The 64,897-nt window shown below is 35.3% G+C and overlaps 7 protein-coding genes and 1 long non-coding RNA gene across 20 annotated transcripts in view; 4 read left to right on the forward strand and 4 right to left on the reverse strand.

Annotated features, from left to right (window-relative positions):
- The window catches only part of LOC140813512 (proton pump-interactor 1-like), a 5,890-nt gene extending 5,098 nt beyond the window's left edge, over positions 1-792 (reverse strand). For 2 of the 3 annotated variants that reach the window (XM_073172020.1, XM_073172018.1), the window contains exon 1: positions 429-604. The gene's annotated coding sequence lies outside the window, so the exon portion shown is untranslated. Of the gene's footprint in view, positions 1-428; positions 605-718 lie in introns of those variants that run through there. The other variant, XM_073172019.1, reaches the window with a different exon arrangement.
- A 9,145-nt stretch (positions 793-9,937) lies between these two features.
- LOC140813657 (beta-glucuronosyltransferase GlcAT14A-like) lies at positions 9,938-13,051 on the forward strand. Of its 6 annotated transcripts, none has more exons than XM_073172284.1 (5): positions 9,938-10,075; positions 11,099-11,878; positions 11,978-12,053; positions 12,142-12,257; positions 12,381-13,051. In XM_073172284.1, the coding sequence occupies exons 2-5, from the start codon at positions 11,302-11,304 to the stop codon at positions 12,878-12,880; spliced, it is 1,269 nt and encodes a 422-aa protein (XP_073028385.1). In that variant the 5' UTR covers positions 9,938-10,075; positions 11,099-11,301; the 3' UTR covers positions 12,881-13,051. The 6 variants fall into 6 exon arrangements, with proteins under 6 accessions (XP_073028385.1, XP_073028388.1, XP_073028384.1 ...); XM_073172287.1 differs by having other exon boundaries at positions 9,952-10,075; positions 11,161-11,878; XM_073172283.1 differs by having other exon boundaries at positions 9,957-10,376.
- A 139-nt stretch (positions 13,052-13,190) lies between these two features.
- LOC140813435 (protein SPA1-RELATED 4-like) lies at positions 13,191-20,143 on the reverse strand. Of its 3 annotated transcripts, none has more exons than XM_073171897.1 (7): positions 18,254-20,142; positions 17,926-18,083; positions 15,896-16,862; positions 15,631-15,804; positions 15,213-15,524; positions 14,893-14,952; positions 13,191-13,604 (listed from the first exon to the last, which is right to left on the reverse strand). In XM_073171897.1, the coding sequence occupies exons 1-7, from the start codon at positions 19,139-19,141 to the stop codon at positions 13,416-13,418; spliced, it is 2,748 nt and encodes a 915-aa protein (XP_073027998.1). In that variant the 5' UTR covers positions 19,142-20,142; the 3' UTR covers positions 13,191-13,415. The 3 variants fall into 3 exon arrangements, with proteins under 3 accessions (XP_073027998.1, XP_073027999.1, XP_073028000.1); XM_073171898.1 differs by having other exon boundaries at positions 13,192-13,604; positions 15,658-15,804; positions 18,254-20,138; XM_073171899.1 differs by lacking the exons at positions 13,191-13,604; positions 14,893-14,952 and having other exon boundaries at positions 15,256-15,524; positions 15,612-15,804; positions 18,254-20,143.
- Positions 20,144-21,102: 959 nt separating this feature from the next.
- On the reverse strand, positions 21,103-26,260 carry LOC140813656 (probable serine/threonine-protein kinase At1g54610). Of its 2 annotated transcripts, XM_073172281.1 has the most exons (9): positions 25,945-26,260; positions 25,275-25,913; positions 24,005-24,289; positions 23,536-23,853; positions 23,172-23,399; positions 22,970-23,070; positions 22,763-22,877; positions 21,772-22,239; positions 21,103-21,682 (listed from the first exon to the last, which is right to left on the reverse strand). In XM_073172281.1, the coding sequence occupies exons 2-9, from the start codon at positions 25,695-25,697 to the stop codon at positions 21,476-21,478; spliced, it is 2,145 nt and encodes a 714-aa protein (XP_073028382.1). In that variant the 5' UTR covers positions 25,698-25,913; positions 25,945-26,260; the 3' UTR covers positions 21,103-21,475. The 2 variants fall into 2 exon arrangements, with proteins under 2 accessions (XP_073028382.1, XP_073028381.1); XM_073172280.1 differs by having other exon boundaries at positions 25,275-26,260.
- A 4,642-nt stretch (positions 26,261-30,902) lies between these two features.
- Positions 30,903-37,108, forward strand: LOC140813868 (probable hexosyltransferase MUCI70). Of its 3 annotated transcripts, none has more exons than XM_073172649.1 (10): positions 30,903-31,256; positions 31,893-32,225; positions 33,430-33,714; positions 33,899-34,112; positions 34,210-34,319; positions 34,460-34,659; positions 35,157-35,260; positions 35,387-35,574; positions 35,668-35,867; positions 36,653-37,107. In XM_073172649.1, the coding sequence occupies exons 2-10, from the start codon at positions 31,967-31,969 to the stop codon at positions 36,845-36,847; spliced, it is 1,755 nt and encodes a 584-aa protein (XP_073028750.1). In that variant the 5' UTR covers positions 30,903-31,256; positions 31,893-31,966; the 3' UTR covers positions 36,848-37,107. The 3 variants fall into 3 exon arrangements, with proteins under 3 accessions (XP_073028750.1, XP_073028753.1, XP_073028752.1); XM_073172651.1 differs by lacking the exon at positions 30,903-31,256 and adding an exon at positions 31,263-31,445 and having other exon boundaries at positions 36,653-37,108; XM_073172652.1 differs by lacking the exon at positions 33,430-33,714 and having other exon boundaries at positions 36,653-37,108.
- Positions 37,109-37,702: 594 nt separating this feature from the next.
- Positions 37,703-39,599, forward strand: LOC140814736 (uncharacterized). The gene is made up of 2 exons (XM_073173821.1): positions 37,703-38,128; positions 38,238-39,599. Exon 2 carries the CDS (start codon positions 38,409-38,411, stop codon positions 38,886-38,888), a length of 480 nt encoding a protein of 159 aa, XP_073029922.1. The 5' UTR covers positions 37,703-38,128; positions 38,238-38,408; the 3' UTR covers positions 38,889-39,599.
- A 1,016-nt stretch (positions 39,600-40,615) lies between these two features.
- On the reverse strand, positions 40,616-41,389 carry LOC140815230 (uncharacterized). The gene is made up of 3 exons (XR_012114303.1): positions 41,250-41,389; positions 41,129-41,169; positions 40,616-40,903 (listed from the first exon to the last, which is right to left on the reverse strand). It is a non-coding gene; the product is annotated as an uncharacterized lncRNA (long non-coding RNA).
- Positions 41,390-43,866: 2,477 nt separating this feature from the next.
- Positions 43,867-52,546, forward strand: LOC140815681 (uncharacterized). The gene is made up of 10 exons (XM_073174749.1): positions 43,867-44,172; positions 44,269-44,383; positions 45,487-45,582; positions 45,670-46,656; positions 46,748-46,811; positions 47,013-47,152; positions 47,247-47,558; positions 47,668-47,971; positions 49,268-49,275; positions 49,418-52,546. The coding sequence occupies exons 1-10, from the start codon at positions 44,126-44,128 to the stop codon at positions 52,241-52,243; spliced, it is 4,899 nt and encodes a 1,632-aa protein (XP_073030850.1). The 5' UTR covers positions 43,867-44,125; the 3' UTR covers positions 52,244-52,546.
- Positions 52,547-64,897: the final 12,351 nt, after the last annotated feature.

The raw sequence follows: 64,897 nt of genomic DNA on the forward strand, positions 1-64,897 counted from the left end.
TAGAAATTTTAATTTTTAACAGCAAATCATCAAACATAACACGCAAATCATTCATACAATAATAACAGAATGCACATACGGGTAAAAATCACCAAAGAAATGTTCAAGAAACCGCGTAAATGAATGCAACAGTTTCGGATTATCGACCTAAACTTAAAGATGAGTTCATCTATGTATCTTCATAAGAAAAAAAAATGGAAATTTAGGACATAGGAAAATAAAGTCAACCCCTCGTACTCCTCGATCAAATCAATACCACCCAAATTCAACGAACAAAAAATCAAGAACCCAACATATCGAAGAAGAGGGTGTCAAGAGAGCAATAAGAATCCCAAATTTGACCTAAAAAAACAATCAAAGAGTAGCAAAAAAATGCTAGAAAAAATAGTGGGTTCCCATCAAATGGCGCAAAACTGGCATAAACTTACCAGTAATGGCCAAGAAAATTACAGCGGAGGTTTGTAGGAGAGACCCTCCTCTAAAGAAAGAGAGAAAGACAACAGATCTCAGCCTTTTTAGAGAGAGATGGAGAGAGAAAATGAAAGAAAACTAAATTCTTGATTACTGAAATGGGATAAATTCACGACACGAAAAAGGTAGATATACATAAAAATCTGCGCCTGCGTAGAAATAAAAAAGAAGAAACAAAATCTTGAAAATTACAATTTTTATTATCTTTAATATTATTATTACCCAACAGCATTAATGGTGGGATTACCGGGATTTCAGTCCGTGGTTATAGTTCTGGTAAAAAGATGCTTCAACGCGGAATGAGAAGGAGACAAGCTTCGGGTCACACCATCGAATTACAAAAGATGAAACAAAATATCTTATTTTGTCTTTAAAAAACGATTCAATTAAAATATCAAAGAGAAATGAGGAGAGTTCCAAATTGGTTTAGGATATTTTGTTATCTAACCTTAGTTAATTATTATTTTTTAAAAAAATGACTTTTGCATGTATTTATATATTTGAGAAGGTTATTTTAAAAAAAAATGATTGACCAAGCCTATTTTCCTAAATATATCTATTATATATTATTATCCATCCATTAAAAATTATTGAAAAAATATAATTCAAACTCTCTACACATTTGATTTAGTTGTTGCTCTCTATATATGCCAATTCAAGTAAAATATTATTTTGTAGAGTTTATAAATCACATTTGATCAATCAAAAATCGAATTAAAATATAACAGTTACATCTTTTCTTTTTTGGCAAACGAATTATTATATTTTATTTGATTTTTTTTAGCCGGAAAAAGGAATGTGTTGGTGGGAAAACTATAATTGTTTTTTTCCTTATTTTCCTCTATGGAAGGATAGGAGAATCGGCGACGGCGTTTTAGACACGATAAAACGAGATGCACGACCAAGTTACTATAAAGCCCTCATCTACCCACCAAATTTACAAATTCATGCCTATGATGAATTAGTTGGTGGGAGGTTGGAAAATAATGTTTATGCTTATGGTACAATTATTTAGTTATAACTTGGACCGTTGAGACCAACTATTACATTTACAGCTAATAAGTGTTTCTTCCCATATTCAAATATTTACAGGACAAATAAGATTCGACTCTAATTATATAATTATTAAGAATGAAAATAATTATATATTATATATCGTTATATTTATTTATTTATCCTGAGAATCGAGTAGATCTAAATATGTAAATTAAAAATTAATGTAGTGTTCTCCGTCTTATGCTATCTACTCTATATCCTAAAAACTTATGTCAGATTGTCTCATTGGTCAATTTTACAAAACATGTTTTTATTTCGTCATACTATATTGATACATTACCTGATTTTGGATTTGCCTATATATTAAAAATGTGTGAGACCTCGAGACTAAAATAGTTTTGATGGTATTTTGGTAAATAAGTTGAAAAATATTCAATTTATTTTGATGGCATTTTCGTAAATAAGTTGAAAAATAATGAATTAATTTTAAAAGCAAAATGATAAATAGTGACGTATCTTTTTCATATGAAGCCCAAATGATTTGAGATTTGGATATGACATAGAAAACTCAAAGATATAGAAGTTTCATGTTTTGAATTTTGGAAAATTGGATCGTTTGACTGGTTCAAAGGGATATACCGACGTTAAAATGTTAAATAGTATATATATAATATTTAAAAAAATTTAAAAAAAAAAAGATAAATACTAATCGAATGAATTCATTAACAGCAGAGACGTGAGGCGAGGATAGAGAAATAAGATTTTGATTTTTCTTTTCGGTCGTGCGACTTAACGGTTTATCTAATCGACGAACCGACTTTAGATATGGGATCGTCGACACAAGGTCTTCGATTTGAGGTATAAATTTTATATTTTTGGTGATGTTTGAAATTCATCGATTTTGGAATAAATCCGATAAATTGTTAAATCATACAGAAACCGAAGATTGTTGAATAATGTATGATTTTAACAAAGAAGAGATGATTATAGTGATGTTATTTTGAATTATTCTCAATTTATTATAATTAGAGAATTTTAATTGTTGGATTGAGATTGAAGAATTATGTGTCGGTTATATATGTGGTAGAATAACTGACAAGAAACTAAGTTTTGAAGTCGGAATTGAATTATGATATGATTTTGATTTGATATGAATTTTTGAAGTTTCAAATGATATTTGAAACTCATATTAATGATTTTGGAGTATGTTATTGATTGGAATGAGTATGTTATTGATGTAGATAAAGTATTATACTGATATCTTCAAGCTACATCAATTGGAAACGAAGAATTGAGGTATGTTGCGACCGGGTAACATACGACAGGTATCTGTATTATATGATATATGTTGGATTGATTGGATTGGAATACGTGTCTATATGCCTTATGTGCTGATTTATGTGGCATACATGACATTATGATTTGAATATCGATGTATAAAATAAATGTTTTGTTAACACACATCATTTTATGTATACATCGATACATGACATGCACGTTGAGCTATGATCCTTGGATACCTTGATATGATTGGATTGGATTCCGGGGTTTGTGAACACAATCGCTATGCCGGTATTATATGACCCGTAAAGCATAGACAATTGTGGCCCCATATGATTGGATATGAGATGTCGGATTTGATGGCGCTTTGCCGACGCTATCATACGTGTATTCCCATATCGGCCGGTGTGCCAGCTCGAGCATTGATTTGATTTGATAGCGATTCGATTGATTCTGACATGTGCTCAGTGGATAGGCATTTGACCTGATACCTCCACGACATACATGCATTGCATACCATATATCATTGTTTAGATATCTGTGATATATATGATTGGTTGTTCCATACGGAGCTTTGCTCACTCCCAAAGGGGGCTGTTGTTGTCTTTGTGTGTGGACAATGGCAGGTACTCCAGGTTATCAGGAGACCGGAGAGGGTACTTCTGGAGGGAGCCACTGTTGAGTTGAGGTTTTATATGTTGTTCCCAGTATATATGTATATGTATCTATATACCGGGGCATGTCCCGAGGATATGAGTTGTTTGTATGTGATTGGTTTTGATTTCGTGTGGGCATGTTTTATGATTTGAGATTAAATACTATTTTTCGTATTCAAATAATAGAAGAGATATTTGGGCTCGTCGTAAAGAAATTTTAAACCCGTTTTCCGCTGTGACTAATTAAACCCTAATCTGATTGCATTGTAATAATGGTTAGGAGCTAAGGCCCCACAAAATGTCTCTTGGATTTGGACTTTTATTAACAGACTATTTTACGATAATGAGCCTGTCAAATTTCATATGAACCAATATAACAAGTCAGACAAGGGCCCAAAAAGGGTGGTAAAAGGGCCTCATAGAGATTGAACACGGCTATTAGATAACAACAATTTTTATTTTTATGCCCAAAATTGATTATGTTCAATCGGGATTTGGCGAAAGTCTATTGTAACCGAACCATCGAACCAAAACTAGTAAAACCGAACAAATTAGAACTTTTTTCGACAACCGAATCAACTGATTTTAATCGTTAAAATCGATTAAATCGAACCGATAAAAAAAACTGTTTTAAATTTTGTGTCGCTAATCGTCTAATTTTTTTATTGAATTCTGACAATAAGTTATTCCACAAAGTTGAAATGAAACTTGAAAAGGGAATGCGTAAATGTTGGCAAAAATTTGTGTGAGACGATTCACGGGTCGTATTTGTGATACAGATCTTTTATTTGAGTCATCCATGAAAAAATATTATTTTTTATTGTGACTATCGCTAGGGTTGACCCGTCTCAAATCTGTGAGACGGTCTCACATGAGACCCCACTCATAAATATTTAGGCTCACCGTCAGTTTTAATTAATTAAAAAGGCCAAACAAAAAAATCACTACGAAAGTGAAGCTCAAACCCTTATAATTTTTATTTCTAATATAAATAAATCTATATTTTGGTTTAAGCAATTTAACCGATTTTCCAAATTTAATAATTCACCTAAAGTTTAATAATTCGAAAAGCCGTCTAGAAATTAAATCTGGGCGGCCTACAAACATTAATTTAATGTCGCCCCTATAAACAACGTTGTCGCCATTTGCTTGATGTCCTTGGCAATATATATTACATTGTATTTTTTGGGTATTTATTTATTCTTCAAACAGATCAAATACAATATTTAAGTTGGGATTGCCTTAATTCAAATTTTTTAATATTTAGAATTGGGTCAATTGATATTATTCATGTATCAAGATCAAAATTTTCTAGTTCACAATTTTTTAAAAAAAGTTTAGAACAAAATTTATGCACTTTTCTTTTATTTATTTTCAAAAACTTTTAAGTTTGACAAATATATTATTTAATTTCAGAGAAATGCTTGGTAATAATAAAAGACGAAGGGAAGAAGACATGGCGAGTCGACGACGTGATGCATGACGTCACTTCCTGATCGTCCATTTAACTTAATTTTCTTAAAGACGATTTTTCCTTCTATCTATTATTTTATGGAAGAAAAACAATGTCAACTCGTTTTAAAAGTTTTTTTTATTGGCCTAAAAACTTATTTGGATATTTCTAAATAAATTTTTAAGGCTAGTCCTGATTAAAATTTGAAAATTCATATATTTTATTTTTTAAAAGATTGACATGTCTAGGAAAGTAAAATGTTGTTTAATAATCATAGTTCAAGTCATCTATTATCTATTTACTAGCATTTCACCCGTGCGATGCACGGAGTGTTGATTTATATAATTAATGATTAAAATTAGTAAGTATTAATGTTTTAATAATTATTTAAAATACTTAATATAATATAATAAATATATTTAAATTTTAAATATTATTATAAAAAGTTATCATATCAAAATATTCATGTCATTTGAGATAACACTCAAATGATGAAAACAATATTCTGTCATTAAATTGACTTATTTATTTTGTTTAAGTGAAACTGTTATTAATAAATAAAAAATAAAAAATATTTAAAAAATCATATATTATTTGTTTATCAAAATTTTAAATAATAAATAAATAATTTTTTGAAATTAAATTTTTATGTCACTTATTTAGATGAATAAATTTATTTAATTTTTGAAAATATTAAAAATATTTAAATTAAATTTTTATTAAGATACATATAATAAAATTCTATTAAGATATATAATAATAATAACATTTCACAGGCAGTTAATATACCAAAAATTAATGACAATTTTTAAAATAGTTGAAAACTTAATATTATATTAAAATTTGATATTTTATTTAATATGATATAAAGTAGTAAAAATTAACTCTATAAAAATAACACACAACTTAAAAACATAATTGAAATAAAATAAAATGATATAATCAATGCAAATACTTAAATGTAGTTTATCTTTTCAAAAAACATCAAATTTAAATTTAAATTTTAAAAAATAAATTTCAAAAAATCACATTTCAATACATATTTATTTCTTATTTGTTTCAAATATTCATATATTAATAATTATCATTTTTCTTTTATAGCATATTAGTGTTGGCGGAAACTTTTTAAATAGAACAAAAACTATGTTTATATATATATGACATTATTTGAGAATATTTTTCACTTTTTTTCATGATCGGACGCTTGATTATTTCATATATGTGTGAACCACATAAAATAAAAAAATATAAATAATACATATATATCAAAAAAATAAAATATATGGAAAAAATTTGTAGCCTCTTGGTAATGAAAATAATAAGTTACATTTAAATTGATATAAAAATAATAAAATTCAAATTTGAATTAGAAAATAATTGATATAATCAATGCAAATAATAATTGAAGTTATCATTTATTGCATTACACCTATTTCGAGATTTATTATATCCATATCATTCTTTTTTTAGCATTGTCATTTTGGCGGGAACTTGCTATGTTAAGCACAACTCAGCTTTTATATATATATAGATATAATATAAGAACCAATGTTTTAATAACCAAACCGATTATCAAACCAAACCCCTTATAAAAAAACGATTCAACTGGACGGTCGGATCGAAAAATTGTTATATTATATTAAATAATAATATAATATAGTAAAAAATATTTTTAAATTCTATAATCTTAAATATGTATATAAATAGTAAAAATATATACCAAATTTTAAAATCTAAACACATATATAATCAAACATAATTATATGTACTTTTTAAACATAAAGAAATCAAAATAACTTCTATTATTACTAAAATAATATTTTTAACAAAATTTAAATTCGAATTAATCACATTTATAGCTAAAAATAAAATTTAAAATATAAATATATGAAAAAAATCAAATTATAAAAAAGTAATTTTTTAAAAAATATTTTAAAAGTGGTTGAATAGGTCGGATCGGTTTTAAACGGTTCACCGATTCTTGATCAGTTTGACCGTAAAATTAATTTTTATACTAGGTTCGTGTCGGACCCGTGCCTCGTTCTTGGTGGAACCGACCGGTTTGATTTTAAAAATAATGACAATTGCAACCTATAAAAATCATACGCGGTCATCGTGTAATTTTGAATTTGCCTAAATCACCCTCCATCTAATCATATTAACTATATGATTTTATTATATTATAATAATTTTTTTTATCTCCTACCATTTGAATATAAAAAAATTATAACTTTTTAAAATTGTTTTTAAATTAATTCATTCTTATTATTTTTTATTGAACACGCACATCTCCGTTAGTTTTATTAACAAGTCAAGTATTTCTCCCATGTAGTTACTTATGTTTGTTTCTTTTTGAGTTGCGGAAACGCCAGCAATCTTGATTTTGATTATAATAAAACATGTTTTTATGTTTATAATATATTCACTCAAGTGTTAATTTCAAGATGTCAAGTTAAGAGATTTGACAAGCTAAAACTTAAACGAAGTCAATATGAAAATGTGAGATGTCAAGTATTTCAATAATATCTCATAAATCTATAATCCAAATGACTAGCGGCCAAAACGGTTGGAAAGTCAACTTAAAAATCTAGAAATCGTATCTCAGGCCAGTTGAGCGAATTCGTGTGTTATAGACGAAAAATAGTTGTTGCAAGATCCGACAGGCTAAACATCCACGAGCAAGACGGCTCGACAAACCATCTCTTGTATTTTGACAATATCTCTCAATTCAGTTATCATAATGAAACAATTCAACATCCGTTGTAAAGATATGACAATGATCGACAAATCATATTCAAATGTTGAAGTCTAAATCGAAATTTAAGAAGCTGATAATTTGCAATAAAATTGCTAGTTCTACGCAAGTTGTAGAAAAAGTGCAAGCGTGTACACAGCCTAGTATTTTCAGACTACCTATCTCATATGTACTCGAAATTGAAATGCTTTTCAATTATATGGAATGTTAAGAAAATGACTACAACTTTCATGTTCATCACTTTACCCAAAAATAAACGAATCAAGAGATATATATTCACGGACCATTCCACGTTTCACTCAACTGTTTTGCTCATCCGACTGGTTCATTCATTCAACTATTTTGCTCCTGGAACCGAACCACACCAGCAACTTGTCAGAAAGTCAAATATGGTCGTTACAATGTTAAAAACATTACATAACATTTCCAACAGTCATATTTTAGTGTCTAACGTATATACCAATCTTGGAAGCTATGTATACAAAATCTTGAAGATCACATACAAGATTTTGAAGGGTATTCAAAACATGAGCAGTCTACATTAAAAAATTAGCAAAAATGAGAGCAAGCCAAAAGTGAGAGTCTATATATATATATATATATATATATATATATATATATATATATATATATATATATATATATATATATATATATTAGCTTGATGATAGTTTTTTCCATTGTGTGTGAGGATACATTTGAGATTATGTTCCGTAATAGATTAATTTACTCACACTCACAATTACTCACATACACAAGAGAGATGAGTTCAAAAATTTAGTTGAGTGATAGACTTCACACATTAAAAATTGTGTTTGTAGTCTTTACATAAAAGACGTTAAACATTATGCAGATTGCGATGTTGTAGCCTAAAATTGAGATTATACTAAGAGTTTTAATTAGACAATGGATAAGTCATAAGTCAAAATGAGATTGTACAAATGGTTGTAAAAATTAAATTCATCTATTGAATTATTCAAAGGGGAAGAATGAGTGATATATGATATGTTAATATCCGAACATCTATAAATAAATTTCGTACATATTTATTTATCGCATTTACTTATTTATGCTATTGTTTTTATAGGCATAGTTGAATCATTTTACGTGTTTCAGATACCAAAATATTACATACAGAATATACCATATTAATCTTATTACTTCAACTTGCATAAATTTTAAATACTTTTCAAAATATTTAATCGATTTTTTGAGGGGTTATTTTGAGTTTCTCATGTTTGATTTTATAACTAAACTCAATTTAATTTCTCGATATTAGATTTATTTTTGAACATTTCAAGAATGAGCTATTGTAGTTTTTTTAATCGGAAAATCTTTTAAAGAGTTTATTTATCCCTCTAAATGTATGAATAAACTCTAACTCGATCCTAACATTTAGAATTAAAAATATGATTACCACCCAAATACATATTTTTTATTCATTAATAAAATAAATAAATTGCGACAAATTAAAGAACATGACTCATGAATGGCAAAAATTTGTGTGAGACGGTCCCACAGATCGTATTTGTGAAACAGATATCTTATTTGGGTCATCCATGAAAAAATATTACTTTTTATGCTAAGAATATTACTTTTTATTGTAAATATGGGTAGAGTTGACCCGTCTCACAGATTAAGATCCGTGAGACGGTCCCACATGAGACTCACTCCTCATGAATATTATCCGTGAGTCGAGTCGACTCGATCTATACTTACAATAAAAAGTAATAATTTTCACATAAAAACAATATTTTTTTCCATAAGTCGGATATAAGATCTATTACACAAAATTAACACGTGAGAGATGATTTCATCTAAAAAATTGTGTAATTGCATATTTTCGTTAACAAGAACCATACTGAGTTTAATAATAACAAATGTACCAACCTCAACCACTAACAAAATTTTAAATCAGATCATTGACTCCACCACTATTATTATCGATAAAATCTTTTCCCAAACTCAATGGCATCCTCAGAAATGAATTCCTGGGTCCCTTTAAATAAAATATATAGAATCAAAGCAATCCAAGAATTGTAAACAAAACGAACTCAATTAAATAATAATTACTGGTTAAGAATATATATATATATATATATATTTAGAAATGGAAAAATATAAAACATTCTAAGAATTTGACAAAGAGATGTGATATTAGCACAAATAATAAACAAAGAGATGTGATATTTACACTGTATTTGATTTATTTATATTTTATTTTATGTATAAATATATGTCAAATAAAAAATAATAATAATAATAATAATAATGGTAAATATCAACTCTTACTGCTCTGACAGGAGATAGGTAATAGGTAATAGGAAATAGGAGAAGCAGACCTTTAAATTTTGCAAGTCCACGGAATGAAGTCATCAATGAAGAAGAAGACGTGGGGTCAAACCGAATAGCACACCACCAGGATTCATTGCGTTCCCATATCTAATCCAATCTAATTTACAGGTTCAAAATATATAGTTTTCTCTGATTTTATCATCTTTTTTAATTGGTCCTATCCTTCTTCCTCCTACAAAGTAGTAACAGAATTACACGCACGAAGCGCTCCCTGAAATTTCGTGATCACTGCAATCTTTAGATTGTAATATTGAAGAACAACTCAAACCCACCATTTTTTAGAATGTTTTTTTTCACTCAAACAGCTCTATTTCTTCCTGTCCTCGAGATCTTTCTCCCCATACACAATATACGTGGGACACGGATGCTTTTTTAACCAACGTGAGGCAATAAATAACATAACATAAAGGTTCGGCTTTTTTTAATTAGAATTGTATGGTTTTAGCTGGTGATTGCATATTCGATTTGTCGCTGACGTACTTGTAGTGTTTCCTTGTAATACAGATTCATGCTTACTTTTATGGTTGATGTTTTGATATTCAAGTTTATTGAACTTCTTGCGATTGCTGTTGTAACTGATATGTTTTTTCTCCCTCTTTTTTCTGGGATTGTGGGTTGATTAGATCGTAGATTGAGTGATCTAAACGAACGATTTGGAATTTGTGCCTTGCCGTCGATATAATTCTCTGGTTGCTGTTCTGTTCTGTCGGTGAACTGTTTGCTAATTTTTCAAGATTTATATTGTGTTTTGGATTTGAGATTTGGGTTTTCATCATCGAGTCCTATTGAAAACTTCTCGCATATGAGTTGATTGAGATAATACAGATGTTTTTTTTTTTGTTAAATTAGTTCTGATTGACTGTGAGCGTTTGCTGTTTCGATTATATTGATGCAGTATTCATGTCTTTTCTGCTCAATTCCTCGGCCGTACGCACAGAAGAATAATATTTTAAGATGAATAATTTTTACTATATTTTTTTGGCTTTGGGCCAAATGATGTTTATTTGTAATATAATAGTGCAGAAATGTATTTTGTTTTAGTCATTTGCTATGTTTGAAGGGTCTTTCGTAATTGTATAAGGTAACTTATGATTCAACAATGACTAAAATTTTGATCTTTTTTGTATCTAGATTCCTTTTAACATAATACATTTCTCCGTTCCGATCAAAGAACTCTTTGATTCATGTTTCAGCAGTCGGTGCTACAATAGGGGTCAACAACCCACCATTATAAATCACTTTTGCGTTCAAATCTTTTGTACGAATATAACAGATATCACAATTCAGTTGTGATGAGAATTTCTTGTTAGCTTTCATGATCACAAGCTTTAGCAATGGGGTACATGAATATGGAGAAGAAGAAGTGGATGTTCCCTCTTGTTATAAGCTCGTTAGTATTCATTTTGCTTCTTGCCACCTCCTTCAATATGGGGCTCGTTTCCTCCTTGAACTCAATCAATTCGGTTTTTTCGATATTCCCTTCTCGTTTAACGAACAATCAAAGCGACCCTTATTTTGCTGAAGCAAAGCTTAATCGAGCTCCACCCCCTCCAGCTCGTCCTTCAGTTCCCAAGTTTGCTTATTTAATATCTGGTTCTAAAGGCGATTTGGAGAAACTTTGGAGGACTCTTCACTCTTTGTATCATCCATGGAATTATTATGTCGTTCATCTTGATCTCGAGTCTCCTCCAGAGGAGAGATTGGAGCTCCAGTCTAGGGTCGAAAATCATACTCTTTTTGCGAAAGTTGGGAATGTTTTTATGAACAGCAAAGCGAATATGGTTACTTATAGAGGCCCCACCATGGTTGCTAGTACTCTTCACGCTTGTGCTATTCTTTTGAAGAGACATAAAGATTGGGACTGGTTTATTAATCTCAGTGCTTCAGATTATCCGTTGGTGACTCAAGATGGTGAGTTTTTGAGTTCTTCCTGGGATGTTACAAGGAATCTGTGATTTATATCTTCGTGCAAGAATTTCTTGAAATATGACTAATTTGTCGTTCTCGCAGATCTTCTTCGCACATTTTCTGATTTGAAAAGAGAGCTTAATTTTGTCGAACACACAAGCAATTTAGGCTGGAAAGCGTAAGTTTTCTGTGTATTAAGTTGGATTGTTTGGTGTTGAGAAGATGAGGCAATGGAAGCTTAGTAATGCAAAATGTCTTGGTTGCAGGAACAAAAGGGCGATGCCATTGATTGTTGATCCAGGACTCTACCAGAAAACAAAGTCCGACGTATTTTGGGTTTCTCCCAAGAGAAATTTACCTACAGCATTTAAACTGTTTACTGGTTAGTTCTTGCATCTGTTTTTTCAGACTCGGTGAAATATTAAATACGACATTTCTCAATTGTTAGCAGATAAAAATTTTGTGCACATATGTCTATAACGTAGAGTTTTATCGCCATTTGCAGGCTCAGCTTGGATGATCTTATCACGCTCATTTGTCGAATACTGCATATGGGGTTGGGATAATCTTCCCAGAACTCTGCTCATGTATTACTCCAACTTTGTTTCCTCCCCAGAAGGCTATTTTCAGACTGTCATCTGTAACGCCCCCGAATTTGCTTCGACTGTTGTAAACCATGACATGCACTATATTTCTTGGGATAATCCGCCGCAACAACACCCCCACACTCTGTCCCTCAACGACACTTATAAAATTTATGCTAGTAATGCTGCCTTCGCACGTAAATTCAAAAGGGATTCTCCTGTCTTGGACAAAATTGACAGAGAACTGCTGAGGCGAAAAAATGGGAGCTTTACGCCTGGTGGCTGGTGCGCAGGAAAACCACGGTGTACTAAGGTCGGGAATGTAACGAAGCTTAGACCAGGTCCTGGTGCTGAAAGGCTTGGAAGACTTATAGGTAAACTGGTTTTGTCACCAAAATTCAGACAGAACCAGTGCGGATAGATTTCTTGTATCATTCTTGCTCCTGGACATTATAGATCGAAAATACTACTAGTTACATGGCAAGCTCCATTGATGCATTATATTACACTCACACGCCACTTAGCCACATTTTTGTAGGCTCTTCCTAATCAGATGTTGCACAATATTCTTTATGAAAATCGATTTATATCTTTCTCGGCATACAGTTATATTTTAAGAGGGCCATTCTCACGTTTCCATAAAATAAAATACGCATTATGATTTCACCAGCAGTACAAACGCCAATAAAATTTGTCTTTTAAGTGAAGATCAAGAACCATGTGTTGAGACTATACAAGGATATATCAATATATATCAATATATATTATATATTCGCCTCACCCTTATCCTTTCTAATCTTTATATATACACATTCAATCAAAAATATGAATCTCATTATCCGTATTAAAATCATGTCCATTACAAAAGCTACAGCAATTTTTTTTCTCAATGCACCATCACCCCAGCATCAACTACTCTGAGTGGATTGTGGAAGTTTTCCGAATAGTTCTAGTAGTCAAGCCATCTCCAGAAGCTTAATATTTCCCATAGAATTTGCAGCAACTAACGTGGAGGACTGGCTGCGCCAACATACAGAAGAAATGAACCGTGTGGTATCATCCACTTCATCACCGGAAAGTGGATCCATGCTATTAAATCTGTATGTTAGTGTGGGCATGGGAAATGCTTTGTGATAAACAAAAACCTGCATGGATATAAATAAATTAGAGAGAAGAAAGACAATGTAATATTCAGTGAAAAAGATTTGAGAGGCGTTAGCTGAGGGTCGTGATGAATATAATATCTCTCTCCCGAATAACTATGCCACTTATACATCTTATTGAAATTTCTTCTGCGGTACTGCCTAACTGCTGTGAGAGAGAGAAAGAAATGTAGAAACTTCTTTCCCAGACCATCTGTACCAAATATGCTAGGACTAGCTGTTTTTTAAGTGACGCGACCAGCAAAGACTGGTCTGGACGATAACTTCCCGAGAACTATATCATGAATTTTTTGAAAATAAACGCTTAATATAATGGATTTAATCCAACCATCTTATTTATGGAATCTAGTTTCTCTCTTCTAAAACTCCATGCCACTGAACCCTCTTGTATCGGGAGCCTTTCATCTATCAATAAGGGTCATTAAAACACATGCATTTGGCTCAACCCATGTGACCGATGGTCGCCCCAAGAATTAATCATCATTCCTGTGCCCACTTCAAGCCAATGGCCTCTTTCCAGTATCCCTACTTATCCTCTTCTATCCCACTCTCAAAGATGTAAGCTAGTACTATCCCATTTACCCTTGACGACATCATTTGTTTCAGTTGATAGGATGCTAATGAAATAATGATAGATTTCTAATACATCTTCATCCTATGTTCGGTTTACTAATTAATTGTTCTACTTTCTTTCTTATCCTATAAAATCAAATGATTTATTATTCGATAAATAATCACCTATCATCCTGTTAACCGGACAAGACAATACCGAACATGATCGGTGAAATGACAATTCAGCTTTGGAAGAAAACTAAGCGTCCTACATCGCTATTTACTTGTAATTGTGTGCGCATGGAGCCCTATGCATGATAGGTGAGTGACTTCTTTAAGTCCTCTCAATTGATTTATCTTGCCGGGAATCAAAAACATCGTAAAGATCGGGGCCTCACTAGTCACCACCACAGGTAATTGTCCCCATCTCAACCACACCCGAACAAATCAACAAGGCATAGATGTTACCTCCGTGACTCTTTTTAAAATCATTGTCAATTTATTTTCTTTTTTTGGTCACAAGAAGAGGGCATGGCGTAAAACATGTTTAGAGAAGTCTGTTACAAGCAAGAGTAGCAGTTCTTGAACGAAAAATTATCAGCAGCAGTTAACTAGAAAGAACTACATAGGAAAGCATATATGTAGTTACTAATTAAAAATTAAAAGACGAAAAGCAGATTGTATAGCAAGTATCAATATACAGCACCACGTAAAATACCTCATTTGTTTCTGAGCCAGTTGCAATGTAGCCTTCAGATACAGACAAACCAACAAAATTCTGAAAAATGGGTGATCTATCCATCAGTGTCAAACTTATTATAATTTTGTTAACTGCAATATCTGGGCATTAGAATTGGGTGGGGAAATATCAAAGAGATACTGAATCGACAACAAAATAATGGAACTTGAACCTGAGTACCTGACTACTGTCCCAGAAATTTTTTGTGAGTAATCAACTAATCATGCATTAACATTTCGAATAATGGTGTCCTCTATTTATGGTACTACCATTAAAAGAAAAAACAAGAAACACCACACCTTTACATTAAGGTGGCCAGTGAATGACTGCAGAGGACAATCGATAACTCTTGCTGTGTTCATGGACAAATCCCAGAGCTTTAGTGTGTTATCCGTGGATGCAGACACAAGAGTTGTTGAATCTATGAACTTCACGTAACTCACTGTTTTGTTATGACCAACTAGAGTGCAAAGGGGAATTTTTGAGTTACGAAGATCATAGTAATATATCATATGATCTGCTGAACCAAATGCAAGGGAGCGACCGGAGTCAGTGGGAAATTGAACACAGCAGACATTGGCCTTTGTCTTAATGGTACCGACACTTGCTCCCTGCGGTGGCAATTGAAGCAAGAAAATTAACTTGTTACATTTCTACAATTTACTTCATGCAGCAATGATAACTAGATGCTTTAGTACATTTAGTTTCAAAGCTCACATCCACCAAGTGCAAAAATAGAATTGCCTGATTGATATTCCAGAGCTTAACGGTACCATCATCACTCCCGCTAGCCAGCATGGTTGGATCAGCCACTGAAAAGTCTACAGACCACACACGACGCTCATGTTCTCTCATTTCCATGAAAATTTGGTTTCTCATGGCATCCCACACCTGAAGGTATATCCAGAGAGACTTGATCACAACACAATTAATCACTGGAAGAGTAAGTGGAACAGATTTACACATTTAATATCAAACTTACCTGCACCACCCCTTCAAAGTTACTTGAAGCAATCTGACTTTTAATGTAGCCGTTCCAACATATGCTGCTGAGCTTCGATCTACTTGCCATTTCTACCACAGGATAGTGAATATCACGTTCTTCATTTAAGATTGAATTGTATTCAAAAACTTTTATCTTCTTGTTTACACCAGCGGTCGCAAAAAACTCCCCATCACGGTCAAAACTAAGGGAGCATACGAGGTTGGAGGAATTTAAGAGATCCCCTTGCTTTAAGTTTGCTTTAACTTTGAGCTTACTAAAAGATAGATACTTGCATAGGCCTTCAAGAAATGTGTTTATCCACCCACTTTGCTTCTGCTCATTGCACCTTTCTTTTGATGATGGATTACTGATGGAACTTCTTTCAGTTGCAGAAATAGATCCTCTACCATCACTATTAACAGGAAAATTTCTGACCAATGATCTGCCTCGTGGTTTGGCAGCCATGCGTCTCGTTAAAAAGTAAGCTGATTCCAGTTTCCTAATATTAGTCATCAGTCTAGAATTTTTGGAGAGATCGTTCCCCTGATATCCAGAAGGCATCTCTAACTTTTGATGTTCATCTGCACGGTGGGAAGTTTCACCTGGGTTGCTGTCACAAAGGCCCTGCCTAATTCTCTTTCTAGAACCTGAACTACCAGAATCATCAGCGCCAGTAATGCTAATTGACTGGCAACCTGAGGTGGAATTCTCAGCCAACTCTAATTTTTGGCCTCCTTTTATTCTAAGAGCTGTCTGCAGATTTGAGACTTCTTCTATGTCAGAAGACATTATGGATATGGTTTCGTTCAAGGTATCTGCAGTATCCTGCTTCCTTTGTTGCAGTAGCAGAAGAAACTCCAGCAACAACTCCTGCTCTTCTATCTTCTCTCGAAGGTCTATGGCAGCTTCTCGTTCTTCTATGCCATCTCTTGGTGCATTCAAAAACTCACTTTGCAGCAACTCACTGCAAACAGAAAGAGAGTATCATGGCTGTCAAACACAACTTAGAAACAGAACACGCATCTGCGAGACAAATCCACCGAGAAGAGTATTTGTGGAGAGTTTAGTGAAGATGGGACCAGAGTTTAGTGAAAATGGGACCGTCTGATGTACAAAAAAATATGCTATATAGAAATCACACTTGATCATAGAAATTAGAAAGATTGAACATGTATGACGATATAAATGAACAGTCTGATGACTATCATATCCACCCATTTTATATTTTTCCTGTGAAAATAGAATGCATTTGTCTGCAGGTAATTGCATATCAAATGCAATGAAGTATCTAAATCAGTTTCGACAAAGCGCATGTTCTCGCTTTCATATTTTTAAGCAACAGCTCAAGCATGCACAAATTCACGAGGACAGACAGCTCAACTCTGCTATTTCCCCATCAATAAATCAATATTAGCACTCTTATGCATATAGTACTCTCAAGGCAAGTAATTTACGAGTCTACAAAATGAGCCACTTTAGATAGAGAAGCTCGTTTTAGAAATAATCCTTATCTTTACAAAATGCCCTGTTCAAAAACAGGTAGCATCTGGTGGGTCTTCATCTCTAAAACTACGCTTAAAAAAAAACAAAAGCTAGAAGATAGAAATATGTGACTTTTAGGCTTTTGCTCCAACTTCATTTCAAAAAATATATCAAAAGAAGCTCGTTTAATTCCTAAAATAGAAGTAAGAAAAAAAACTCTTTTCATTAAACAACCGAATATAAAACTGTTTATTATTTAAAAAATAAATTCTAAAAAAGTCACACTGTCCAAGAGTTCAAGTACTTTTTAAAGCTAAGAACTTCTGTATCTAAACTACCCAATATCTACAAGAATTACAAAAAACTCGTAATTAACTCAACCAGATACATTATCAAAAGAAAAACATATGCCTTGTTGAAGTGGATAATAGAAACCTTTTTCGTATGAAAGGGAGATAATGTTGCAGGAAATAAATGAATACAAATAATAAGGAAAATAAAACTTGAAGCTTCAACGGATTGGAAATGCTCAGACAAAAACCCACCCTATTTTTGGTCTGCTACTTGGCTCTGGATGTAGCAACCATAAGCAAAATGAAGCTTCTTTAGGCCACTTGAGAAGTAACTGGGGAGGGAGGACCCGGTGTCTCAGGCTTGCCATAGTCGTGACTTTCTCTTCCATTGAATTAAAAGGGCAAAATAACTAGCTCACGAGTAAAAAATTATATCAGTAACGTCCTAAAATAAAAAAAATTCATCACGCTAAATCTAACTCATTAAAGATCAACACCAAGAAAACCAGGAAGATGGTGACAAGCATCGGAAAGGTAAACTCGTACTAATTTTTCACACAAAGAACTGCCTACCACTGACCTCAAAGAGCAAGACACCAAGCTGATAGATATCAGAAGCACAGGAACTATTACAGTCGCCAACCTCTTCTGGACTGCTGTACCAACTGGATTCTTTGAGCAATATTTGTTTCATTGGAAAGGAATTCTTCTTATCACCTGTTCGTTCGTTCCCAATGACTTCTGAGGCTTGCAAAGCCTGACCTGATAATGATTGCATGCAACTGGCATCCGAATTCATATGGGAAGTGGGATTCACAACATCAGTCGGGGGCCCAGAATCTTGTATGCCTAACTGACTTCTTGATCGGAGGTGTGAGTGTAAATCATGGGATGAAGGTGAAGCGGAACCCTTAAACTCAGCTGTTTGACTGTTTTCTCCATAGTCCATCGAGTCAGAATCCGAATCCGAGCAAGAAGCAGATTCAATGAAAGAAACACGATTAAGTGAAGACATGATAAAGCACGAGGGGCGGACATTGTGAACAACAATTCCCTGAGAATGTGCCAGGTTTACAATATCTACAATTTGAGAGAATATGTGAAGGCATTCAAGGGCATCCACCGTCCTTTCGGGATTATCCAACCAGTGTCTCAGGCTAACATCATTGCATTCCAAGCTCCGACCTCCAGCTGCGTCACCATCCTCGGTTGCCCCAGCTTGAGTTTTGTCGTTGATATAGGGCCACAGGGTTCGTTCACTCCCTTTTCTCACTAATACTAAACCAGATTCATGGGATGCATTGCCTCCCGACGACCTGACAGTTCTTGCTTGAAAAGTTCTGGGATTTCTATCCAGTAACGATGAAGAGTTCAACCCCCTAGAATTATCAGACCTTTGCCAATTTGACTCGGACGAGCCTTCCATAATTATCCACCTGTAAGGGTACCTACATGAATCCCATCGCATACACAAACGATATAGCACGATAATACTATCCACAAACTTTTTACAAGTTCTCTCACCACCAAAACCTCCATTTCGATCAAGTGCACGTCATAGCCACGAAATACTAAAGCTTAGATTATGTCTATACATGTACTTGCATCTTCGTTAAAGTAACTCATTCAAACGAGGATAAAGCCCATCCCAAAGATCATCATCAGATAATGTCCCTTCCAGCAAATTCACCAAAATAAGGGTACACTGGTAACTCAGATAACCCACAAAAGTCCTATATGCAACACAGAAAGAAAAAGAGATACAGAAAGCAGCCCCAGTACTCAATATGAGAAAAGGGGAGAGAGGCCTAAGTTAGTTGGAGTTTCAGATGGAGCAAACAAACACATGAGAACCACACAAACTGATAATCTTAACTCTTTCTTCAAAGCTCAACAGGAGTAATAAAACAGTGCGCTTTTTTTATCTCTAGAAAACACCAGAGCCTCATGTTTGCTCCCCAAGGTATTTTTTCCAGGGAAAAATATATATAAAAAAAAAAAGGAGTTTGGATCGTCTACCCAAACCACAAAATAGGTGCTAAAAAAACACAGGCCTCATGTACAATCCCCTGATGGATACCTGTATAAATGAATGTATACAATGTCAAAAAACGAGTCTCGTTATATCCTTTTTTATGGTAACCCTAAATGGATGCTATGTTATCATCTACAGCCACATTCCACCCCCTCCAATTCCAATCTCCTGTGCATTGCCCATGGCTACGTGGCTAATCCACATCCTCAAGCTCCCAATCCCCAATTCAAATGAAAAGTAGCAACAACATGTAAATTTTAAATTTTTATATTTGATGGTTTTAATCCAATAATAAAAGATAAAATTATACTCCAGATACGTGGTCCACAGTATCTTCAATTCCCAACAACACAGTCTCTAAGATGTCGAAATTGAATCACAATAAAATATTATATAATCAATTATGTGTGTCTGTGTTAAAATTGTAGACTGGTTAGTCGTTAACCTAATCTGATGACGTAAATAAAAAGAAGCAAAGTTTTTTTTTTTTTTTGATTCAAAAAAGAAGCAAAGTTACTCTCTTTGGAAAACCCATTATTCATTATAAGCTTCCAACCTATGAATGTGAGAAAAAATGTCATTATAAACAGAAATCGGACACGGTGTTTAGTTCTGCTTTATCTCGGGCACAACAAATTGCAGGAATTTAATTTAATGGATAAGTACAAACAATGTAGATAAGGGGAAATCAGTTCTCCAAGAATAGGCTATGGCGGCATTCCCTCCAACAAGAAGGTTGCATATCAGGCTGGCTATCAACAAGTGGAAACCATTTCTAACATGTGGAAGCAATTTATGTATTTTATAAACATAAAAATCAAACGGACCGTCGAAAAATCTTACTATTTTGGGATTTTTTTCATTTCACTTTCTACATTTATTGACATCTTTCTTGCTTTTGTTTTTATTAATGTAAAACGTGCAACAATCTTTTGAATGGATTAAAAATATATAAAATAAGAAATTTATTTATAATTGAAATGAAATTTCTGTTTTCGTGTGCAAATTCTTCTTGGGATTGCTTTTTGCATATTAGTATCTGGTATTGAATTTCAAGTTGAAGTTTTTTATTTCTACTATTATTATTAGGGGCTTTTATGGTGCAATGCTTGGTGAACAAAAAAAATTCCTGAATACCTATAAGATTACAAAACACTTCATTTAATTTTAAAAAATATTATAAAAATCTATTGTGATAAATATGTAATTTATGTAAATTATTACAATTAAATTTTTAAATGATTATATCATCTTTAACACACAAAAAATACTTTTTTAAACTTTTTATATTTTCCTTCACAAGAACAATAATTAACATAAAAAAAATTAATTGTATAGTTAGAATTTAAAAGTCAGTGCTTAAACCTCATATGGCATGTAATCTGACTGAACAATTGCCAAAGACATAAGCTACGCTTTGTGACCAGCACATGTTTTCAACAGCTCCGAACATTTACACAAGAGACTATGCAGTACTAAAACTTAAAAATCATGATAAGCTTTACAAGAATACTCCATACAGATGCAAAAGACTGCCAAATAGAATCCAGAAAATGGAAGGATTTCCCATTGAACTCTAAAACTAGAGGGAACTGGCCACAACCTACCTTCTGCAGCACAGTGCAGTTACACCCCCTATTTATACAACAATTTCCTCCCTCACACATTTTCCACAAGAACAAAAAAATAATAAACTAATTATTAAGATTCACCCATAATTTTGGTGACATCTTCCTTCTTCCATGGTTTCCAACTGAATTTTCTTGTTCAACGACCTGAAACAAATAATGAATTTGTTGATAGCTGGTTTCTATCAGCCTGGAGTTTTCTCATCCTCGCCTTGTCCAGTCGAGCTCGTCGTACAGCTTCTTGAATTTGGCGGTCGTTATCTTTCAACATCTGATCCACTTTGCCTGAAGGAACCAGAAGCGGTCCCGAGTAGTGAATTTTGTTTCCCTTTGACCCATAACCGAGCTGGAGGGAGATTATTATTATAAGTACAACAGCCCAAGCTATGTTTCGATAGCTATGCCACATAAAGTAAACATAATATGACTACTTACAAGTACGGGATTGTTGCTAGTTCTTTCGTCATCGTGCTGCTGAGAATTGGCACTTGAATGATTCTTCTGGACTTGACTCATTGCAGAACTTGAAACCTCTTTGTATGATCCAGGAAACCTGGCGATAAGTTTTGGAACTTCGTGCTGAGGCAGAGATTTATCCCTACGCTCTTCAGACAGCATGCTCCTTCTTGCAGCAACTAAACCAGACATGGCTGTTAACTCAGCCACAGCCAGGTTTTTCGGAGCATCTTCCAAGTTCTTTCCGGCCTTTGCCCAGGCAGCTCGATTAACCAACGGCCCAGAATGGGAAGCTCTCTTGTGGATATTTCCATGAGGCTCATTGTTTGCTTCATCCACAGATTGGGATGGTCTCGGTGGTTCGATAGGAAAACCAGATGCAGCTTCTTCAAAATGAGAGTCAAACATCTCACTCCTGCTCTTGGGGTTGGACTGACCTTGCCTTTTCTGTATTCAAAAAACACATTAGTTTTGGATGTACTTTAAATATAAGCCTATACAGAGCTTACGCAATTTCACAAGGATCAGATTCAAGAACCTGCTGTCTGATGGTCAAACACATAAAAGGAGCAAGAATAATAGGCCAAATAAAACTATAATAACTTAAAAAGGTCCACATTTTACTACCACCCTTCATTGAAATATATTTTACATCTCCTTCAAAAAAACCTAATACACATCTAAATATTGCTGTTTTCTGCATTCAGTTCAAGACAAAAGTGATCATAATAATTGCCTTCAGAAAAACAATTTTTGATGTAGGAAACATTTTAAAATTCAAGTTTGATCTTAAAAATGCTTTCTTTTCTGATGGAATAAAGATGGAATTTACATCAATAATATTTTCTCAAGTTCAAGACAAAGTTGCCTTAGCTGTATAATTAAATACAAGAATATTACACCCATCATAGTGTTCTGCAACCAGCGTAAAAAATTGGAACAATATTTGACAGGTCGTATAGTTAGTTACCTGCATAGATGAGACTAACTCAGCATTAGCATCAGGGGCGGGTACGGCACGAGATTCTCTTGGTCCTCTCTTTTCTAGGTCATATCTTTGAACTTTGTTCCCAGCTGCTATTAGTCTACATGTTCCACACATTTACCAGACATTCAATAATTTTTTAGATTTATATTATCTGAAAATAGACAGTAACTTTCAAATTTGAACAACTACCTTCTTGCTTCTTCATCTCGTACTTTAGCATCAAACTCTTTGCTAGGAGGGTACTTCGGTAAACTTGAAGGATCGCAAGGATATGGTCTTACCGTAAAGAACTGCGAGAAGAGTTACAAACAATGTAAGAATTCTTAAACAATCAGTTTACAGACTCATTCCAATATGTGACCTTAAAAAAATATTAAGTAGAAAATGTTACCTCATTCTTCAAAGCAGAGGCAGTAGATCCACGATCTGCAGGATCTATGGACAGCAAGATCTCTATGAGTGCTAATGCCGGTGCAGGGAAATCTTTGAATGTTTCGGCAACATGACGATTGTAAGGTTGTTGGGGTTTGAAAATTGTTGCATGGGGCAACTTCGATTTTCTCCAATACTCCTCAGAAGGTGACCCACAGAGTTTAAAAATTTTATGCAACTGCTCAACCTGAAAAACCAGATTTGTGATTTCCCCGCCATTGTACTTAAAATTACTCTAAAAATAAATTATCTATCATTAGACCTTCACAAGAACTTCATCGCCTCATGACAGTTGAAAGTGAGAAACTACAACAATAATGTACCTCTGTTCTTCCTGGCATGATAGGCTTGCCAGCATATAATTCAGCAAGTATGCATCCAGTACTCCATAAATCTACAGCAGTACCATAATGCGTAGCTCCAAGTAAAAGCTCTGGTGGCCGATACCACAGCGTCACAACACGGCTGGTTAGTGGTTGACTTTGCTGAGGATCAAAGAAACTAGCCAAACCAAAATCTGCAATCTTCAGGATCCCATTATTGTCAATCAAAAGGTTTGAGCCTTTTATATCTCGATGAAGGATACCACGACTATGGCAATGGTCTAGCCCACGTAAAAGTTGTTGCGTATAGCACTTAACCTGGAACAAAGAACAAAACCGTTTTGGTCCTTCAAATCTGAGATTCAAGGTCAGAAGAATGCATGTAAGTAAAAACACAACTCTTGAAGCAAAAAAGAGAACTTTTCATTATACAATTGCAGTGTAGGAAATACATGATATCTGCGCACACCTGAGGTTCAGTAAATCTGAGGCCAGGACGGCACGCAAGTCCCGCCAAATCATGCTCCATATACTCGAAAACAAGATACAAGCTGCAAGACATCCGTGAAGTAACTAGACCTTCCAATTTAACGATATTTGGATGGTTAAGCCTGCGCAAAATGTGAATTTCCCTCGCCATAAAGCGGACGCTCTCTGGCTCCAGATTATCAAATCTCACTTTCTTCAAAGCAACAACCTTCCCTGCATCAAGATCACGGGCACGATAAACGTTACTGTAAGTACCCTGGCCAATCTGTACAAAAGAAGGCCACAAAGAAAAAATAAGTATTAGCAGAGAGTAATCTTGCAAGAGCACATATCATCAATGTACTTAAATTAAAATATCATACATAAACAGAATTTCGGCTTGTGACAGGAACATGCATAAACTTCATTACAAACATGTGGAAGACAAGAAAGAAAATACAGATTAAAGTAGCATAATTTGCGACTTAATTGTGATAACACACGTATATGACCAGAAGCAGAGACTATATGACACACAAGTCAATATAACTCCGCGTTGATTAGGATTCGGAAATGCAATTGTTGTGCTCAAGTAGCTTATGGGTAGCACCATCGGCTTTCCAGGACACATGGCTTGTGTTTGAGTTACGTCAGGTGGTTGAGTATGAATTTTTTTATAAACCCACACAATTGTTGGCTCTCAATCACTATGAGACTGTGATAGAGTTCCTACATTCATCACATAATATTCGCATGATTACGCTGTTCGGTGCAGCATTACTATCAAAAAAGGATTCAAGATCGTAGATAGTTCATACATAAATTTGTCTGGGAGTGACATAAAATGGCCAAACATGAAACCCACTCCATGGGTTTTTAAAAATAAAAAATGGGTTTAAAACAGCAGAGTTTAGCCTCCCAAATTAATAAGAATATGCAGCTGTATTGATGACAAGTCATTATCATCATTCCAGAATTTGAAGTTGGTGGAGACTGGAGAATACGGTTATCCAATTCATAGTTGAAAATAATAAGAATATAAAAACATTAGCTGCTAATTGAATCACTCGTTAACATAAAAGGACTTCATCTTTCAAAGGCATACTGTTTTGGTTCATTCATATCATTAATATCCATGGATGATAATGGATCTAAAACATAGCACTTGTATATCATCCACTGTTTCAATCAAGCGAGCATAGACAATGTCATATAAGTTACATTTCAAAATAGTTTGATACATGCAACAAACAAAACATCAAAAGCCTAACCTTATCCAACTTTTCGAAAGAGTCTGCCCTCCTAGGGACCCACCCTTTAATAGCTTCGCCAGCCACAGCAGCTAACCATGGTGGCCATCCAGCTGCTACCTCTTCCCCTTCAATTGCTCTAGGAACCATACCCGCCCCAGGATGGTGTGCGGCAGTTACATACTCGGCCTTCTCCCGCTTCTTCTCCAATTGTTCTACATACAACCTAGATGAACCATTGACTTGCTTGTCTACAAATATAAACCCGCCCTCGTTGCTATTACTATTACCATCCAACCTATCCTTCAACCTCGAATTCTCCTCCCTCCGAGAAGAAACAGCCCTTGGAGCCCGCAAATCCGAAGATTCCTTACCTGATGGCTTCTCCCTTGGACTCTCATTACTATCATCAATGGCATAGGGCCTACCACATATACAACCCATTCTCGCTAAGTAAACCCAATTCACCAACAACTCATCTCCCAGATCGGACTTCTTTACACATTTAGTCACCCCAGGAACCTTTCTTCTTCCATTTCTTCCAAACAATCAAATCCATCCAAGAAACCAACTTTAAGCCAGGATTCAATACAGTTTGAGCAGAAACGTAAATTAACCAACTCCAACGCTTGATAAAGACACAACTAACTGGCACAAACACTTGGAGGAACTCTTAGAAAGAGTTCAACACAAGGAATACCCAACAACTGAAAATGTACCAATGATGTATACAGACGCTCAAAAAGGAAATTCAATAAGAAAACCGAAAAGGGATCACAATTGGTGACTGAAAAGACAATGAGGCATCGATGAAAAGTTGGGTCAGCAGTGATTCATGGCTTGACATGGGTGGATCTAGGGCATAGACGGAATAGTGTTGAGAGAGATGGTAGAGAGAGAAGCGGAGACGATAGATGACAAAAGGGCTGAATCTTTTTTTTCTTTTTTTTTTTCTTTTTTTCCCTGGAGGTGAAAGAAGTGTACATGGAGTTTTTAGTTATGGTGTATTTATATATTTCTGATGGGAGATTGAACAGCTTTAGCATTGAGTTCCGCAGAGCTTGTTCCGCTTGAGACATTTCTCAACACTCCCCAACCACGCGATTTTTCGTGTGCGTGTGCTACACTCTTCCATGCTTCCTATTGTACATTTTACCTTAAAAAACAAACAAATTTTTCTTTGCTCTTTCACTTTAAATTATCATGACGATTTTGTGAAACAGATCTCTTTTATGATTCGATCCATAAAAAAATATTACGTTTTATATCAAAAATATTATTTTTCATTTCAAATATGAATTAAATCTAACAAACATAGATACGTGAGATCATTTCAAAAAATACATATTTTATTTGTTATACCTAGTAAAACCTGGATTTGGATACATACATATATTAAATGTATATGTTTGCTACAAATTAATACAAAAATCTTATGAGATTCTCTCGCGAATTAATCTTATGAAACAATTTTTCTATCTCACCTGACATATTAAAAATTATTATTTTTAAATCAAAAATTTTATTTTTCATTTTAGATATATATCGGATCGATTTTCTCACGAATATAGATATGTGATATTATTTCACCTGAAATATTCTCATTTTGTAACTGATTATTTGACGATATTATTAAATTATTTGTTACGAAATATGGTCTATAGTGATTATTGTATTTTGTAATGTTCACGAGCTTACTGATTTTCTGGGCATGCAATCATATCTCTCACAGTAGTTCATGTGCACTACTCAAAGTTGAAATATTTTAATTTTTTTAATACTTACATTGAGGATTTTTTGTATTATTTTGAGTTCTAAATGAATGGAAATCTCAAACTCGATACACTTCAGGGTTAAAAAGCAAATCTAATGTTCTAGATAAATCATTAAAGTTTTTTCCCTGATAATTGATTTCACACGAGTAAAATATTTTAAAATAAATTATATTAAATCACACAAGGATAAAATAAAAAAAAAAATTGAATTAAAAGTTATGTTATAAAAACTGAAAAATGAACTTCTAAAAATATTATAAAACATAAATGCCATTCTTATTTTCAAAGAGTATAAAATATTGGAAAAAATACATAACCATAGTAACCCAAAATTTTTAAATAATTAAGTTTCATTTAGCTTTTTAGAAAATTAATAAAGTTTAACATAATTATTTTCACTCGATACTTTGATACATCCGCATTTATTTCACAATGCAAGCCTAAGTGGATTTTAATGAGATCACACGGTATTATCATCTCACTTGGATGCTATAATCATCATTTGTCCAAATAGGTGAGGTTGATTAGTATTTTCAAATAGTATAAAATATTTGAGAAAACAACAAAACCAAAGTAACCCAAAACTTTTAAATAATCAAGTTTATTGAAACAAAAATCTTTTAATATAATCAAGTTTAACATAATGATCTTAGTTTAAAATGCAATTGCATATCATATAAATTTGTTGGTGGAATTGTATATAGTTTATTGAGATCTTAACATGTGGATATTTATCTTCATTTTGATGCAATAATCATCATTTGTCTAACACTGTTAATAATAGAACTCGAATCTAACTTAATCCCAAAAATTAGCTCAATGGAGGAGGATTGTCCAAGTTCATATATGCAACTCCTAGATATTTTATCAAACAGATGTAAGACAACTAACACACATCCCTCGTGTCCGGAAATGAACATTTGGAGCATTAGGTTTACAAATGATCCAACTATGGGCAGAATATGTGGCTTAACTATAAGCAATCCAACACACAACGGTGAACTTAGGTTCTGATGCCATGTTAAGATTGAAACTTAGACCTAACTCAAAACAGAAACTAATTCAAGGAGGGAGGATTGTCCGAGTTCATATATCATATATGCAACTCTCAGATATTATATCCAACCGATATGAGACAACTAACAAATATACATATATATATATATATTATAATATTACTTTCACGATAGGTTGAATCATATCTTTCGCGACAATCTAAAAAATTAAGTATTTGTTTCAAGAATAAAATTAATTAATTTTTTTCAGATGAACTCTTTTAATGTAGTAATAGTTTACAAACTCCTCTTCAATTAACATCTCTAGTGCATTCCCTATACTTCTATTTTTGGTAGAACGATCGTAAATAAATTAAAGTAACCAATTGTAAGTGAAAAGAAGATTATTAATCTTCTTTATTACTAAAATTAATGATCGTAATATATGATTTTAATACACTTTAATTTAATTGGTAGCCTTTTTGGGGAATTTATTAAATGTGGGCCCATGGAATTTATTATAATTTAGAAAACGCATGGCACTTGGGATCCATCCTTAATTATTCCACGTTGTTTTTTGGGATACGTGAATATTTTTTAAATCTTTAAATTAAATTCACCTTTTCAATTTCTATACAGAAAGTACACTCACTTTACTTGACACTCCCGAGTCCCGACTCAGAGTATAAATATAAATTGATTTTGACCAATAATAATAGCATTATAGGTTGGAATATGAAAAACATGGAGGAAAGTTGAAATATTTTAATTTTTTTAATACTTAAATAGATTAATTTGAATTAAAAAATATGTATCATTAATAATGAGTAGATATATTTGAGACGATCTCACATATATTTAATATTTATTCGTGGGACAGTCTCACGAATAAATATTTATTCGTGAAACAAGTCAATAATGTTTATGTTTGCAATAAAAATGTAATAGTTTTGGCATAAAAAATAATAATTTTTCATGCATAATTTAAATAGAAAACACATCTCATAAAATTGATCATATTAGATATTTAAACGAGCGACTATCCTTATCTTCAAAAATTTATCAATCCTCGAAATGAATTAAATCATCAAACACAGCTGGCGGGCTTAACATTTTTTTTTACTAATATACTTATATTAATTATGTTCCGAAAACATGTTCAATCAATTTCTGAAGATAAAATAAGCAATTAGTTTATAATTTTTTTCCAATGATATTTAAAATCTGTATAAAAATTCATACAAATTTTATATATTGTGTGGTCGTCGCATAGGGCCCTTACCGGAGAAGATCCCCCGATTTTTTATTTTTATTTTTATTTTAGTAATTTTGTTTATGTTTTATGTAATTGTGCGTATAAATGTTTTGAGTAATTCATCAAATCTCCACAATACCTAGTTACACATGTAGTCTTTCTTTTTACAGCATATATTTCCTTTTGGAGTGAAGATAATTAATTCATGCACGACATCGACATGGAACCCTTTTTTTTTTTGCCCCTTTAAAGTTTTGGTACAAAATTACACTGAAATGGTTAATATGTCAAGGAAAGGAGGGACAAGGGCCTCCCTAAAAATCAGATGTTTACCCCAGGCCCCCCCCTCCCCCCCTCCCCCCTCCTCTTTTGTTTTTGAGTACAAAATTACATTGCAATGGCCCATCCAAAAATTCTCCCTTTGTTGAGAGGCATCAAGTGCTATGATTTCTGATAATTCACATGGCTCAATTTATGACCTGTTTAGACTTCAGAACTTTACCCCATTCAAGATTTTTTTATTTATATATAAACTATATATTGTAGTTGAAATACTTTGAGCTCTTGCTTTGGTTGATGGATGATTAATGCTAATATGAAATTAGTATTACATGGGCTATATATTAAAAAAACATAAAAACTTTGTGAGACGTATATTTTATATGAGTCACCAACGAATTTTTTTATGTAAAAATTATTCTTATAAATATAGATAGAGTTGATCCGTCTCAAATATAAACGAGACAGTCTGTTTTTGAGAAATCAATCGAGAAATATGACATTTGTTTCATTATATTTTCAATTTTTTTATCGCAACATATCATGATAGATTATATTATTGATTTTATTTGACATTTCGTTGTTGCTTCATAGTATGATATAATTTTGCTAAGATAAAAATTATTGGAAGACCGTCTCATTGATCAGTTTTATGAGACAGGTCTTTGATTCGATCAAACTTATTAAAAATATTACTTTTTATGTCAAAACTCATGGTAAGTATCGATCGAATTGACTTATTTAATCGACATAGACCAATGAGATCTTTTCACAAAAAATCAACTCGTTTGTTAATAACAAAAATAAAAAAAAATCATATTCTACAATACACATCAGTAGTTTATCCGTTGTTTTAATAGTTTTTTTTTTCTTTTTTTTTTATCATTAGATAAAGCAATAGCTAAATCTTAGTGTGACTTTTTCTTTACGTAGATAAGCATTTAGATTTTAGAAATGCAGCTAAATTTTTTGCAATCACATTTAAATTTCAATTTGGAAATCAAGGATTGCAATCCACATTTCATGATAACGATTATATTTCCAACTTATAAAATAAATAAATAAATATCTAATTTTCAAAACATAAAAACTTATATGACACAATATTACTGTCAATTTTGTGAAACGAATATTCAAGTTTTTGACAAAAAATTAATTTTTATGTAAAAAATATTACTTTTAATTATAAAATAAATAAAATCAATCCGTCTCACAAATATAAATGTATGACAAGTGAGACTTAATCATTCAAAAATTGTAATGTATTGCATCAAAAAAAAAAAATTGTTTTGCGATGAATTATTATTTGGTATATTTATCGTTTCCCCGAATTACCGAAACCCGCACAAGAGAAAACATCCTTACCAAAATTATTGGATGAGAGAATATTTCTTGAATTTTGCAAAAACCAGAAATATTATGGATGTTGGCAGTTGGCTCGTAATTTCCCAAAAATCATTGAATTCAACAAAAAAATAATTCACCAAGACGACGCAATTCCACTGTTATGAGGAGGTGCCTGCAAGAGCGAGGAAAACAGCAAGTCCTCCATTTTTAAAACTTTCCAGATTTTGTTTGTTGGATAATTGATTTCCTCAGAGTGTGAGTGTTATTCGGAGGTGGGAGCAACCCAATCTGATAAATAGCTCACTTTTTGGGTACTTTCGACTCGATCGCTTATCCGCATGCATTGATTTAGGTAGGTCCAGATTTGAAGTTCCCCAGCTAATGTATTCTTGGATTTCTGTTTTGATTGGAATTGCTTACGTCTGTCGCTGCTTTTGTTTTAGTATTTTTGTATTCTGGGTGATTGGCTTCTAAAAACGGAGCTCGGAGTTGTTCTACGTGCGACTGTGCTTGTTATTGTGGGAAATTAGGATTTGTGAAGGTGGGGGTTTTAGTGCATTTCTTATATTTTCTTCATTTTTTTCCTGGAAATCGTTCGAGCATAAAAGGGGGCTGATCCTTATCATGTCATTGTTTCTAGTGGAAGAGTTGTAGGCTATCCGTTTTCTGTTGAAATGGGTGTGATAGGTTTGGACCATTTCGTGGATTTGAAGTATGTCATCATCAACTTTTTTGGAGTGATTTTGTGATGGGGTTGACATTTGTTTGTGATGTGAAGCATGTGCGGCATTTCTCATTCCTTTTTTCTGAAAATAAAATAGCAAATTAACATACTTTATATTCTTGATCTGTGTGAACCAATACTCGATTTACTTTAATTGGTATACTTACTGTACCCGACAGGGAAACTTTTTCTTATCTATATGTCCTGTTAGTTGATGTATTCAATTATTGATCATCTGTGATGTGATTTGCTATTTTCACACAGCATATTATCTGTGAATGAATGCCGAATTTGCTGTGAAAAGAGATGAAAATAACTTCTGAGGGTTTGGAGGTACAATGACTGGAGGGTCATTGGGTCTTAGAGCATCAGGTAGTTATGGATTATTGCAGCAACAGCCACTGAATGGAGGGTTGCTACCTCAGAACTTGTACATTCCTCGGAGGCCTTCAAAGTCATCCCTTAATGGTTATAAGGAAAAAGAAAGACAAGTTCATTCTGTTTTCAGATATTTAAGCCAGAGGAAAGTGGGAATGCTGATTTTAGCATCCCTTGCTCTTTTAGCTTTCACGACAGGATTCTTTACCATCAATAAAGGTGGTTTGATGCAATGCATTTCATATTCTTTTGTTAGTCAGTATTCTATCTGATATTGATCACAGCTCAACATTGATGTGGCCTCAAGACTCTTCGCCACTAATTGATGAAGGGTCATAAGATTCCTCTTTTTGGCTTTAGTCTCTGAGTAATTGTATTGAACTTAATCATTATTATAATTTATAGCCCACTATTTCTGGTTAGGTTCTTTGCATCAGCTGAGATGTTTGTTATTTATCTGGCTTAGTTCCTAATATTTCCCTTATAATCAGTGCTAGTTGTATTAATCATTCCAGCGTTGCACATGCTCAAGCGCATACACGTTCAAATAGTTGAATTTTAATTTTTTTAACTCTAATCTTTATATTCGACATTGCGATGATAAAATACGGACAATATCTTAAAGGTGAGATATCAAGATATTAAAAATAGTTTCTATTAAATTTCTTGGTTTCTAATAGTGTGTGTATAATAGAATAATAAAGATTAATGTTATATATTGAAATGACTAAACTAAATGTGTTTTTGTAATTTTTAGAAGTGACACACCAAAGAGAACAAATTCTTAATTACTTTACTTAATATACACTATAGATAAACTTATCATGTTTATTAACAGGCCACAAGATGTTTATCCTAGGCTTAAGGCGTGTCACAACTCAATCCTTACGCCTAAACTCATAGGAATGCATGTCTATTCAATAAAGCATTCTCTTTTGCTGTGAAGCATTTACTCTCGTGCACTTTAAAGGCGCAAGGAATACATTAAACACTTCTTAAATATAGAGATGCAGAATCCGCGGTGAAATGTAGGACACTTGTCATTCATATCACTTGAAGGGTAATGAACACACACGCACACACGCAACATATAAATATGTTACTGTTCGATAATTTGTGTTTTATAAAGTATTTTATATTGGATGGTGCATGATGAAATTTCCTGCACATAATAGATTCCTAGAGTATTATCGCTTGGTGAACCTTTCTTCGTCAAGGCTCATTCTTCACATGACATATTGCGTCCAGGCTTTATGATACCCTTGCCCCTCTAATAACCATAAACCCTGCTTCCCTTTTTCCTTGGTAGGGGGTATCCTTCTGTCAGATTATTAAGTTCGTTATTAACTATTTCTAAATGCAAGTAACCAAATTTATGTGCCTCTATTGTTAACTTATACCAGTGATTTATTATTGATGTCAGAGGCTGATTTGGGAGACTCTAGTTTGGACTTTGATTCAAGAGATCCTAATAAGTCTCATGCTTTATATTCTTTGTTGACTGGGAAAGAAACAATGCCAAATAATAGTAGTATTAAGATGAATAAAGTTACAGTATGTGATGAGAATGCTGGCTGGTACCCGTCCATCTCCCATGTTTCAGCAGCAGTTGTTGATTCTAGTGCTGCTTCTTTTTGGGATAATCCATGTAAAAATTTTGCATTTCCACCCCCTCCTCCCGGTGATAGAAGGCGCATTGGACCTCGCCGTAAGTTGCCTCGCTGTTACATTAATTTATAGATTTCTATTTTTGGATAGCTATTGTTCTACAGACATCCTAACTGACTACTGGTATTAATGTGATGGATTGTATTTCACATCTATGTTTGTGTTCTTTACATGCCTAAATACTCTTAGATGTAGTGATATGATTTCTTATTTTGTTGCCTCAGCATGCCCGGTGTGTTACATTCCTGTGGAGCATGCCATAGCTAGTATACCCAACTTCCCCTCAGAATCTCCTGTGCTTCGTCATTTAACATATTTCTCTGAAGAAAATCCTCTGAGAACTGAACCAAATGGAGGCTCCGACTTTGGTGGCTACCCTTCTCTGAAACAGAGAGAGGATTCTTTTGATATAAAAGAATCCATGACCGTGCACTGTGGGTAGGCTAAATTTCCTGTTTGCTTTATGTAGACAATATTTTATTTTACTGAGATCTTTGCTTGTATTTATTTCCTTTACTTGCTTCGTGCCCTTTAGATTTGTAAAAGGATGTGGACCAAGAGACCAGACTGGTTATGACATTGATGCTGATGATCTTAAAGAATTGGAGCAGTTCCATGAGGTCATTGTGGCCTCCGCTATATTTGGTACTCCTGCGTTTGAATTTTTCCTTATTAGATCAGCATGCATTTGTCCAACGCCCAGTTGAGAAGCTTGGAAATACTTGCACCGCCTGATGTCTTAACCCCCTGCTGTTTATGAAGACCTTCTACATATTTTTGCATAGGTAACTATGATGTGATTCAACAACCGAGGAATATTGGTGAAGTTGCGAGAAAAAATGTCCCCTTTTTCATGTTTGTTGATAAAGAGACTGAAGCATATATGAAGAATACTAGTGTCTTGGACGGTGGGAAACAGGTTGGATTATGGAGAATTATTGTTGTACACAATGTGCCCTATAAAGATGCAAGAAGAAATGGGAAGGTTAGTTTTCTTCCTTTATGTGTTCTTCACATATGTTGATTTCAATCTATATGTACATTGGTTTCTGTTCTGACCATACTGTTCTTTGGTCCAAATTTGACGTATTCTTCCAAGAAAATTTTGGTTCCTTTGGACTTGATTCTTATTTAATCAACTTTGATGTTATGTTTTCATTTTACCTACTGATTATGGATTTGTTATTTTTACTGTGCCCACTTCAAGATTAATCCAGTTGCAGCAGCTGCAGAAGAAAGTTTTTATTTAACCAAATGAAAGGATTAGCTGACCATAATTCATTTGGTCCGGCTTTCATCTTGCGCGTTGGCACATCCTATATTTGCGAGTCATTTGATTGTTATTGAATGAAATTTAGAGTTTGTACTGTTATGTAGTTCCTTGGGAGTTGGATTCGGTTTTTATCTTACTTATTTTCATTCATGTTATTGTATGATAGCTCAGAGCATATGGAGCTGAACAAATGAGTATTTGATCTGCAGGTGCCAAAGCTCTTGTTGCATAGGCTTTTCCCTAATGTTCGGTACTCTATCTGGATTGATGGAAAGCTTAGACTAGTCGTGGATCCATACCAAATTCTTGAGAAGTACGCCTCCGGCCTCCCCCCTTGTTGTCATGACTTCATCTATATTTTACAACTTTGTCAACATAGAGTGCATCCATGACTGGTTGCGGGACTGCGATTACCCATCTTGCTTACTTTCTTTCACAGGTTCCTGTTGCGCCAAAATGCTACTTTTGCCATATCAAGACACTATAGTCGTTTTGATGTTTTTGAAGAAGCCGAGGCTAATAAAGCTGCAGGAAAATATGATAATGCTTCCATTGATTACCAAATTGATTATTACAAAAAGGAGGGTTTAACATCATACACTCTAGATAAGCTTCCTATAACTAGTGGTATGTCTGTGTGACGTATATAAATGGAATATGCTTTCACTTTAGTTTCAAAAGTGATGATGTTTGATTTCTGCATGGACCAAATTTCTGCAGATGTTCCTGAAGGGTGTGTAATAATAAGAGAGCACATACCCATCACAAACCTTTTCAGTTGTCTATGGTTCAATGAAGTTGATCGATTCACATCTAGAGATCAGCTGAGTTTTGCAACTGTGAGGGATAAAGTGAAAGAAAGAGTTAATTGGAACATTAACATGTTTCTAGACTGTGAAAGGCGGAATTTCGTGATACAGGTTGCATTTGTTTTATCTTATCACAATATTATTGACTCACAGAATGTATGTTAGGTTTTGAGGTTCGAGCACTGTGTTTGGGTTTGTTTGTGCTGGGAAAAAGGGGTTGAAGTACTAACGATTTAGGATCACAAGGCAACATGTATTTGACTTTGCACTTTATAAACCTCGGGCAGTGTGTGTAATTTGGTGAAAGTTCAACAGAGGCGGATGCTTTAACCAATTCCTTTTCAGATAATGCATGATTGAGGATGATTAGTCGCACCTACTGGTTTTTTAGGGGCACTTGTACAAATTGGCTTTTTTAGATCCCTTAATGGGTGCTGATTTTCAAAACGATTTCAGATACTTGTTGGTTCTTACATGTGGGATGGGTTACACTCATAAATTTACCTAAGCATATTTTTACGTTGGCAAACTCTATTTCTGTCTGTAAAATGTGATTGGTTGAAAGGCGTTTGATACAAGAACCAAGAGAACTCAATTAACTAGTGTAGCATTCGGAATTTGATTTGCATAATGATGATGTCTGGCCACCAACTGTCATGTTGGTGTAAAAAAAAAACCTTGTGTTTTTACCATTTTGGAATTGGACTCTCAAGTTGTATCTTTGGATAACCTGCCAATGCTTCATGCCTCGAACCATCGAACTATCCTTAATGCATGTATAGTGATTATATTTGTTCAGTTTCTTCTTGTCTGATTTTGTGTTTGGCAAGTAAAATTGCCAAATCACCTGATCTAAAACTTGTGCATCAGTAATGTTGGAATCCCATTGTTTACAGGCATATCACAGAGATTTATTGGAACAAAGAGCTCATCAGCAGGCTATGGCTAGAAATCACCCTCCCCCTGTTCTGATTCACGAAAAAACCCCTGTGAAGAGAAATCTAGTCCGGCCTGGTAGAGGAAACAAGAAGCCTAGTTCAAGGAGGCGCCGCAAAATAATTCCCAGGAACAAGGAAAATTTCTTCATTTGATTTTTTGCTCCATCTTTTCAAGTGAGTGTTTTAGCTTGTTATTACCAACCAGGTGTAGGACAATTTTTCGAGTTATTTTTTCACAAGGTGAAGAGTTGAGCTCTTAGCTTAGAAGGTAGAGAAGAAAGCGACTCGAAGATTGTTAAAAATTATCAAATTTTATTCATTACATTGTACATAAAACTGTGCCTATATGGCTATATCTATGATGGACCAAAATCCCCTGCGATAAAGCAAATACATTACTCACTGTGCCTCAAAATAGATGGCTACATTACGTGTTTTGATTTTGAAAATAATGATTATTTTTATAGAATGTCATACCATTTAAAAACATTTTAAAGGTACCTAGAACTTTCAGATTAGAATTTGATTTGAAATTATGTAGCAATACTTTTTGGCAAGATCTCTTCCAAGATATTCAGATCCACGAGTTTAATAATTCAATGATCCACATAAAAACTGACACAAGTTTATTTATATTTTAAGTGATTATCATCACTTTATCTGATATTTCCTTTCTTTGAATCGTTTGTTTTATGCGCATGCGACTTCAAAGACGCAGACAGGAATTATTCATAATTTTTCTGACGCCCCGTTATTCACAACATATGCAACAACCATGTCCAAAAGTCGTCTTTAAAATTTTGAAAAGATCAAGACTTGTTGTCCCATGCTGACTCATATCTTGGTTAAAATTCTTGTGTTTTATTTTTCTGAACAATAAATTATTGTGTTTTAATCTGTTGTAGAAACAGTTTTTTTGTTTAAAAAATAAAAAAAAATCATTTTTTTTAAATGCTAGTTGCAAGATATGAAGGATGCCAACCGACTTAACGACTCGACTCGACTATGTAGCAGGGATAATTTTAAATATACATGTATTATGTATGCTGGTCTGGACCGATACGTAAATGATGTTCTCTCTAAGAAGTCCTAGTTCTGGGATTTGGTTTTTCTTCACCAATACATTCTTTTATTGTAGATGAACGGATCCAATGCATCTTCCTTTTTTGGTGACAAAAATAAATTTAAACAGGTATGAGACAAGAAAAGCCTTCCACCCATAGTAATTGTTAATGGTCCACACTTTTCTTGTTTCTTCTAAGCTCTGTAAACCCTCCAACCAAGTGAAATCTACTCTCCTTTTGTTTCCACTTCATAAATCTTAGATTTGTCACCAAGAATCTATCTTTTCGCTTCTCCTGACCTTCTATTAAAGAATCTCTGTTCACGTTTAAGCCCAGGCCTGAGATTAAAAAATCTGTTGATGTAAAAGTGGTTAAGTACCTTAGCTGTCATCTAAATCCAAGATTTTTCTTTTTATGTTTGATTGGCTTTGTTCCATTATGTTGCTAAAGATCACGTTTTTTCATGGTACATAACAAAGGGTTTCCTCTGTTTCCCCTTAAGTATGCATTGATAATTGGGATTCAGATTGCAATCGAGCTCAACTGCTATTCCTGTGGAAATTTGATTTTGTTTTGCCGATAAGCCGAGGGTTTAGGTGGGTTTTGATGATTGAGCCTAGAAATTGAATATTTGTGGATCTGTGCAGTACATGAAGAAAGCCATCACTACTATCTGTTTTTTCCTCCAGTCATCAATGGCGTCCCAAGGCTTTTTTCTTATTTGCATGCTCCATTCTTTGATTGCCTTAACTTGTGGAGCCCTGATGATGTTCTATAGAGATGAGTTTTTTGTGTTTAGTCATGGTAGGGAGCGCGCTAGTAAGCTTTTAGGCTCGACACCTCATGATCAGTTGTTAATCCAGACATCAGATTCATTTTCGGGTTTGCTTATGTTTGCTATTGGGTTTCTCTTGTTTATGGTGGCATTTGTTGAGGATAGGGAATTTCATAGTTTTTTCCCCAAAGGCTGTGTGCTTCTGCATATTACAATGGCTATATGGAGAATATACTTTGAGAGGAAAGTTGAGGTTCTTGGCTTCGATTGGCTGAGACTTGTCGTTGGTGACATTGTTTTGGGACTTTCTTGGGTTTTATTTCTTGTGTGTTCATGGAGGGAAAAGTATGATTGATGTTAACAGGAAGAAGGGCACTATTTAGGATGATGGCGCGACAAAGAGAAAAACTCATATTTGTCGCTAAAATAACAAGTGAAATATGAAGATTTCGATATTGAGTGACATCTGCTGTTGGCCATCCATTCCAGAGCGTCTCCTTTCGAAATATAGGAGTTCGTTGATTTTTCGTCCACATAGTTTTCTGGCGCTGCTGTTGAGCTCCAAGATCATAAAATTGGTTCTATTTTACATTTCCATGTCAGTGTCATCACTGAAAGAATTTGAACTGGAATCTCGCCTAAGAATGCAAATTTAGTCTACAATACATGAAATCTATTTGCATCGTGGAATCTTTCATCTCTTCCATTCTCAACGTGTATAAAGTTTTCCCTGTTACCTCATCTACGCACGCTCCTTTGAAGTAAATATTCCTGAAAATCATTGATGTATATGCATTATCTCTACTGGCTATATATTTGTTGTATGTTGCATAAGTATTCAAGATTTTACAAATCTGGGCACTTGTATCAAGTTGCAGTTGGTATGTTTGAAATGCTTCTACATTTCGATTGTAATGAGCAACATTTAGTGGAAGTCTGCTTCTGAAAGTATATGCAAGCAGCAAGATTTTCTTTATATTATCTGTTCGGATTCTAGGCTTGGTAAAATGTGGGATGTCTGAAACTTTTGATTGAACAAGACTATCTATTTCATTTCATGTGATGATCTTGGTCGATCCTTGATGAAAAGTTGAAGGGAAAAAAAACAAAACTTCACATTCCTAATTATTGTGTAACATCCTTCTTCTGCTAATATTCATTGATTTATATTTGGCCCTTCTGATTTTTGATTTTATATTCCCTTCTTTCGGTGATTTCGCGCAGTATTCCCTCTTTATAAATAATCTCCTAATTTAGTTTTCTTCATTTTAACCAGATAATTTCACCTCTTTTATTTATTTATTTTGTGAGACTGGTCTCACGAATCTTTATTTGTGAGACGGGTCAACCCTACCGATATTCACAATAAAAAATAATACTTTTAGTATAAAAAGTAATATTTTTTCAAAGATGACCCAAATAAGAGATCCGTCTCACAAAATACGATCTGTAACACCGTCTTACAAAAATTTTTGCTTTTATTTATTATTGATTCCCTGTCTGATCCTCTTTTATTTTTCCTCGGGGATGTGTATCCATCTGATGAGTTTTTCTAATGGTTTATAATCATCAAATCTCACTGTATTATTAAAGTGAACAATAAATAAAAATGAGAAAATGTGCCACAGAGGTGTGGTGTCGAGTCGTGTCGTGTCGTGTTCTTTAATACAGAAGCTTAGATTCCCAATATCGTCTTCTGTAATCCCTCAAGTAGATGAGTTTTTATCCGGGCAAAAACATGCACCGGTTGGAAGTATATCGAAAATATGAACAAGAGATACCCATCTTTCTCATGAAAACCGACAGTCTATAATTTATACGTTTGACCATTGTTATAAAGAACAACAATTTAACTAAGTTAACGCGTCCAACAGCCAAGGTGGAGGCCATTCATCGAGTCTTGCAGCATCTAGCAAGGTTTTAGTAATCCATGCGTTTTATTTGTAAATATATCGAGACGCATGAAACACTTATGAATGTTGCTGACGATGGTCCAAGTATATTTTGTTTCCTCATACATTTACTTGTTCTTGATCTTATCTTATATGTCTGTTTATAAAACTTCCTAGAAAAATGAAAAGCGATTGGAACACACTGCTTTTATTATTAGTTAATCGCTAATGACATAAAATAAGATACATATGGATAGAGATGCAACGCACTACATAGTTGTTGTAAGGGACCAAACCATATATGATTGTATGCAGCAAATTTATTGGATTACATTTTCAGATATGATATAATATAGAGGTGTCCCTTTTCTTGGAAGATCAGTTGCCACAGGTGCAGTTGGTGCAAGCGCAGCTGGAACCGCACTTGCACTTCCCATCGTGTTCGGCTGCCTGAGTATCCATCACCAGGCTCATCTCACTGCCGGAAATCATACAAGAGTAAATTATTCAAGAATTGGACTAATTGTATGTTCAGTCACGATATATATATGTATATATATGTTATATGTATGTATATGACAAACTATGCAACGTTTATATGAGACCGTCTGTGGTATTTCATGATTGGAAAACAACACATGGTAAGCGTTAAAATCTCACTAAGCATTAAGCTACTGTTGGTATTGTCGGAGCAAGGGAGTACCTGATGTTCTCGGTGACAATGATGTCAGCAGTGTATCCCTTCTTCCTGCGATTTTCGTATGTTATACATACACACTTACACCAGGATTCAACTAAGGAAACCTAGTACCATGTACGAGTACTTACACGCATTGAGTCTTGTCAGCACAGTCGCAGCTTCCGCACATGTCCGACATGGTTGGTTGAAGATACTGGAACTGGAGATGAAATAGAGTAGTTTTGATTGGAATATGAATGATTTGCGATGTCTTGAAGCCCTTCAAGAAGCTGCTATTTATAGTTGTCTTGGGGAATCTTGTTTCGGTAATCGATGTCCTCCTCTCATGTCAAGTTAGCCTCACTTTAAACAAGATGCCTTATCTTTTGGATTCATTGAGAAAATTTCCCAACGCCAAGAACTCTTCTACATTTTCACGGCACCTGAGCGTGAGCATATTTATGGCGCCGTCCGCGTGCATCCTCCATTTTTTATTCTTCGTTAAAATTAGTGCAACATACTCATTTTGACGACCATCGTGACTTGTACATTATAGAAAACCTGACCGGAAGCATGAATTTCTTCCGGGTTTAATTTGAGCCATGTCGAAATAGCTCAAGAAGTATTCTTTTACAAACTATAGAAAAACCCAAATCCGAAGTATTATTTGTGACCAAATACGTGAGAAAAAAACCAGCCCGTTGAATTAGTGATAATCTAATATGGCCTTAATTTTATGCTTGTTTATCTTTTTAGCTTGGATACTACGACTAAGACTGATAGTGGGTTCGTGTGCTTCTTCTCCAACTTTCTTTCATTTTCTCTCCTTTCTTTTAAAGTGAGCAGTCATATTCAAAACTTGTTTGATTCCCATAATTCAGAGTACAGTGGATTAACTTTAATATTTTGTCACACTTTTGTCTGTGCTGATGTTTAATCTTTGGTAGAAATCAATGGCTTCAGCGCACCGGGTATTTTTTTAAACCTTGATCAACTATTTTTTTTCTAACAAAACAACATTATCGAATGTATTTCAAGGGATATTGAGGAGAAAGTAGATTTGATCAACCATCATTGATTTCTGGGCATCAAACAAAATTTTGAATATAATTGTTGGTTAGGATTAGATAACAAAATACTCAGTATTTCAAATACATTTGAGAAATTCATTTTCTTAAAAATGAGTAGGTCTCATGTGAGACCGTTTCACGGATCCCAATCTGTGTCATAAAAAGTAATACTTTTTCATGGATTATCCAAATAAAGATCCGTCTCACAAAATATGACCCGTGAGAACGTCTCACACAAGTTTTTGCCTAAAGTATTTTGATTAACATAACGGTAAATAGTGTGCATCAGATATAAGTGTTGTTTCAAATGTACTAACACCTTATGACAACATGCAGCAGAATAATATAACACACAAATAAATAATTTAATTAAAAATGACACGGAGATAATTTATGCAAAAGTGAACACATTTGTGCGATACCTCATTGCAAAATAATAACTAGAAAAAAAATCGAGTTTACAAAATCAATATTGGTGAAGGAACGAAAAAACCATCTTCCTTAACAAGTCAAGGAAGTAAATTACATCCTATAATATCAATAACAAAAATAACCAAAATACAAGAATGCAAATCTGTGTGGCCGAAATTCGGAGAAACCAAATTTTTTTCAATCAACACTTTGTACGAGTGTTGTCTTCAAATGTCTCCAACATGTCACGACAACACACTGAAACAACGATGCTTCGTCTTTGTTAGTACGCTCTTCAGAAAATTCTCCCGAGCTTTATATATGTTCTATGCTCGCCTTGTCTTTCTCTAATGTGCAACAACTATTCTTTCTATGTATAAACTTGTGTTGATTTTAATATGATTTCTTGAATAAATTTCTACAAGATAACACAATCAACCTTTCATTAGGAAACAAATTTTTTTAAATATTAAAGATCAAATCTAAAGTTTAAAAAACTCAATATTTTACTTTGGCAAGACTGTTCCTTCCTGCCTCCACCATGTCCATCCAGAGTAGCCATTTCCAATTCCCCGAATGTGTTTGTTCACGAAGATGTTTTGTTAGAAATACACGATAAAAAGTTTGATAGAAATACACGTTATTAATTTTATACTTTGACGCTGATGCAAACAACAAGAACAATTGAAATTTGTGTGAGACGGTTTCACTGGTCGTATTTGTGAGACATATATATTATTTGAGTCATCCATGAAAAAGTATTATTTTTTATGTTAATAGTACTACTTTCTATTGTGAATATGGGTAGGGTTGAGTCTCACAGATTAGGATCCCGTGAGACGGTTTCATATGAGGCACACTCTTAAAATTTGAATTAATTAAGTTTTAAACAATGGATATTGTATAAATTTGTATATCTACGAGGTTTTTTGGGTTATTTAGATTGGATACTTTAAAATCTAAAATCTGAATAGAATCAATTGTTTCGATTTGGTTGTTTTAAAATCGATTTAAATCATAATTTGTATAAAAAAAAAACTGATTAGGATTAATAATGATAAAATACATTTACACATATGCCCTTCTTTACAATATTTGTTACGTGTCACACATGTAAGAATGGGAGACCCTCGTTTCCCAACCCCGTCAAAACGTTCAAAGGGTATTTTCACCCGAATGGCAGAGTTGGTAAATAAAGTGAAATTCTCAGGGCTTTATGGTCAGAACATATGGGCGTTGAACCCACCCACGTACTTGACCTGGCGCCAATCCAAGCACAAGTGAGCGACACTTATCTCTCGCTGTTTTTACGCATAATATGCAAGATTGTCCGTTTTCATCGATTTACATACGCAGAGTCGAAGAACCAAACTGGACCCTGGAAGTTAATTAAATTATTATTTTTTGATTTCATGCTAAATCTTTGCTGAAAATCTGGGGAAGATGAGATATTGCTGAGAAGTGGATATCAATCGCTCTATTATAGGATTCGACCCTGATTCTTTTGACCCCCCTCGAGTTTCATTTTCGATCTGATCCAATGGAGTCGCCCACGCCGGTTTCTCGTTATGTCCACGGGAATTCGAAGTAGGTTTCTTTTTCCCTTTCGATTTCTTTTGTGGGTTAAATTATTTAAGCTTGTGTGTGAGTGTGTTATCTGATGTTATGAGAGTGATGGTGCAGAAAACGTGTGTTTCCGGGGGGAAGTTCGTCGTCGGTGTGTAAGGATGTGGATGTGTTGGAAATCGGGCCGCCCTCCAATCATACGCCTAAACCTAAGTCTTCCAGGAAAAACGAGGTGAGTTATTAGGGTTATTATTTTGTATTTCCGTTCTAATTTCTCAAATTGGGCTTGTTTCGGTTCTTCTCGAGTTTGAGGTGCGTTAGACGAATGCTCTGTTCTTTTAGGATTTCTTTAGGTGTTTCAGGTTTGTTCTGAATGATTGAATTTTGATCAAGTAATGATTTTTTTTTATGTTTGCATGCGTGGGCTACTGTGATTAAGGGCTGTATCTAGTAAATAATTGAAATGAGACTGATTTAGTATTGTTTGTTAAGTTTAATTGGGGGATTTGCCTTTGAGTGTAATGTGTATAATGTTTCTATTATTTTAGTGATATGGCTTGATGAGTTGGATGGTAGAGAATGAGGGTGGAAAATGTTCAATTGGCTTTAGCTAGTAATGGGTGTATATCAGACTTTCCTGGTTTCCCTATCCATGCACGTGATGCTAGAATTATTGCTAGGACATCCATAGATTGATTGTTCTCAGATTTGGCACTTTTGGATTGGAAGAGGCTGCAGATGGACCATCATTTGACGTGGGACTAATGCCATTTTGATCGGATCAATGAGATTTGACTGCTGTTGAAAGTGAGAATGGCATTACATGGGTTAAAATTTCCACTTAAATCTGCCCTTGTTTGTGTAGAGATCCTTTCAAGACTACATTGTACACCTATTTTCCTTGATGAATGCTTTTCTGTAATCTGCGAAGATTTCAGGGCATGATAGTGCCAAGTTAACTGGTGGTATTGATGGATTTTTAGTTATAATGTGTTGGTTCTGTCAGTTGAGTCTTCCTCGATTTGTTCGGTTGATGCCTCTCTTTCGTGACAACTGCATGAGCTTAGAGCTCCCTAGTCAGGAATTCGAAAGGAACTTTTGGAACACCAATAGGTTCATAAAGTATTCTTAATTCCTTGACCTGTGGTATTTCCTTTTATATGACCTGCAATCACTTGAACTTCGTTCTGAAACCGCTCTCCATGTACAAGCATGACATGGGCATGGTTGGAGTTTGAATACTTGTTTTGCTTCCCTATAACTCATTTTCTGAAAGTAATGCTGTATGCACATCCTACCTTCAAGTACACTTTCAAGTTACCTATTTTCTTGAAGGTTATTTGTCATGAGATAATTGATGTTGACGTAGAAGAAGACCGTGGTGATGTAATGATAATAGATCCTCATGTTGGTGTCCACGGGAAGGGCAAGGTACTGTACTATTCTCACTTATTTGAATTTTGTGTGCTTCCTGTTTCTCCAGCAATGTAATAAATTATTCTTTCATCTGGCGTGTAGGAGGCTTTGCCCGCTTTTTCAATTTGTCTAGGTGGTTTAGCAGCGGATGGATTGGCAAGCGACATCAAATCAACCAATGGTGCTTTACAATCACCTGATTCAATGATTATAGATGATTCCAGCTCTAATAATTTCTTTGGAGAGGAAGATTGGCTAGATAATTATTATGATGACATATTGTTTGATGAACATTCAATGTTAGAATCGCATTTTGATCACATGGATATACCACCTGGTATTGAGGCACCATTTCCCTGGTTACCAAGTTCTCCCAGAAATAAAAATAAGGTGACAACTACAGGTACTTCAACTAACTCAAGTTTGCAACTAAAGTCAGATGTTGCCATTGTTCCTTCTAGCTTAAATTCACCTCTAACGTCATGGCCATCACCATCACGGAGCAAGTCAACTAGGCAACCTAAAAAGTTGAAACTACCATACAAATCGCTGGAACCTGGTGCAGTTCCAAATAAATCGACTGTTTCGATTAGTACATCCTTTCTGGGTTCACAATCCTCCATCAGTTCTTTGGCTCTTAAGCACGGGAAGGAACCTTTGCATTCTTTTGGAAAGAATAAAAGGAACACTCGTGCATCCCAGGTTATCTATTCTGGTCCATTAGGCCAGTTGTCTTCTGGTGCGAGTTATCCACCTGTCATTGTCAATCATGCCAGTAGCTCTCTGAAGTTGAAAATGCCATCGAGTTCACCTGGAATGGAAACCTATATGCCTCCGTGGCAGGATTTGCGCCTGAATATGTTAGGACCTTCTATTGGTCCTTCAGGGTTTCTGACTGAATTTGTCACCTGGCCACAAGATTCGACCGATTTTAAAAACGGTGAATCTCCCATGGTAATACAGACAACAAATGTAGAACCAAGAAATATTGATGAAGTTTTGCAAAATTTTGAAGGTTTTAAAAAATTTGACACCGTTGAAGATTATTCGGATCACTTCTACTTAAAAAATGCTTCATCCGGCAAACAGGTAACTGCTATTTAAAAAATTGGTTTGTTTCTTGTCCATCTCTTCAAAAATTCATTTGTGCCTTTATGATATTGTCTTCGGATGTTGACAGCCACCGAAGAATTGGGCTAAGAGAATACAGGAAGAATGGAAGATTCTAGAAAAAGATTTACCCGGTATGTTTTGAAAGTCCTCCATCACATCTCCCTGTGTAACATTTTTGGCCAGCATTTTTGTTTGATTACACTAATGAGTTAACAAGGTATTGGCATCAAGTTATAGCTTCTATATATTTCTCATAGCTAAAGCATTATTTTACTGATATCTACAATAGCTTCTCCCCTAAACTTGTATTTTTTCTGCTGTCACCAACACAGACACTATATTTGTAAGGGTTTACGAAGCCAGGATGGATCTTTTGCGGGCTGTGATTGTAGGAGCAGAGGGAACGCCATACCATGATGGTCTCTTTTTCTTTGATGTCTTCTTTCCGAGCAGTTATCCTAATGTTCCACCTGTATGTTTTTTTAATTTCTTCTGAAGAATGCAGTTTGGTGTCTGTAAGCTGGGATAATTATGAGGCCTAATCATGTGATTTCTATTCTTGCCAGCTTGTCCATTATCATTCAGGCGGCCTACGAATCAACCCTAATTTATATAATTGTGGAAAAGTATGTCTCAGCCTTCTTAATACATGGAGTGGTAACCACAAAGAGAAGTGGATCCTTGGTGTTTCAACCATGTTACAAGTTTTGGTCTCCATACAAGGGCTGACTTTGAATGCCAAGCCCTACTTTAACGAGCCTGGATTTGCAAACACGAGTGGCTCCCCAACTGGAGAAAAACGATCATTGGATTACAACGAGAGTACATTTATTTACTCCCTTCAAACGATGGTGTACAGCATGAAAAGGCCGCCAAAGGTAAGTTGAATCCATCTCTTCACTTTATGTGTATGTACATCAAATTGAACTCAAACCCAATACCTTTATTCTACTGATAAATTGCTTATTCATTCATTTGTTTTTGTAGCATTTTGAGAACTTTGTAATTGGGCATTATTGCAAATATGCTCGTGATATTATGGTATCATGTAAAGCATACTTGGATGGAGCTCAAGTAGGTTGTCTCGTTAAAGGAGGTGTTCAAGATGTAGATGAAGGCGACAAGAGCTGCTCACAGCATTTCAAGAACAGTTTGGCTGGGTTCATCCCTACTCTGGTAAATACATTTTCACAAATTGGAGCTAAAGATTGTCAGGAGTTCCTTTCTTTGTCTCAAAAGGCTACCGGACCAGCAATTGCTACTCATAGGTCCTTACAACTTATGCCATCAGGCTAATGAATTTGCCAATCCTCGACTTCAAGATTGTGCGCATGGGACTTGCCGCTCCCATTTGGTTATATTAGTTATGAATGATTTTTGCATTGACCCATCTTAGAAAGAACACAATGTTTTTTTTTTTTTTTGGCGACATCTCAATGCCTATTTTGACAATCATGTGTACACTTGAACTTTACCTGGACTTTTACTCCTATCGAATCGATCTAAATCTCGATATGGATTCTTATTAGCGTTCTATTCACGTTCATCGTCTTCCCACTTTCCCTCAATTTTCACGGTGAGTTCATGTTGTGGAATCAACTTTTCATGTGGGCTGATGCAAATATTAAGAGTAGAGCGTTTCATAGTAGACTGCAAGGAGGACGAAACTTTTTTTTTCTCGAAAAATTACGTGTTAAGTTTTATTTTTTCCGTTGGTCTATATTGATTATCACGGGTAGTAAATGCGATTAGAACGCTAGCATATTTATATTTAATATTTAATTAATGCTTGAAATATCTCGTTTACACATGTTAACTGTAAATTTTATTTCTTAATTGTAATTTATGAATGGGCTCTACGAAAATATTGTTCCATTTACGAAATTTTTTATTATATCGACACCTATTCTTTATTGAAGTTTTTTTAGAGGATTTCATCAATTTATATAAGTGGTCCATCAGTGCACACGCTAAGAGTGGGGGTGTCAGTGATAATTGAACCCAGTTAACGTTCCACTAAAATAAGCCATCAGCAATAAATTAGTATTTAATTTTCCGTGATGCTTTTGGGTTCATCGTGAATCTTTCTAAATCTACACCTGGTTTTTATAAATGGGGGAATCTTAACAAATCCGAGTCAAACACCATGTGAAACAAAAGGAACGGACCTCGAGTTCGAAACAATGCAAACCCCGTCTAATATAAAATTAAAGCAGTCCATGCTTGTCCTCCCAACGGTTACCGGTGAGAAAGATTGAGACTGAAATGGAAACTTCGTACTTATTTACAGCGAATTATTTGTCTTATCCACAAGTCGTTGACATGGTCTAAGTCATCGTCGCCAGTTGAACATATGGACAACAATTAATGCTCACTGGAGTGGAAGGGAAAAAGGTACCCACGCCCGGACTTATTAGTTTCATGTTCAAATTGCATTGGTTCCTGAGAGTTCTTTTAAAAGAATAAAATAAGCCACGCATCGTGATAAAAGGGTGTAGAGCCAGTCAGACAAATCTGGTGATCAGCTTTTTCTAGGAAAGTGGGGCTTGGAAAAAAATATCATTGACTTATGACTAATGCACTGTAGATTATTATGTATATATTTGTATAAAGTGTATGTAGAGTTCAATAATCTTGAATATGATGTATTTTCTTTTGATATAACATGCACCAATAATATTGAACGGCGGTAGGAAGTCAATTATTTCCTTATATACCATTTACATAGAACAAATAGATAATCTTCCTTTTCTTGATTTCTGGTTTTATGCTTGCAGTAGCCATGAATCCGTCACTCAATATGCCTTTTTCTTCGTGCTTTTACAAGTCCTTGTGCTTTTTTCTTATTAGTAACCTCTTTGTATCGTCTGTTCTTTCTTCTCCTTCATACACTGATCACTGTTCCTCTGTAGTTCCTGAATCTAGACCCACCCAGCAGACTTACCGAATCCGTTTACCTCGATTTCGCACAACGTATTACACCGGTGGAGAAAGACTTATTGGTGAGAAACCACTCAACAAATCATATGACTATGTGGGAAAATCACTTTTCATCAAAGTCACATCAGATTCATACGAGACCATCGCCAAGAATGTTTATACGATTCGTGGTCAACTGGTTATCCGGTCCCCGTACCGGTATTACAATCGGTATATAAGCAATTTCAGCAATGATGGATCTTATTACAACAGGAGGAGACGCTATAGATCAAACGTGATCACGTTTTTCTTGAATGGTTTCTGGTCAGAATCTTCAAGAAAGCTTTGTATGGTTGGGTCAGCTTCTTGGAAGTCTATCAATCTTGATGCTGTTTTGAAGCTGAGTTACAATTCTTTGAATCCAAGTATGCTTACTAGTGTGATTAGTGGAACTTTGGAAAGCACAAGTTCCGTTAAGGACTCCGGGTACTTTGAGCCAATTTCGATGTTTGATTTTCCTTCTGTTCCTGACTATATTTACTCTTTGGTTTCGAAAGAACTCGGAGGTGGGTATTCGGGTGGTTTTGAAGGTCCAAAAGACCAGTCTCTTGATTTGGATTCGAGCAGGTTTTGCTCTTCTCTATTACAGGGTTTTAATCTTTTCGAGTTGGAGCTTGGAAGAGAGTGCGACAATGCTCAAACTTGTTCTGCACGCGCTGTGGTTGACGGATTCTTGCCTCAACTGGTATCCTTATATCCAATCCAGTGTTATGAGGAAAAACGAGTGATTCGGTATGTGGTAAGATTTCAGAATGTCAGCTATACTGCATTTAATGAAAATTTTGATCTTAATGCCACGTTAATCGGTGAGGGAGCATGGGATGATAAGAAAAACCAGCTGTTGATTGTTGCTTGTCGAATCTTGGATCCAGTTAACCATTTTGGGAATGGTATAGGAGATTGTTCGTTAAGGTTGAGTTTCAGATATCCTTCAATCCTAACCATCAGAAATCATGCCAAAATTGCTGGAAAAATTTGGACAAACAAAACTATTTATGACGCAGGATACTTCAGAAACATTAATCTCACAAGCATTGATGGAGGGTATGTTGCTGGGTCATTTTCGGGGTTGAGATACGAATACACGGAATTGGATAAAGCAAAGAGATTATGCCGAGTGGAGAAGGTTGAAAAGAAGAAGGGGAATATATATCCAGACGCACAGTCTTACAACATGAGGTTCGACATGTCTGTGGAAAATTCGAATGGGAAAAAGTTTGCTTGGGGCTATACAGTACCTCTATCCATTGGAAATGAGGTCTACCAAGGAGACATGGGGATAGCACTGGCACCAGAGTCAGCACCAGTCGAAGATGCTGTACTTGAACCTATTTCCGAACCCCAGAAAATTAGATCCGGCCCCTTGAATATGAGCTTCATATTATCCATCACCCCTTTTTATTCCGAAATTAATAACTCACGGAGTCAAAGTCAAATCCAGATCACTGCCGAAGGAGTGTATGATTTAGAAACCGGATGGCTCTGTATGGTAGGCTGTAGAAAATTTCCATCTAATGTCAAAAAATCTGACGACAACTCCATAGACTGTGAGATAGTTGTGAACTTCCAGTTTGCTCCAATCAATAATAACAACGGCGGTCTTATCAGTGGAATCATCAGAAGTACACGAAAAAAAACAGATCCTCTTTATTTTGAGGATATGACAATGTCATCTGCTGCATTTTACAGCACTGTGGCTGAACGCTCGATATGGAGAATGGACTTGGAGATCACCATGGTCTTGATATCCAACACGTTCCTGTGCATCCTTGTGGGGCTACAACTCTTCCACGTGAGAAGAAATCCTGAGGTCGTCTCCAGCATTTCACTTGTCATGCTTCTGATACTTTCTCTAGGATACATGATCCCGCTTGTCTTGAATTTCGAAGCCCTTTTCTTTCAAAACTATAACAAGCAACCATTCATGCTTAGCAGCAAGGGATGGCTTGAAGCTAATGAAGTAACCCTGAGAATAGTAATAATGGTGGCATTTTTGTTGCAAATACGCCTACTCCAACTGGTTTGGACTGCAAAAACAAGTGAAGGAAATGAAAAGGGCTTGTGGGGTGCGGAGAAAAAGGCAGTTTTTGTTTCAGTGCCGATGTATTTTTTTGGCGGATTACTCACTCTGCTGCTGAACTGGATAAAGAGCAAGAATCACGAGATGCATTCTTATGTTGAATACGATCAAGTGTACTACTCTCTTTGGGGATACTTGAGATCTTATGCTGGTTTGATTCTTGATGGGTTTCTTCTCCCACAAATCTTGCTCAATACTTTCTCTGGTTCATCTGCAAAAGCTTTGTCTAATCCATTCTACATCGGCACCAGTGCGGTCCGGTTGGTGCCTCATGCTTATGATCAATACAGGGCTCACAATTTTCCACGAACCATCGTTAATGGAACATACTACTATGCGAATCCCTCCGCCGATTTTTACTCTACCTCTTGGGATGTGATAATTCCTTGTGGAGTGGTTGCACTGGCTGTGATTGTGTTTCTGCAGCAACGACATGGTGGACGCTGGATTCTTCCGAGGAGATTCAGGGAGTTAGAGCTGTATGAAAAAGTTCCCAGTGGTTAACAATGAGCTATGAATCATATTTGCATTCAGAAATATAAGATGATATGTCTACTTTTTCAGTGTTTTGTGGTTTAATCAATCTTTAAATACCATAAGTTAGTAAGTTGGAGTATATGTGTTGTTAATTAATGACAAGTTTACTGTGCGCATGCTCTGATTAGAAATATCAGATAATAAGTTTTCAAAATGGCTTCCCCATTTTATTCACAAAAAAGTTTCCCGTCATGGCTGGTTTGAAGTGCACAGACATCGATTGCTTATTCCGTAGGATTTCTTTGTTCATGTTTTTGGTAGCCTTTCAACTCCTCACTTAAAAGTTAAAACACTACTAGCATGGTGTAAACATTAGAAAAAATCGGAGTAATAAAAGTACACGCCGAAAAGTTTGAAGACACGAACGTTTCCATTCTATTATTAAATAATTTTTATTAATATTATATTATATTGTTTCCATTGTTCTCAAGACCAACTTGATTTCTAGCGGCCCAAATTGCAAAAAGACTTATTTATGAGACCCGGCCCAAGTACCCAAAATCTTCGCAAAACCCTAACAAAAGCGTCCTTTATAAATTAATACCCTCACAGTCACACTTCCCCCTCTCCATCTCTGCTGTGGAATACTTGATCTTCCTATCTATTGATAATGACAATATCATCTGCATCGAAGCTCGTGAATTTCCGCATGCCAGCACTCCAGAACCTCATCCGCCGCCACTTGCTCCGCCCCTCCGCCGCCTCTACGAATACAGACGCGCATTTCGTCGATCCACCTCGTCTGGTGAAGGAGGACTTCTATACTCGTTTCCGATCATCATTCGTGACGACGAACTTTGATATCGACGAATCGAATTCCTTGCTATGTTTCAATGCGTCATTTCGTTTCTCTGTAATGCAATCTGAGGCCGCCAGGAAATTGGGCGAGGATGCTGGGAGTGAAACTGGGGCTTTGGCTAATGGTGATGCCTGTTGTCACCCCAGAGGTAGGAGGACCTCATATGACTCCGACTCCAATGATAGTGATGAGGATGCCGACCACCGTGATTCGTATGATAGCGATGAACCCTGCGGCGACTCTTCTGACGACGGTGAATGCTTCAATGAGAACGAAGGTTACACCACCCATGACGAAGATTAGGATGGTATGCCCCGCAACCGCGCCTACTCCGATGGGCCATATCCTCCTCGTCCTTTATTTTGAAGTGAATCAAATTTCTAGTGTTCCATCCTCCATTTTCGATTTTCTTGGTGTTCATTCTGTACCAACAATTATTGCGTAATCGACTTAATTTATTTAATTTTTTGTTTCTTTCGGGCCCATAGGCTAGTTTTACAGAATGTCTCCATGCACACATAACACGGCATGCCGCCAATATTCGCCAAGTGACTCAAATTTTTCCCAAATGCCGTTTTGTTGTCATACACAGCAAAAGCAAAAATACCAAACTTAAGTGACGAGTAAACAGTTGTGCAACTGAGAAATTTAATATTCAGACAGATCTGTCGGCGTAGAAAGATCGTGCTGTCATTTCGTGGCAATGTAATCATGAAAGTTCGTCGTTTATCAGACGTTTAAGACATTTATAGTCCTTCAGTTTGTTTAAGGGTTAATTGAGATTCAGTACATTTTGAAAATAGAGTTGGGTTTTAGTACATAGAAAGAGAAATTTTCTTCTAAATTGCCAAATTTGCCCATTTGTCCTATTCAATTTTAATTGATCCCCCGCTCCCGAAAATGGTATCAGAGTCGAAGGTTGATTTATTTCAAACACAAATTTTATTATTACTAGCAACTAAATGTACGAGAAGGAGAATTTCGAAAAAATTATGAATCCGAACTTTAGTTCGAGAAGAATAACTTACAAGAACTATTCCAATATTTTGGAATGTACACAAGTTTATCTAACTATTGTTAGATATCAGAAACAGGAGAACAAAAGAAATTTATCTCCTGATAAAAGACAGTAGTGTTTGCAAAACGTTGCATACACAAAAGGTAGATTCTTACAGGTCAAAAAGACCAGATCTTCATTGATATGTTAAATATGCCAGGGACTACCATCCAGTTCGAAATTAAACTTATTTCGCTAGAAATAATTCAATTAGAGCAAGAATTACAGCGAAGTACATGCTTCACTGAACTCAGCACAAGAGGTATGCGTTTACAAGGCCTAAAGAACCGTAAAAACATACTTCAAAGTCTACTCAGAAGAAATTCTTCAGAGAACAATGGATCTGTATAGACAGCAGATCTACGAAGGGAAGCAACAGCACCCTCAGGTAAAAATTTATGATTCAGAATAATAAATTTCTGGAGATAGTACCAGACTCCTCTAAGCTCTCTCTGGATCTTAGAGAAATCCAGAAAACGGTACAAAACTATGGCAATATGCTATATTATGTACCTCAAAGGATTGAAAAGGTCCTAGAAAAACAAGAAAGAAATTCTTGAGATCTTAAAGGATATTCAAACAAGAATACAGAAACTAGAACAACAACCAAGTTCTAGTAGAAGAACTTCAGGAGGCTGGTTACCACCATCCTTTGGTACCGAACTTTTGTTACATCAACAAGGGAAGGCCAGAGTGGTGTCAAAACCTTTAACTGAAGAAGAAAAGATGATCAATCTAATCAAGTCTGTCTCAGAAAATAAATTGATCTGATGACAACTTTAGAAAGGATTGGTTTGGAGGATCTACAAGAGCTTGCGGAATCTTTCGCAAATCTCAAAGTAGTAGATCTAAAGATGAATACAGCAGTAGGTGAAACACCACCTGCAATAACCTGGTCATCTTCTCAGGAACCACCAAGGGAAAGTATGGGATCTCATAATGTAAATATGAGAGAATCTCAGACTGACTTCCATACTGGTGGAGGATCACACCCAGCGGGAACAAGGGCAAGGAGAACTCAAATTCCTTTGCATCAAACACCCTATGGGAAAACTGTTTTAGATCCTATACATCCTTACGGGGTTATGCTTAACCTTGATATTTTGGACTTCAAAAACAGAGAAGATCTCATAGACGATTGGACATCTGCTATGAGGATTGCAGCAGGAACACTTGATCTCAATAAAGAAGGATTCATTAAACTTTTGGAAATGAGTCTTATGGGATCAGTAAAAATTGCTTGGGACATGACTTCATCAGACATGAAAGAGTCAGTCCTAGTTGGGGAATCTCTTAGTGAGATCGCGGGAAAAATGGCTACCCTATTTAAAGCACACTTTATAGGGGTAGACTATTTCAACAGTCAAGATACAGAGAAGAAGAAGAAATACACTCAAGCTCTGTATAGTCTTGAATTACATGACATATGTTTGGTGGATGAATACATTATGTTATTCACTAAATACAGATGGAATTCAGGAGTCGAAGAGGATATAGCTATGCAGCTTTTCTTCGCAAAAATGCCGAGCCCTTGGAGAGAAATGCTCATAAGGGAATACGTACCTGGTAATCCAGATACGTTGGCAAGAAGAGCCTCTTTCCTTAAAGGAAAACTGGCAGAATGGTGCCATATGGCAGCATTACAAAAGAATTACAAACGCTTAAGGGGTATCAACAAAAGAACTCCTTTGTGTTGTAAAGAAAATGATCTTCCAACAATAATTGGAAGTAAACCACAGAAGCATAAAAGGAAAAGCTTTAGGACTCATCCTTATGCACGAAGTGGGAAAAGTTCTTGGAAACCAAGAACCGTATGGTCTAGACAGAAAGCCAGATCTTATAAATCCGGACAAAGAAGCGGACCATCGAGAAGTAGGATATCATCCCAAGCATCGAATTCATCTCGAAGCACAGGAAGAACACCTACAAAGAAAACTTTCAGAAGAGCTCATACTAGAGCCAATGAAAGCTTCAAGGATTGTAATTGCTGGACATGTGGAGCAAGAGGTCATATTTCGACCAACTGTCCAGAAAATGAAAACAGAGGTATTAAACGCTTTGATCCTACCCCGGATATTGAAGAAGCAGTTTATTACCAAGATCTTATTCAAGTATACCGATTTGAGGACATCGCCTCAGATGAAAGTATATATGAAGAAGAAGAAGTCTTAAGTCAGGAAGACTATGATGGAACAGAATCGGAATCTGACTGAAGAAGAGGTGTTTCGACACAAAACACATGAAGATCTGTCTGGGTTTTTCAGTCAGACAACAATATCTCATAACATGGTTCAAAGAATCATGAGAGAAAATCCGAGTCTACAGAGATATCAAGGTTTCTCTGCAGGACAGGTAGAAAAGTTCTTAGGAAGTCTTGGCCTAAGAAACAGAAAGCATCATCTAATCTATAAAGTTTCTAGAAGGGAAATGGCAATCCCAATGGAACTCACAGGAAATAGAATGGAGATGCAGCTAATTCCTTCCGAAGAAATCAAGGAAGAATTACAAAAACTCAAGATAGAAGTAGCAAGGACTATGTCCTGGATTCATATAGGAGCAATCCAGATTATGATAAAGGCTACCTTCAAAGAAGGGATATATTCACCAATTGATATCGCTATATGCGATAAAAGAATGGGGAATCTACAAGATTCAGTACTGGGGACAATCTCAGGAAACCTCTGTGCAGGAAAAATTGTAGGAGTAATCTATCCAAGGATAGCCTACAACCTGGCAGATCGAGATTTCAGCCGAGCCTTGACATTGCATCAGAACTTCAAGGAAAAAAGGTTGATGAAAGAAGGTAATAGACCCTATTCTATTACCTATCAGATTTCATATGCTCTATCTAATACACATCATTCTGAATTGTTTATTAGAAACGAGTTTATAGAAATCCCTGAAATATTCTGAAAAGTTGCACAGGCAATTTATCCAGAAAGAGTCGAGTTTCCTTTAATACAGGAAACAGATATCCAAATCCAAGACAAACCGATTCTACAAAGGAATCAAAGTCTTAGATTGGAATCAAGAAGACTATCTTTTCAAGGAGATAGAATTACAAGTTACAGATGGGATAAAAGGCCTGTCATAGACACCCAACAGGAGCTGAAAAGTTTTTCTACAATAGGAAAACTTAGATGCCCGGAAGGGTGGAAGGAGGTTGAAATAGTATTTGATATTAGAAAGCAAAGGAATCAATTTCCTTGTAATTCAATATACTATTTAGAACAACCTGCGATGGGAACTTACCAAGGACTGATTAATATCGGAGAATTGGAAGTCCATATTCAAGGAATTCCGGGAAAAGAATCAAATCGACTGATTCTTGGACTAGAGTTTCTCGAGGAACACAAACCTTGGAAACGTCTAGAACATGGAATGGAGTTTATGGCAGAAGAAAAAATGTGGAAAATCCAATGACGACAAGTCCATTCTCCATATACATTCCAGTAGGAATGTTGTATGAACAATATAAGGCAGAATACTTTGCTGCATATATTGATTCAGGTGCTGGAATATGTACAGCAAAACGAGGCGTTTTTCCAAATAATTTGGAAGAAGAGTTACCAAAGATTGCTGGAAGAGATTTTTCCAGAAGAATCTTAATCTTATGTAAAGGGATTAAGATGACTGAAATTATGATTGGCGGTGCTGGATAAACACCTTGGTACAAGGTAAAAACACCACCAATTTATTTTCATGATACAGGAGCTGACATATTGTTAGGAAATAATTTCCTACAAATGTTCAAATCCTATACACAAGAAAATGAGACTAGAAGATTAGTGTTCACAACACCATGTGATCACAAAATCATAGTCCAAAGACTTCGAGAAGCATTTTACAGAAAATTGCCGATCCAGTTTCGCAGCAAGCGTGGTGATTCAGGAAAACTTCTGAACCCAAAAATGAAAGATTCAAGACGGTTTGGAGAAACAATGCTCCAGTTGAGAGCAGATAAAGAACTCCAACCAGAAGATATAGAATGCCTTAAGATAACTCTACAAACAAATGAAGTAGAGTTCGAGTCTAAGGTATCATTGGAAGATGTCAAGAAGAGGATCAAAGAAAATTACAACGAAGATCCCTTGGCATGGTGGGACAGAAATCAACTCAGGGCTTGCCTTAAGATTAAGCAAGGCAAAGAGTATGAATTTGTCCGTTGTAAACCCATCCCAATGAACATCATTGATCAGAGGGATATGCAGATTATAATCAAGGAACATTTGGACCTTGGATTGATCAAAGCAGGAATATCACCATATAGCAGTCCAGGTTTTCTGGTAAGAAATCATGGTGAGATTAAACGAGGGAAACCCAGATTGGTTATTAATTATCAAGAAATTAATAAGATTCTGGAGTTTGATGGGTATTTTATACCTAGTAGAGAACACTTGATTAGTTGCATACGCAACGCCAAGATATTCTCTAAGTTTGATTGCAAGTCCGGATTCTATCAGATTCGGATGCAGGAAGAAAGCAAGAAATTCACAGCCTTCTCCACACCACAAGGACATTATATCTGGGAGGTATTACCAATGGGATTGGCTAATTCACCACAGATATTCCAAAAGAAAATGGATAATCTCTTTAAAGATTATTTTAAGTTTATGTTTGTTTACATCAACGATGTTTTGATAGCATCTAAAGATATGAATGAACATGTTAAACATTTGGAGATTTTCTCTAATGTTTGTATAAAAGAAGGACTGGTTTTATCGGAAAAGAAAGCAGTCATTGCTACAAGAAAGATTGAATTCCTCGGAATTGAAATCGATGAGTCAGGAATAATTCTGCAAGAACACATAGTGGAAAAGGTGCAGAATTTTCCAGAGAATCTCAAAGACAAGAAGCAACTTCAAAGTTTTCTAGGGGTTGTTAATTTTGCTGGGATGTTTATCAAAAACCTAGCAAAACACAGGAAAGTGTTCAGTCCATTGTTGAAAAAAGATGCTAGATTTATATGGACAGAAGAACACACAAAAGGACTTATCCATTTAAAGAAGGTTTGCAAAAATCTTCCAAAAATGGCTATTACTCAAGACGAGGATGATCTGGTATTATATACCGATGCCAGTGATCATTGGTGGGCTGCAGTACTAACCAAGCTCACACCAGATGGAGAACAACCATGCAGATATTGTAGTGGGTTATTCTCAGATGCAGAAGCCATAAGATGGCATATCAACGAAAAGAAATTCTATGCAGTAAAAAGAGCTTTTGAAAAATGGCCGTTATTTTTACTTGCAAAGAAATTCACTTTGAAAGTTGATAACACTCAAGTTAAAGCCTTTTTGAGGAATAGAATTGAGTCTAAACCAGAGAAGGCTAGATTATTACGATGGCAAGCTTTATGCCAAAATTATATTTTTGATATTATGATAATAAAATCTCATGAAAATATTCTTGCAGATTTTTTAACAAGAGATGGACAGCATTGACATTGATGCTATTATCAAGATGCAGAGGCATTTGAGGGAACACCTTGAAATGCTTCAAACCGAGTTCAACAAGTTAGCTGTTAACGCAGAAGTTGCGGGAAGGCTACAACAAGCTGATAAGAGAATTGTCTCTGATCGAATTACAGGATGTTTACAGGCATATACTCAGTTATGGTCTGTAACGCAAAGGCCTATCCTCCAGGGCATTGAGAGACCACTGGTTTCTCAAATGGAGAGTTTTCGAGTACAGGACTCTATACCTGTAGCGGGGGATTCAAATACCCCTTGCACAAGTGTTAAGTCGGGATCATCACCAGATGAGTCGACTGAAACAAAAATTGAGACTCCTGATCCTTATCTTGAGTCCTCAAGTCAACCCTTCACCTCGGGGATTGAAGAGGGAGAGATCAACCTTAGGCCTCGTATTGACAAAGGCAAAACTAAGATTGGTACTAACGAAGCAACCATTTCTCCATTTCAGGTTTACCAACAAAATTGGGAGAAATTAAAAACAAGAATTGGCATTAACCCAGCTACCAATCGGGTTGATGTTTCAGGGAAATATCCAAGGGTATGGATGAAACAAAATTCGTATCCAAAGGAGGTTAAAGCCTGGTATGAATTCGGGGCTCTTGCCTCAGTTTATACTACATCACCCAGCTTTCCAGAAATTTCAGGTCTACCAAAATGGATCCAGGAAGCTGTTCACGAAACTTGGGCGAATAATGATTATTTGTCCAGAGGAGATGTTTTGGAGCTATACTTTTTTAGTGCAGCACCAGAACCAGCAGGGAAAGATTCTCACGAAGCCTTTCATTTCATCAAGCTAAGGAGGCCAGATTCAAATGTCCAGAAATTTATCAAGGACCCTCCGACAGAAGAAACACCCCTGGTGTCTTCAATAACTGAAGATGACATTTCTACCAGAAGAGCTTGGGGTATTTGGGCCTGTCTCACTGAGATGGACAAAGTCAAGTTTCCGTTCAAATTCTACAATCATTCAGTGAACGGATCATTCCTGTTAAATACCATGACAGGAAAAACAACAAGTTTTGCAGAAGATCTATTAAAAGAAAAGAAATCTTTTGTGGAATAGCAAGCTGCCGGCAAGTAAAGAAACTCGCCGGAAATTCTGTAATATGGCACATGTAGGAAGATGGTCTGAAAACATCTGTCCAGAATGCCAAAACCAGAAGGAACCGGAATTTGGTAAATGATTCAAGCCGAGATCTGATCGGAAACACTTTACCGATACCAGTACAAGTGGGGATGGACCACATTCACGATTTCCTCGAGGAAGCCGAAAGCCGAAGATTCCTCGACAAAATTAAAAGGGACATGTGACCCTCCATTACAAAAGCAGGACCACTACCATGTGAGTGGTAGAAACAAGACAACCACTAATTAGTGGTAAAGGACAAATGGACCACCAATAACAAATGGTGGATGACTCAGCAAGCATTGTATACCAATCTAAAAGGAATCCAATGAATAAAAGTAAATTAACTGGTCCCGAAAATTCATCTATAAATAAGGACAGAAAGGAAACCAGTTAACACACCAGAATCAAAACTTAAAAATGTATCGAGTATATTTGAAAGTTTTGAAAAGAAGGATAACATACAAGAGGAAAGAGGCAGAAGCTCTTAAATGGTTAGTAAATCATTTCAAAGAGTATAAAAAAGATGAGATTACTGCCGATATCCTGGAAACTCATCGTCAATGGTATCTAAAAGAGATAAAGGAGGATGAGAAGTTGATGTCCAGATTAATAATCTAGACAGGGACCCTTCAACCACTACATGGTCCCCAAGCAAGCTGTAAAGGCTAATGAAGATTTGAAATCCGAGTTTCAAATCCGAAAGAGCCTTCTATAAATAAAGCCGGAAGAAGGAAGTGAAGATCATCAAATATTTTCTCCATTTCTTTCATATAAGGTTGTAATATTTCTCTTACAAATTTATGTGTGTAGTAAGTTCAGCTACTATTAGTAGCTAAACAAGTTTCTCCTCCTCTACAGGAGGTTACTATGTAATATATAAATGTTTGTGTTTGAATAAAAGAGATCTTTTGCTCTAGCCCCTCTCATGTATTATTTTCAAAATTTCATCTTATACTGTACACCTTAAGGTAGGAAACGAATTAAGGTTGTGCCAAGTGCTGCTGAAGGAATCTACGTCAGTAACCATAGGTTGCGATCGCGTGGTTAGACTGTGAGGAGCAGTCTGTAAAATACGGTGGATATAACCCGGTGGCACTCTGGTCAAAGAGGTATAAGATTTAATTTATTTTACGGAAGCATGATGGGTCGTTATTTTAAAAGAAAACTCAATTATTTAAGAATGGATAGGAAGGGTATTTTAGGAAATTGGGTACCAAAACCAAAGTTTATAAAAAATGGGTACTGATACACAAGTTGCCCTTTGTTTAATGTTATAGTCCTTCGGTTTGTTTATCCGAAAAAGATAGTTATAGATGATTTTTTTATAAATTTATATTTTTGAGGTGGATTTCAGTAAAATCCTCTATTTAATTTTTTTGGTATATTTTGGTTAATTTTTCTATGTTTTGTAAACAATTTCATAGTTGAATTTATATTCATTATTATTCTAAAATTTAAATTCTTCATTTTTTTATATCAGTTTTTTTACATGGTATATCGGCTGGAAACTTTTTGTAGCTGTATGTCTTTAAATTATATGTCGTTAAAAACATACACGATAGAGCTAACAATACTATGTATTCATTTATTTATGTATTATTATTTTTTGTTTTTAATGAACAATGATATTTTTGGCATTTGGTACTTTGAAAAAAGCTTTTGGTATGAATATACAAAAAAATTCTTATAAGATCATTTAATAAATTGAATTTATTATACTAAAATCTCACATCTGGTTCCAGTCACAAAATATTATAAAAATATTATTTTTTATTTTTGATATAGATCATGTCAATCCGTCTTTCGATATATGATATCGTTTCACAATAGAATTATTCATATATATAATACAATAGAGCATGCAGTGGCAAAGCCACAGTTCTACATCTATACTTAAATTTTTTTTGGTAAAGCCACAGTTCTACATCTATACAATAGTGGCAAAGCCACCATTCTACATCTATTAATAGTGACAAAGCCACAGGTAGAACTGTTGTATATCAAGAATTTACCTGTGGCTTTTTTAGTATCAACAGTTCTACAACAGTTGTGTATCAACATTTCTGAGGTGGACCACATAAAATCCTCTGTTTATAATAAATTATAGATGCTCTATTGTATATATCAGATATAGATATAATCAGATACAATACATATACAATGCATTCATACTATTAGTTAGTTAATATGATAGTTAGACAGTTAATATGACAGTTAGAAGATAGTTAGCTTACATATAGGTGTATAGCTTACTGATTCATTCTCTTTCACTGATTTGAATGAATACAATGAAGAAGAATTCTCCATGCTCTCGTATCTTTGAGCTCCTACGTAATATGGTATCAGAGCAAGAACTTCCGCACATATTTCTCCATTAATCGGAGATCTGAGATTCAGGATTATTCTTCAAGATTTATTCCTTCGCACATCTTCAGCAACGTAATTCATGGCTTCTGGCAATACATCGACTTCGTTGCGATCCAATGGTCAATCCGCCATTGATGATCCGATGAGCCCCTATTATCTGCATCACTCAGATAATCCGGGTCTTACATTGGTATCACAACCACTCACCGGAGATAACTACACATCTTGGAGCAGGGCCATGAAGATTGCGCTCTCGGTCAAGAACAAATTGGGGTTCGCTGATGGCACAATCGCAAAACCTTCAGCGACAGAATCAAGTCTTCTCAATTACTGGACCCGGAGTAACAATATTGTCATCTCATGGATCTTGAATTCAGTTTCCAAAGATATCTCAGCAAGCGTTTTATTCTCAGATTCTGCTGCAGCCATTTGGGATGATCTCCGAGAGCGATTTCAGCAGCACAATGCGCCTCGCATATTTCAGTTGAGACGTGATTTGATAAACTTACGCCAAAATCAAGACTCAATTAGCGTATATTTCACCAAGCTCAAGGCGATTTGGGAAGAATTAAATAATTTTCGGCCAGTATGCTGTTGCGGTAAATGCACTTGTGAGGGAGTCAAAAAGATTGAAACACATTTTCAGATGGACTACATCATGACCTTTCTCATGGGTCTAAATGATTCATTCGCTCAAGTTCGTACTCAAATCCTATTGATTGATCCGATTCCTCCTATTAATCGGGTTTTCTCGCTGGTGATTCGAGAAGAACGTCAAAGGGACATCAGAATTCAATCTCCGGACATCACCTCCACAGGAGGTATGGCCTTTTCTGTCAAGACAGATCAGGCTCAGCCACAATTCAAGGCCAGAGGGCCACCAAGATTGCTCCGTGAAACGCATCGAGAACGTCCTTTTTGCACCAAGTGTAACATTCATGGTCACACAATAGATACTTGTTACAAGATACATGGCTATTCTCCAGGTCTCAAGCAGCGTGGCAATTACTCATCTAAACCGAATGCTGTCAGTGCAAATCAAATCTCCGGGCAATCCAATTCTTCTATTCAAAAGTCTACCGAGGATGTTGATTCTTCGCCAAATGTGTTCCAAAGCTTTAGCAAAGATCAAATGGAACAACTACGGACAATGTTTACTCAACAATTATCATCATTTGACAGCCCACACAACTTGGCCAATGAGCCCATTAGCAATCTTGTCACAGGTACCTGTTTATCCACATTTGATTCTCATAATCTGAACTATGCAACGTGTTGGGTTATTGACTCCGGAGCATCCAGACACATCTGTTCAAATGCATCTTTATTTAAATCAATTACACCTGTTAATGGTTCGACCGTCACTCTGCCCGATCACACCACGATCACCGTTAATTTCTGTGGTGAAGTTAGACTTGGGGATTCTTTAATTCTTGAAGATGTTATGTACATTCCAACCTTCAAGTTCAATCTATTGTCTGTAAGTTGCCTCCTTGCCAACACCACCTCTGTGATAGGTTTTTGCCATGACTCATTTATCATCCAGGAAATCAGGACGAAGAAGACGATTGGCAAGGGTAGGAAAATCAATGGGCTGTATGTTCTGGACTCCATCTCAGAGTTTAAGAAGGCATCTATAAATCAGGTATCAGTGGATTTATGGCATTGTAGACTTGGTCATCCCTCTACTAGAGTAATGGAACTTTTGAGAAATTTCTTGCAATACAATGCACTTCAACTGGATAAATGTAGATCATGCCCTGTATGTCCGATAGCCAAACAACGAAGATTA

The sequence above is a fragment of the Primulina eburnea genome, chromosome 15, assembly GCF_022965805.1.
Source record: "Primulina eburnea isolate SZY01 chromosome 15, ASM2296580v1, whole genome shotgun sequence".
In the NCBI taxonomy this organism is placed as follows: domain Eukaryota; kingdom Viridiplantae; phylum Streptophyta; class Magnoliopsida; order Lamiales; family Gesneriaceae; genus Primulina; species Primulina eburnea.

What these genes read in the sequence shown, in the direction of transcription:
- LOC140813435 (XM_073171897.1), bottom strand. Translation starts at nt 19,141, where the DNA reads ATGCGATGGGATTCATGTAGGTACCCTTACAGGTGGATAATTATGGAA. An exon ending in TTGGTGTCTTGCTCTTTGAG is followed by an intron (nt 18,084 to 18,253) that starts GTCAGTGGTAGG and finishes CTCGTGAGCTAG; the next exon opens with TTATTTTGCCCTTTTAATTC. An exon ending in CTGGCTCAGAAACAAATGAG is followed by an intron (nt 13,605 to 14,892) that starts GTATTTTACGTG and finishes ATATCCATGCAG; the next exon opens with GTTTTTGTTTATCACAAAGC.
- LOC140814736 (XM_073173821.1), top strand. Translation starts at nt 38,409, where the DNA reads ATGAAGAAAGCCATCACTACTATCTGTTTTTTCCTCCAGTCATCAATG.
- LOC140813657 (XM_073172284.1), top strand. Translation starts at nt 11,302, where the DNA reads ATGGGGTACATGAATATGGAGAAGAAGAAGTGGATGTTCCCTCTTGTT. An exon ending in AGCAATTTAGGCTGGAAAGC is followed by an intron (nt 12,054 to 12,141) that starts GTAAGTTTTCTG and finishes TCTTGGTTGCAG; the next exon opens with GAACAAAAGGGCGATGCCAT. An exon ending in AGCATTTAAACTGTTTACTG is followed by an intron (nt 12,258 to 12,380) that starts GTTAGTTCTTGC and finishes CGCCATTTGCAG; the next exon opens with GCTCAGCTTGGATGATCTTA.
- LOC140815681 (XM_073174749.1), top strand. Translation starts at nt 44,126, where the DNA reads ATGGAGTCGCCCACGCCGGTTTCTCGTTATGTCCACGGGAATTCGAA. An exon ending in GTGTCCACGGGAAGGGCAAG is followed by an intron (nt 45,583 to 45,669) that starts GTACTGTACTAT and finishes TCTGGCGTGTAG; the next exon opens with GAGGCTTTGCCCGCTTTTTC. An exon ending in GCATGAAAAGGCCGCCAAAG is followed by an intron (nt 47,559 to 47,667) that starts GTAAGTTGAATC and finishes TTGTTTTTGTAG; the next exon opens with CATTTTGAGAACTTTGTAAT.
- LOC140813656 (XM_073172281.1), bottom strand. Translation starts at nt 25,697, where the DNA reads ATGGGTTGTATATGTGGTAGGCCCTATGCCATTGATGATAGTAATGAG. An exon ending in AGTTAGTCTCATCTATGCAG is followed by an intron (nt 22,240 to 22,762) that starts GTAACTAACTAT and finishes TTTTGAATACAG; the next exon opens with AAAAGGCAAGGTCAGTCCAA. An exon ending in CTAGCAACAATCCCGTACTT is followed by an intron (nt 21,683 to 21,771) that starts GTAAGTAGTCAT and finishes ATCTCCCTCCAG; the next exon opens with CTCGGTTATGGGTCAAAGGG.
- LOC140813868 (XM_073172649.1), top strand. Translation starts at nt 31,967, where the DNA reads ATGACTGGAGGGTCATTGGGTCTTAGAGCATCAGGTAGTTATGGATTA. An exon ending in TGTGGCCTCCGCTATATTTG is followed by an intron (nt 34,320 to 34,459) that starts GTACTCCTGCGT and finishes ATTTTTGCATAG; the next exon opens with GTAACTATGATGTGATTCAA. An exon ending in TAAGCTTCCTATAACTAGTG is followed by an intron (nt 35,575 to 35,667) that starts GTATGTCTGTGT and finishes AAATTTCTGCAG; the next exon opens with ATGTTCCTGAAGGGTGTGTA.